The sequence below is a fragment of the Myotis myotis genome, unplaced genomic scaffold, assembly GCF_014108235.1.
Source record: "Myotis myotis isolate mMyoMyo1 unplaced genomic scaffold, mMyoMyo1.p scaffold_m19_p_38, whole genome shotgun sequence".
NCBI classification, from domain to species: domain Eukaryota; kingdom Metazoa; phylum Chordata; class Mammalia; order Chiroptera; family Vespertilionidae; genus Myotis; species Myotis myotis.
In genome coordinates this window covers 124,416-191,055 of record NW_023416344.1, presented here as the reverse complement: position 1 = coordinate 191,055, position 66,640 = coordinate 124,416, and the positions used below count along the sequence as shown (strand labels likewise).

Sequence of the window (66,640 nt, the reverse complement as noted above, 5' to 3'; positions counted from 1 at the left end):
CAAGCACGCCCGGCTGCCTTGTTTAACAAGTGTATTTTGCAAAAAGGGGTGTCACTGGTCTTCTGCCCATGATCTTCCTTTCTCTGTGGACACTTGTGACTGAGAGGGATACTCAGCGAAGACTCGCTTGTCTGTGCCAGGGTCACCATGGACTGGGGCGTGGCTGCCCATGCCCAGCGCAGGCCGCACAGCCACGGAGGTGGACTGCCACCCTGTGTAAGCAGTGCCCATTGGTCAGGCAGCAAGCAGTGTGCAAGCTGGTGGGAGCTGCAGACTTATGTTATTGTCATTTCTTTTTTGTTTAAAAACAGTATCCATTAATGAAGTTAAAAATGTGTCATTTTAAACTCGGGCAATTAACACTGTATAATTTGATCCAGTTTAAGCAGCTACAAGGTAGCTTTAAAGAGCTTCCACAGGCCAAGGGAAAGGAAAACACAGTATTGATCAATCTGAAATGATACATTGTGACTCATCATATTACAATACGCAATGAGTTCAATGAAGCAGCAACTGCTACATGGAAACAAATTTAAATAAAACTTTACAAACAATCTGGATTGTTTCCGACACTGGAAACAAACCCAGAGCATCCAACACTTTGTCTTTCCAAATCCCCATCCCAACATTTCATCATAATGCATTTGGTACTTCTTTCATTTTCCAAAGGAAAATTGACCAATACATCGAAGGTAAATTTACTGACCATGAAGTGAGGTCTTTTTGTTTGTCTTTTTTCCTTACCTAGACGAGAGCGGTCCCAGAGGGGTTCTAAAGCAAGGCACGCCCCTAGGCCGTCTTTTCCTAAAAGCCTGCTCTATTAATTTGCTTTCAGAAGCAGGATCTATCCTCCAGAATGAGCCTTTGCCTGGTTCTTCCTGGGAACGTGGTACTTTGATGAAATAACGATTCAGAGAGAGATTGTGGCGAATTGAATTCTATGAAACATAAAAAAAATACATAGAATTCATATATTTCTTTGCTGAGAAATAAAAATGTGCTTCATTTCAGTGCCCTGCACAGCAGAACCCTTGGTACCAGGCTCCTGCAGAGGGCAGGGAAGTCTGAAAGCAGCATGTGCTGGGGGCACGGTCCCTCCCGAGTGAGCAGACAGGGGAGGCTGGGGGGCCTCAGCAGGAGGGCCAGGAGCTACTCCACGAGGAAAGGAAAGCGCTAAATCCAACGGGAAAATGTCAGCTTCCACCTTTTTTCCAGGAGGGAAACCGAGGCTATCACTATGGCCACTTGTCTTTCCTGCCACCCTCGCCCTGATAGACAACTGAGCCCAGATAAGCCGATCCTTTAAGATCCTTTTTGCAGCACAGAATTCGCTTTCAGAAGCTGTCATAGCCATCTACACTGAGTTCCTCCAGTACCAAGTACTGGGCCAAGCAGCACAGGGGAAGAATGAGCCCACAGCTGCGAAGTGTCAGTGACACCGTCTCCGGAAGCAGCTTCTACCTGAGCCTCACCGTGACCGACCACCGTGAGGCAGGCAGGGAACTCGGCCGTCAGCTCCCGCCCAGCCTTGCATCAAGGAGCTTGGCTCCCTTTGGGCAAACCTCACTGCACCCTGAGGACCGGCTGCAGCAAGCCTGGCCCTGAGCTGGCCGAGAGCCCCACACTCAGCTCGTTCACGCGTTCACTGTTCATCGATGTTCACATTTAAATGGACACACTACCCGGTTCCTCACTGGTAACAAAAGTAGAAGTCTGGGTTTCCAAACATCATCTCTAAATTCCCCAACTAACCTCCTGCTAGAAATGCAGCCATGGCCCCAGCTTCTGAATCGCCAGAGAAGGCTCAGTAATCAGGACGGGCAAATACTTCTGCACACAATCCAAGTGCCCGCTCAAGGGCACCAGCCACAGGGCGTGGCGGAGACTGAAGAACACCGCAACAGGCACTACACTGGCAACGTGAAGGAGCCAGCTGGGTGGTGTGAGTTATGAAATTTCTATAAACAAGTGTATATGAGATTTGTAATACTTGAATAACCACAGGTACTTGCTAGACTGTTTTATCATAGGCTTTAGCTGATAACCAACCAAAACCTTTCAATCAATTCCTGCAGAAAACCAAATCTGCCCCCATAAAGACAAGACAGTCCTCCAACTGTACTCAGGCCTTTTAAAGTTCGGGGGAGAAGACATGCTCCAAGGCTGCCGGTGGAGAAAGCACAGCCAGGCGGTGACACACGGCAGAGCACGGTGAGCAAGGCCTCCCGGCAGCTGCCGCCTGGGCCCCGAGTTCCTCCGGCTGTTCTGGGAACCTGGCCACCGAGTGGGACTGCAGAAGTGGCCGCCAAGTCCCAGTGCAGGATGATGTCTGACCGTCACTGCATGGCCAGTGTGCGGCTGCTGGGAGGCGAAGGACATGAGCACAGGGGGGCCCCACAGAGAAAAGGCAAGACCAGGGTCGCCAGGCTGCTGCTTCCCCGCCCCGGGCGAAGCCCCTGCAAAGCAGGTTCCCAGACCAGGGAGCGGCTGCTTTCTGTTCTGAGATGTAAGAGGCCCCGTCGCACCAGAGTGGGGTCTCACCCCCTCTCCACCCTAACGACACCTCAGGGGCAAAGAGCCCCAGGGTCCCCTGTGACTTTCCAGCCAGTAAGACAGGAAGCGTGAGGAAGTAACATGAGGCACTTAATGCAGACACAACAGGATGAAGCAACTATGTCTCTACATTCATTTAATAAGGCCTCTGTGATTTTTTTTAAGAGAAAGAAGGGAGGGAGAGAGAGAAACATCGATTCGTTGTTCCACTTCTGCATTCATTGGTTGACTCGTGCATGTGCCCCGTAGGCCTGGGACAATACTCTCACCACCTGAGCTGCCCGGCCAGGGCAAAGCCTCTGTAATTTGATCAAACCCAGCTCCATGAAACCACACTGGCTCGGACTCCAGTGGTGCAGGAGTTGATACCGTGCTCACAGAAAAGGCAGCTACTATTCTTTAAAACTAAACTGAGGAAAAGGTCTAACCCTGAGCACCCCTCTCCCAAACCCCAACTGTGGCTGCTGCCGAGACCGGGAACCGGCACCTCCTGCCCTCCGCTGACCAAGGAGAGGCACACGGTCACTCAGGCTCGCTCGGCACGGTCCTCCCGGAGGTCCTTCCCACGCAGACTCCGTTTCTTAAGGGCAGTTTGTCTGTCTAGTAACCAACACTCAGCACTGAGCACTCAAGTGTTTGCTTTGCACAGAAAGTGCTTGTAAAGAAACTTGGGAACAAGAGACACACCCAGCATCTTCCAGAGGAAGGGCCACGTGCAGGCGGGCGCGAGCACAGAGCACGCCTCGACGGGAACCAGCTCTGGTCCTTTCAGAAGCCGAGGGCCCCAGAATTCTCAGACTCACGGTCACAACAAACACCTTCACTTTGGGCTGGGAAGTTGTCATGATAAATCCTAAGAAAACGTTTTGGCACATATATACAACCAAAGAGAAGCAGCATGCCATCTCTCCGGACAGTTTCCTAGATCATCCTGTTTATCCTAGGATTTCCCCTGGATTAATACGAAGTCTTGCCATGGGTGCACAACGCTAGAAATCAAAAGTCAGTCTGAAAGACAGCTGTTGACTCCCAGTAAGTGCTCAAAACGGGTGGTGGGCAGTGTCAACACCTCAGGAACCCACACCACAGCTCCACCTCCACACCCGCCCCAGGCCAGGACACAACCTGGAAATCCACATTTATAAAGAAAAAGGATCCTGCTCTTTTCTAAAACAGGTTGCAGAACGGTAAGAACTTTGGTTGAGAGGAGGAGGGACGACATGGGGATGAAGTCTCACACGGGCAGACGCTGGGAAGAGCAGCTCAGAGACTCCTACAGTGAAAGGGCACCTGCGGCCCAGGCGAGAGCTAGGACTACGGCGCTGTGGAAAGAGGGCTGGAGAGGGTGTGTCCTTAAGGCAAAGGGAGGGCTGCAGCAGGAACCCCTTCCCGCTACAGCAGCTGGAGGCAGGAGGCGTGAATTGTCCCGGAGCAGCCTTACACAGCAAGAGGCACAGTCGCCCTTGCGACCTTCATCTGGACAGAAAAGAAGACGTTTCAATAAAAACAAGCGTTAAAGACATAGTTCAACAGAGACGGGGTCTGACAAGTCACTCCCCAGAGACAGAAGCAACCGGGCAACGGGGAGGCCCCCTCGCCATGGCCATGGCCCTGGTCCCTCAGCGCCCTTTAACGAGAAAACCTTTTGATGCTCAGAAGCAGCTCTCACTCAAATGGATGATGTTTGGAAACACAGGGAAATACGACCATAAGGGAAATGGGTCCTTAATTCTGGGAGGAAACTCTCACTCCATCAAGCCCAGCTGACTGGCTTTTCACAGCGTCAGAATCCCGCACACGGGGAGCTGAGCTCCACGGCAGCCAGACGTCCTGCTTCTGTCGCCCCGCTCCTTCCGAAGCCCAGCCTCGCTGTCCAGATAAAGTCCAGCAAGTTCTGAAAGGGTTCATCGGGCAACTGGGAAGAGACCTGCCAGGCCGCTGACAGGGAGCCTCCTGCCAGCCTCTCACTGCCACCAGGAAGGCCGCCCGCTGGGAGCACCCTGGCCAGGAGGGAGGCTGGGTCCCACTGCAGACTTACCTGACTAGGACCCTGAGATAGGAAGCACTCGGGGCTGGGCTGGGAGCCTGCTTTGACCCACACATGCACCTCTGCAGGCGGAAGAAGTCAGTTCTTACCTCCCACTAAACAGAAAAGGGCCCCCCGCCCTCACTTACATCATCTGGTTATGGTTCAACAGACACATTTGTCACAAGATCATTTACTCATTAAGCCTCAAAGGAACTCTAGCCATTCCTGGTTACTTCATGATTTTAAAAGTTAGAAATGTGCATTTCTTCTCTCTCTCTTTATGCTTTAATATTCTAGACTTCAAACTTACCCTTTCCCACACTGAATGACAGAGATCCTACTGTATATACATACCCAGTAAATACACAACAGACCACAGAAAAAACCTACACAATGTAAAGATTTAAAAATGAAACTAAATTAAAAAGCTAAACCATGCAAATATTATGCACTGATTTCAAAGTGTCCTCTGAGGAGGCCCTGGTTCCAGACACCCCAGGAATGGGTTGAAGTGCAGGCAGACAGGCAGGTGGGCTCCTCACTTTAGTGGGCCGCGGGGCACTCATGTTTGACGTCCTGGCTAGCCAGGAAGATAGCTTTGAAGAAGGTTCCTCAGTAAACAGTTTGAAAACTGTCTCTAGACAAACTTCCAAAAGCGAGGCACCTCAGCAGACGGCACGTGTAAGGGAGACAGAACAATGCTGGGCTAACTCCCCCATTCAGACGTGATGTGACGGCCCGATCGAAGAGAACCTGCAGCGCCCGCAGCGCCCGCCTCCCCCGCCGCCCCCGCCCCGTGGGGGTCCTGACAGTGCGAAGGGGAGGCTGAGCGGTTTTCTGGAACCACTATTCCTTCCACTGGGCACCAAGGGTCAGAAAAGGCGTGGCAGCAGCGGGCCTCTCCCCAAGGGAACGTCACCCCTCACTCAGCACCTTCTCCCCCGGGGCCGGGTCAAACCACCACAGCTGAGCGGGAAGCTCAACCAGCACGACACGGCACTGGGGGAAACGCTCCGCAACAAACTGGAATGGATTTACCTGCCAGCCCTTGTCCGCAGTCCGGTAGTATGGGTAGTTTTTAGTGATGTGCGTGTAAATTCCATTGAGGGTGAGCTGTTTATCAGGAGCCATTGTAATTGCTTGTACAATTAATTGTGCATAGGAATAAGGTGGCTTTGAGTCATCCTGTATTCAAGTGGGGAAAAAAACACAGTATTGAAGTTATCAAGACCTTTATTAAATGTCCTAAAATTTAGGATTCTTGGTGTTTTTAGTATGTCTGTGTTCATGTGCATACGTGTTCAGACATGTGCACACACGCCACCTTCAGCATTGGGACACAATGGATGTCACCCCACAGGCTGAGCGTTCTCCTGTACCCCCGTGTGCTCAGCTCTCCGCAGACCCCACGACCGAGAGCAGGCTAAGCAGTGACCAGTGAGCCCAGAGCCAGCCCACATCCACCCCGACGTGCACGTCACTGACAGACAACGCGGGGAGGCTACTAGACACGCAGGCCGCACAGCGAGGGCTGGCCGCACGATGGCCCCGGTTCTATTTCAAGACGATGAAGCATTTACCTTGGGGCTGTCTCCGCCCGAAGCTTCCTTTTCGTTTTCTGGCTGTGAGTTGTCAGCCATCAGACTGAGGTCAGATGCGATCACACGGCCCATTTTGTACCCTGAAGACCCTGCTCCCCGGGGGCTGGACGGGCAGGAGTTGGCAGCACTATGGACGAGAAAGACGTCGCATCAGCCTACCAGAGTGACCATCACACGTGCTTCCATAGCTGTTCTGATTTCAGGGAAAACAAACTGAAAGCAAGAGAACATCAGCATTTCCCATGGAAAATAAACTCGTTCATTCTCTGTGAAACTGACGATCGCCCCAAGAAACGTGGGGACTTGCTTCCACGTGTCGTATCACGTGAACATAAAACAAACCCTCACAGGAGGAGGCGGCCCTGCTTCACCAGTGAGGAAGAGAAGTTCAGGACGGTTCTAGAACTGACCAAAGACAGAGCCACACGTTATGGCTGCAGGGCTCCGGCCTGGGGGAGGGACACAGCACAAGCTCGCGCCCCCCTACCAGGGAGCTGAGAACAGGCTGGAAGGACATGCCTCCAGCCACCCAAGATGGTCAGGGTGAGTCGGGGGGGAGGGCAGCGGCCTGCAGGGTCCCGTGGCTGCTCTGGACCTGGCGTTCAGCTACTGTCCTCTGTGAGCAAAGCACAACCTGAACACCGTGTACTGGGCTTCAGGTTCCACCAGGGACCGTGTACCCCAACGGCACCGTCCTCCGCTTCCTGAGGACCCCAGTCTCTCTTGGGAAATAATGACGAACACAAGTTGGTCACTTCACTGGGATCCAACTCATCAATCCGAAGTACAAGTCATCAGAATTTACATAAAATTGTAGCAAACCAAAAAACCTCAAAATGAAAATGAAAATCTCAGACTTTAGACCAACATGACAAGTAAAAGAACCCGTAAGTAAAAACTAGGAACATCTGGGAAGCGTGTTTCATAATATCGGGAGCTGAGAGCAGATAGTGTCTGGTATTATAAGTGTCCTCAGCATCTCCTTTCCACGGCTGCCAGCCCCTGGGAAGGGCACGGGGTCCCTGTGTGCTCCTGCTCACCACTGTGACTCCCCATGGCGCTGGAAACAACCAAGGCAGGAGGAGAGGACAGAGATGTGGACACGGACCGTACATGGCCATCCCTGTGCAGGCCCGTGTACCTGATGGTTCCCGTAGGGGAGGGCAGGGGGCTGATGAGGTGGGCCATGGTGTCTGGAATGTTGATGGTCAGGGGCGAGATGTGGGCCTGCACGGGCTTCACCGGAGACTCGGGTGCCTCCTGCTTCTCCCTCTTCTCGCTGGACAGGGCAGTGAACGTGATCTTGATGTTTGTGCTCGGGAACCTGAACGTGCACCTGAAAAAGAGCCAGCGTCAGTGCCTGTGGCTGGACTAGAGGACGGAGTGCCCCCCCCTCCAAATGCCCGGGAGCCTTGTCTGCTGGGGAGGAGGCCCTAAGAAGCCCACCTCGCACTCGCCTCACGTTATGAGCAGCTTAATGAACGAAACCACAAACCAGGCATTTATGACTTTAAAATACCAGTAAACAAAAACTTCAGACCAGCCAAACAGGAAAAAAAGAAAAGGAGACTCAAAAAAGATTCAAATACCACTCAATCTGCATTACTTCTTTTTTTAAAATCCTCACCCGAAGAAATGTTTATTGATTTTAGAGAGAAAGGGGGAGAAACATTGATCAGTTGCCTCCCGTATGTGCCCTGACCTGGGATCAAACCCAAAACCTAGGCATTACTCCTTTTATTTATTTATATATATATATTGATTTCAGAGAGGAAGGGAGAGGGAGAAAGGTAGAAACATCAGTGAGAGAGAATCACTGATTGGCTGCCTCCTGCACACCCCCTACTGGGGATCAAGCCCACAATGGGGCAGGTGCCCTTGACCAGAATTGAACCCGGGACCCTTCAGTCCGCAGGCCAACGCTCCATCCACTAAGCCAAACCAGCCAGGGCTAGGCATTACTCCTTTTAAAATAAATGCACAAAACTGCCCAGCTGATGTGGCTCAGTTGTTGAGCATCGTCCTATGAACCAGGAAGTCACAGTTCGATTCCCAGTCAGGGCACATGCCTGGGTTGCGGGCTTGATACCCAGTGTGGGACATGTAAGAGGCAGCCAATCAATGACTCTCATCCTTCCTCTCTGAAACCAATAAAAAAATTATCTAAAAACAAACAAATAAATAAACGAATGAATGAACAAATACATTTTAGGTCAGTAGATTTAAAGCAGACTTTAGTACCCTTACTATCCATTATTCCTTTCAAGATAAACATACAAGAAGACAATTTTGTGACTGTTTCTTATTTAAGAAAAATCATTCCGTTTCCTTTAAAAACTATCAGCGTTTTCACTAAGCAAACAAAAGTCAGACATATTAAATTTTGGGGCGAAAGGTTTACAATTTAACACTCTGGTTCACCTTTAATATAGCTTCCTTGCCATGACTCAAGTATATTAAAAAAATAAAAATAAAAAGGAATGCAAGCCAAATGCCTTCAAAGAATAAAAGTTAAAAATAGCTCCTCAGACTCATGGTCTCCAAGTCTGCATTCACACCCAGTTACAAGCACCTGATTCGGGTTATATTTTTAAACAACCCAACGACCAGTGATGGTGTTCAGCTGGCTCTGCCCACCGCCCTGTCCTACTTGGGTGCTCGCCAAGGAAGGGTCCAGCACGTGGTCCCCGCACTCCAGGCGACATCATTAAGGCAATACCTCCCAACTCCTTAGTTGGGGCAGAGACAGCTCTCAGCAGGGTTGGGGCCTCCCTGCCACCAGGCCTTGCCCCCGACTTCTCTCAGGGGTCAGTCCTCCACAACAGCCTCAGTGGACAGAGCAGAACCAATTCAGATCAGTAACTGTATTCAGAGAAGCAGAGTGGACAAAGATGGACAGGATGGACGAGGAGAGGGCGAGTCTGAGGCCTGGAGGAGCAGTAGCAGCTCCCAGAGAGGAACACAGAGGTAGACAGACACAGGACGGCAGTCGTGGGTGGGACAGGAGGCTTCAAGCCCGTGGGGCCAGCCGCCTGTCAGCACCGCCTCCAAGTCCCCACCCCAAGGCCTTGCCTTCAGGGAGCCCCTATGCCTCAGCAGGCCCACAGTCCCGTGTTCACATTCTCCAAAAACCCTGACCTGGACTCCTTGGCAGCCCATTCTGACCTGAACGGAGCAGGAGCTAATTATAGCCTGTAATTATCCCACTTCGAATATGCGTGTGTTTTGCGACATTGGCTGACAGGGTGCTGGGAGCACACGCTGTGCTACTTTCCCAAAACCCAAGACACCACTGGCTCCCGGGCTTCAGACGGGGCCTGTCCAGGCCCTGCCTGCTGGTGCCTTTCCCTAGGAATTTCCTCAGAAATATTCCGATTTGTCCAAGAGGAAATCAGATGGCTTACTTCAAAAATGATTAATCCATTAAGCCACAAATGGAGGAGACTCTCCATTTGTACTTTCGTTGTTGTCATTAATAGGCAATAAATGCACATAAAAATGGAAAGCCATCAAAGACTCCCTCCTTCCCAGGGCCTTCCCAGGGCTCCAGGCTCTAGCGGCAGCTCTCAGAGTGGACCCAGAACCATTCACATAAACAACTAAACCAGCAAGAGAAGCTGCCTTGAGAGGCAGGCCCCGGGCTCCAGCAGACAAGTGGCGTCTTCCCCAGCTCCTCGCCCCCACCCGACTGGCACCCTCACGGAGGCCCTCACAAAACCTCCTACGGAAAAATGTCCCATCTATACTAGTGCACAGAAAAGCTTTCCACCTACTGCCTTCTGGGTAACTAGAATCCCACTCACGGTCATGTCTGATCTTCAAAAGGTTAATCCCACTCCATACATGACCAAACTGCAATGTGTCTTGTGTTTGAAATAACATCTCACAGGAAATCCTGACTCCTGCAACAAATGGCTGGACCTGGAGGGCATCGTGCTGAGGACAGTGAGCCAGACCCTATGGGCAGACACTGCATGATCCCGTGTGCGGTCCCTAGCGTAGCCTGACCTGTGGGGGCCGGGAGCAGTGGTGGGGGCTGGGGCTGCAGGTGGGGGTGGGGAGTAGGGTTTCGTGGGGACAGCTTCAGGTTTACGAGACGGGCTCTGGAGGTGGTGGTGGTGATGGATGGCTGCACTGCAAAGTGAGGTGCTGCAAGCACTGAGCTGTGCACCTTAGAGATGGTCAAGATGGCAAATACTACAATAAAACAACACTTTTAAAGAGCACTTACAATTGTGTCTGGAACATAGGTAAGCACTCATAAGTCTTAGCTATTGTTTCTATTTTTTGTTAAAGACATTCATCAAGAGAGTGAGAAGACAAGGAGAAAATATTTGCAAAAGACATCATGATAAAGGTCTGTTATCTAAAATATGAAAAGAACTCTTAAAAGTCAAGAAGAAAACAATCCAATTTAAAAATAAGCAAAAGACAGTGGTTGAGTGACAACCGATCAACCAGAAGGTCATGGCTGGTCAGGGAACATGCCCAAGTTGCGGGCTCAATCCCCAGTGTGGGGCGTGCAGGAGGCAGCTGATTAGTGATTCTTTCTCATCATTGATGTTTCTCTCTCCCTCTCCAAAATCAATAAAAATATATTTTTTAAAAAAGAAAAGAAAAAAAAAGAGCAAAAGACCTGAAGAGATACCTCACCAGACACCCTGGGCTGACCCCTAGGCAGTGCCAGCCTGACCCAGAGTGAGGAGCCCGGACACAGACCCAATTTGCAAGGCTTCGGAGATGGGAGAGCTCCTGGTGTCCAGGGAAACCTGTCAAAACCCCAGCTGACCGTCAGCTGTGAGACAGGACGTCAGGGAGCACACTGTGGAGGAGGGCAGTCTTTGCAGTGAGTCTGGGAAAGTCACCAGGTAAAAAGGACTCCGATGGCCTTCAACCAACAGCAAACAGCAAACCCTAGGGAGAAGGAGAATCTGACTTCCTGAGCTATCTATGCTAATAAAAGAGAAACATGCAAATTAACCGTCTCTCCACAACGCCCACCAGCCACTGAGGCATATGCAAATAATCCCGACAAAGATGGCAGGTTAATTTGCATACACAGGCACCGGGCGGCCGGGGGCGGGGCAGGTACTTCCCACCCCGCAGCCACTGGCATGCGCGGGCACCAGGGAGTTGGGGAACTAGGGTCAGGACACGCGCACGGACGCCGGGGAAGCTCCTGCCTGGCTGGCGCGTGCGCAGGTGCTGGGGAGCCAGGGTTGGGGCAGCGCACACGGAAGCCGGGGGCAGGGCCTGGAAGATCCCACCCCACTGGAGTGCATGCGCGGGCGCCAGCGCCAAAAGGCCTGTGTCCCTGGGACAGGCGTCCTCGGGAGCCAGGCCACACCAGGCCTATAGGCCCGTGCCTAGGCCCAGAGCAGCCGAGGTCCCGGAACGTGACAGAGGGTGCACGTCAGGCTCAGGGGACAACCCCACCCACCCACCCACCCCAGTGCACAAAATTTGTGCACTGGGCCCCTAGTTCCATTATAAAAGCCAAATGTCCAGTTTTCAACAACAAGGAAATCATAAAACATAAGCAGGAAAGTATGGCTCGGTCAAAGGAACAAAGTAATTTAACAGAAATCTGAAAAAGGTGAGACACAGGACTTGCTAGACAAAGATTTTAGAACAACTGTGTTAAATATGTTCAAACAGCTCAAAGGAAACCACAAAGAACTAAAGGAAACAGGAAAATGATGTATGAACAAGACAGGAATATAAAGAGAAATTAAATGAAGGAATGAAACAGAAAGTACAGTAACTAAAATGAAAAACTCCGCATACGGACCCAGCAGCATATTTGAGCAAGCAGAAATAAAGCCACAAACCTGAAATGATCGAGTCTGAGGCGGGAAAAGAAGAATGAGGAAGAGTGAACAGAGCCAAAGGACTCGTGGGCATCAGCAGGCAGCCAACACACACATTAGAGAATCCCAAGGTGTAGAGAGAGAGGGGCAGAGAGAATATTTGAAAAAACAATGGTTGAAAACTTCCCAAATGAAAGACACGAACCTACAAATCCAAGAAGCTCAACAAACCCCAAGCTGGATAAACTCAGAGCACTCATATTGAGACATTATAATTAAACCATCAACAGACAAAGAGAGAACCTTGAAAACTGCAAGAGAGAAGTAACTTGTCATATATAAGGACTCTCTCAATAAGGTTAACAGATGGAGTCTTCATCAGGAACGAAAAGAAAAAACCTGTCAACCGAGAATTACATCCAGGAGACCAGGCAAAGTGGGAACAGAAGACTCAAGGAGGAACCGGAATGGGCAGTTTATATTTACGCTACAGCTTCTTCCATGTAACTCCAACAGCTGCACAACTGATGGGCACAATCCTAACATCTGTTTAGAAATGGAAAAACTAGCATTTTTAAAACATCACCTTTGCACTCAAATGCTATTATATTCTGAAAACACCAAACAAACAAAACAAAAGACCAAAACTACATTGGAAGTAAGCCTCCAATTTGCTTGTATAGGGTTTTCTGTTTCCTACAGAGTAACACACTGCTTCAAATCACAGGAATGGCAATGTGTGCCTTAAACATGCCCTGGTGTATGAAGGTTCATTAGCAAATTTAAAAATCCTCATTAAAAACTGGGACCGGAAGTGCCAGAACTATTCTTCATTTTCAGCCTCACCTTCCAGAAGGTGCCCACCAGCCACACCTGAGGCTCCGCTGAGCTTCTGCACCTGCGGGTCAGCAGGGAACAAGAACCGGCACCAGGTCCGACTAGAAGCCCGTCTCTACGTGACAAGCAGGAGAATGTTCACAGAACAGTCGTGTCCTAAGTCAGCACTCAATGGGCACAGGTTTTGTCCCTGTGCCACTTCTAGGACCCAGTCCCCCATTGGAGGAGCAGCAGGGGAGAGAGCTGAGTGAAAAGATGAGTTACAGCCTCACAACGGAAGGGGCTCCCAGACCCATCATCCAAGGCACCCCCAGCAACTCACTCGCCTAGAGACCTGCAGGGGAGCCCAGCTTCCAGTCCTCACTGTCCCCAGAAAGAAACCTTGGCCCAGGTTTCAAAAGCGTATGTGGTTCTCACACATCGACAAAGCTGTTTGAGAAAGAAAAAGAGTCTATTGTAAATGGCAAAGCTCTATGACCGACAGCTGCGATGCACAACTGTCCTTCCGATCAGACCCTTTCCTGACGGAGCCCAAGGCAGCGCTTTTCCTCTTCCCCTGAAACAGGAATATTTGTGATGAGGATGACAGGTTGGAACAGAGCCTTCGAGAGGCCCCCCCATGGACCTCTCCAGGCCCAGCTACCAGCTGACGCTGACCACATCACATGTCTGTCACACTGGATCCCCACGGCCCCTCCACACCAGGACACTTGTGATGGACAAACACATGTCCAGCAGGGACACAGGCACAGTGCTAATTGTGTCCCATGATGACAGGCAGTTAAGATCCCCATGTCACCCATGAGGGAACTAGAACGCAGGCAGCCACAGGCAGCCCAGCTCCAGAGCCATCCTCACCACGTCCGGATACAGGGAGTGGGCACACAAGTCCCACCATGTAGGCTTGTTCCTCAAAATGTGTTAGAAATTCAAATTATTTAAAAACCTCAACCGTCTTAAAATACTCATTAAGTGAACATTAAAATGACAGTCCTACCCCTGGAAGAACTACTAGACACTCAGTGAAGAAGTGAGCCGGTTGTTGTTGTTTTTTTAACTTAGTCAAGTAACGATTATGCTAAAATAGCTGCATGGTGTCCCCCGATGTCTACAAACCAGTGACAAAAATGCATCTCCATTTGCCAAATGAACGCATGCTGTGCTTTTAAAGACAAATCACAGTGGTCACTATAAGCAGCTACTTTGTACCCTGAGGCTTTTCACAGCGCAAAGCCCCTCTGCCCGCTGTGCATCTGCCCTGACCCGTCACCCACTCGTGGGTCCAGAGTCTGCTTCCTGGACCCCACTCTCAGCTCTGCCGACAAGCGAGTCAGAGTCTCAGATCATGAAGTGAAGGTGGTTCGGCCTCCCCTACAGCCCTGGGGCAAGAGAACACACCATCCCCGCGGAGAACAAGCTGCCGGCTGCCAATAGGGGGTGGTGGGCGCGTAAAAAGTAAGTGAATGAACAAAGGAAAGGAAGCCACCAGGCCTCACCAGTGGCTCTGTCGGGTCTTCAAACAAGACACCCCATTTTACCTTCCTCTCCTGGGAACTGTCCTCCTCACCTCGTCCGTGTCCACTCCCTGGGCCGCCTGGGCCTCTGCTTCCTCTCTCAGTGGGTCCCTCACCCACCGCACGCTGGTGATCCACAGGGTCTCCACGCCTCCCACCCTAACCTCATCTCCGCTTTCCTTACCATACCACCCCACCCCCCAAACCCTGACCCCCACTCCCTCCTCATCTCCACCGCACAGGCAGCCTCCTTCCTCCTCCTAACGTCCTTTTCCCGGGTCAGCTCCTCTCCGCACGCCCGTCCCATCACTGCCCTCGGTCTGGTCTGCTGTTCCCTGGAAACCTCAGTTCTGCCCCATCCCTGTTTCTGCGCAAGACCCAGCCGGTGAGTTCCTAGTTCTCCTCCTGGAGCTCCCCTGGAAAGCGCCAAGGGCCACTGTCCGTGGCCTCTTTCCAGTCCCACCTCAGAGGACGCCATCTCTTACTTAGTGAGAAAGCCTTCACGTGTGACATCACTGCGTGTGATCTGCAGGTTAAAACCCGCCACATGGGAAAGGCGAGGCTGCTGGCTCCCTGACAGCTCGTTTAGCCTAGGAACACGGCCACCCTTCGAAATCAACAGTGGCAGTTCTGCATGTTAGAGAGTTTGGAGCAACAATAAACCCAACTTCTATTTATGTTTGGCTATTAGATACTGTAGGATCTTATTGACAAAAAATGTCAAATTCAGTTGACATTTCCAAGTATGAACAATTGTTAAAGAATTGCTTATTTTTATTTATAAATTATACTTTGTTTGCTACCATGGCAACAAGAGTAACAACACACTCAGACATTCCTGCCCAACCAATCTCGCTGAAACACTTTCCTGCTCACTCAGGCCCCAGACCAGGTCCGCAGACAAAGGCGGAGCCTGTCCTCAAAGAGGACAGTCTTCATTCTGTCTCTGCCGCCGTGAAAAACGATCCCCCGCCAGCCCGCAAACCTCAGCTCCACAGCGCGCCCCCCAAGGGCTCTTCCAGCCTCAATTTCACCTTCTCCAGCCGCCTCCCGCCCAGCCATGCCCACCAGGCCACCTCCACCTGCCCACTTCCAGAAGCCCTGCCGGGTCACCCAGGGCTCCCCACTGAGCTCACAGCATAGACCCCCCCCCACCCCACCCCCGATTCCCAGTAACTCCTGCACCTCCAGCCAAGTCAGACACTCCTGGGAATAAAAAGACGCTTTTTATCTAGCCCTGCATACGTTGTGGAAATCACTTGTTTTCTGGAAAACCACAGGCCCTGACATTCTTGCACATACACTCATCGCTGCCATCCTGCCCGCTCTCGTGCACACACACGCACACACACGCACACACACACACACACACACACGCACGTGCTGGTCCCTGCTGGGCACGGGGCTCACCAACCACCAGGAAAAGGTGCTGCATTCACATCTGACTCAAACCATTTAAGAACACTCATCACATCCTCATCTTTCTCTATTCCCCCCAAATTAGTACATTTGGTATTTTAATGAGATGATGAAGCACCTTAAGCCTAAACTACTCGTGCACTCGACTCTGTATGTGACTGTTTAATACTAACTAGAAATGTACATTCGTCTGAATGCTGGGATTGGAACAACATCCTGTCATTCAAGCAGCAGACCAGCCACGGCGTCCTACTTCTTCACTCCAGTGACCGTCAGGTCCGCAGGCGCCTCTCAAACAACAGGCTATTCCAGCCTCTGCAGAACGGCTCCACGTTACCTGCTTTCAGACTTAACAATTCCATGTTTTAACTTCAAAGAACTTGTAACATAAAACGGCGTTTAATTTCAAGAAGAATTCCTAAAAGCTTGTCTACATGTAGCTAGTGCCAGTCGCCTTTACACGATTCATTCCATCAACCTGCGCTGCGACCACCCTACACTGAAGCCTTAAAAATGACGCCTCACAAAAAGGGAGGTGCTGCCAGGTCCTAGTCACCCCCTTATTTCACGTGAAAAAGGGGCACCCCGTGGGCAGAGGGGCCCGCCCGCCTCTCTCTGCCGCTCGGAGGGGAGGGTCCTGCTCCCTCACCCACGGGCCCAGCTGCGTCCATGTTCCGCCGGCAAGGCGAGGTCCTGGCCGAGGGGAAACGCGCGTTTTCTGTAAAATCATCTCCACCTCCTCAGAGTGAGGACGGCATCCTCTGGTGTGACCTGGAGTCACTGCAGACAACACACCGGCGCCGGGAGGAGCCCAGAGGCCGGCGGCGCTGGGGCCAGGGCGGCGCGGGCGTCAGGCTGCCCACCGACCGCACCGCCCGGCCACCGAGCCAGGAGCGGCGCTCTGACCGCGGGCGGAGCTGGAAGCAGCGACAGTCCGGCCTGCGGACAAGGCCCCTCGCCGCGGGCAGCGGGACACCTGAGGGCGACCGGCTTTCCGGCCCGCGGGCGGGCGGGCGGACCGGCGCTCCCAGCAGCTCCCTGGATGCACGGCTCCGGCCTCGCAACACACCTGACTTTTAAAAAGTCACGTGAAGTGTCCACTTTCCCCAACACTTCATTTCAGGTTCTGGCAACGCCTTAAGAACGCATCCTCCTCGGGCCGCCCAAGGCCGGGCCGGAGGAAAGGGGCGCAGCTTACAGACCAGGCTCCCGCGGGCACTCACCAGGGAAACCCGCAGAGCGAGAGGAGGCGGCGGCCTCCCGCCGCGGCCGCCCCGCCACCAGGCTGCCGTCTGGCCCGCGCGCCGGCTACGAAGGATGCGCGCAAACTCCCACCCGCAGCGGAGCAAAGCCCCCCCTGGACCCACGTGCACAGGCGCCTAAGCCCGCAGCTTTGGGGGGCCGAGGGGGGGGGCCGGCTGCCGTCTGCGTCCTGGCGAGTGGGGTGCACGAGTCCTGGTGGGGATCCGGCCGGGGGGACGGGTGGGGGTCGGGTCGCGGGTCAGAGGGCGGCCGGGGCTGCGGGCAGGATGGGCGGGTCGGGGTCCTGCTGGTGGGTGCGCCCCCGGCCCCGGCCCCGGCCCCCACTCACACGCGCGGCAGCTGCAGCGGCGGCGCCCCGCGCCTCTGGAACACGCCGTCCACGAACACGCCGTTCTTGCCGAGGCAGCGCAGGTAGAAGTCGCCGCCGGCGTCGGGCCCGGGCTGCGTCGAGGGGTCGGGGGCCGCCGCGCCATGGCCGCCGCCCGGGGGCGTGAAGATCTCCAGGTGGCGCCGGGAGATGAAGCTCGAGTGGCCCATGCTCACGTCCACCGAGCCCTGCGACGAGTTGCGGCCGATGGTCACCGAGCGCTTCTTCATCAGGTACTCAAACTCGCGGCCCTCGAGGCGCGCCACGGCCCAGCCGCCCGGCGGGGACCCGCCGCCAGCGCCGCCGGCCCCGCCGCCCGCGGGAGGCCCGCCCGCGCCCGGGAGCGCCGCGGCCGCCGCCATGGGCCTGCGCGGGCCGGCGCCTTCCGCCGCCGCCGCCACGGAGCTGAGGCCCAGCGAGGCCGCCGGCCGGCGAGCGACGAGCGGCGGCGAGGGGCGGGACACGCGCGGCGCGCTCGTGCGGCGCCGGGCCGCTGACGGACGGGCGCGCCCGCCTATGGAGGCGACGCACGGCAGTGGGGCTACCGGCGGCAGCCAATGGCGAGGCACGTCGCCCGGCGCTGCACGTCCCGCCGCGACGCCCGACGCAGGCGGCTGGGCGGCCAGGAAAACCTGGGGTGGAGCTGGGTGGCCCGGGAGCGGGGCGCGGCGCGCGGCCGGCGGGGCGGGGGCGAGGGCGAGGGCCGGGTCAAGGTCGTGCGGGCGGCGGGGCCGGGGCACCTGCTCGGGGGCAGCGGCTCCGTCGGGTCGGACGCGCCCGCGGACGCCCAGGGGCTGCAGCGCCCGTGGCCTCTGCTGTGTCCGCAGCGCCTCCAACTGCGGGCCCGGCCTCCTGTGAACCAGCAGTTACCGTCGGAGACCATCCAACACCGACGGCTTCCACGTCGTCAGGTTTCAACGCGTCACAGTGACGGGCAGACGCCCCACATCCACAAGGTCGTGGTCTGGATGCTCCGAAGTCAGCGGAAACCCTGCAGGTGCACGTGGGCGCCTCGGACACGCTGCGGACCAGAGCGCAGCACCCACGGCCGGTCCTGCGGGCGCCCTCCGTGCAGCTGGGGGCGGGGGGGCTGCCCTGCAAAACGGGGACCCTCCGAGCACAGCGGGGACCCCCGTGCACGACGCACCTCTCGTTAGGGGTCAGGAAAGCCACTCGGCCTGTCCCAGGAACCACGGGCTCCAGGTGCCTCCACCGAGTCTAAGCCTCCGCCGCGGGGGCACGTGGGCCCGGAGGTCGGCGCGAGGAGCTGTCACTCGGCCAACGTGGCGGCCGCTATCGCAGGGCGGGGCCCGCGGTCCTCGCGGTGCAGGGTCTGCCGGTTCATCGTGAAGAACAATTAGGACCAAAGGACACAGTTTAAGTTCGGAAGGAGCTTCGTGTGCGGGGCGGTTGGAGGGGAAGCTGGGCTTGTGCTGAGCAGGAGAACATGGACCTTCTGGGCGAGCTCTGAAGGCAGGAGCCGGGATGGGCACCGCGCACAGTGTGTGTGTGTGTGTGTGTGTGTGTGTGTGTGTGTGTGTGTGTGTGTGTAAACTCATTCTGAAAGACACGGACATTTAAAAAAATAAACATTTAAAATAAATGGAAATTAACGCGTCCCTCTGAATGTAACACTTGTGTGTATTATTTGCCATAAATGTGTTTGCAATTATAGTACAAATTCCTAAGCGTTTAAACTGCTTTGAACCAAAAGTATGGCAGAATGTCCTAGAGAGGGGGAGAAAAAAACAGCAGTTTCATTAAATACTCGTGTGTACATTGGAGAGGTTTTAGGTGGTGTAGAGAAACCCCTGATTTAAAAACAATACACAATTTAAAAATAAAAATAAATAAAAGCAATACATAACTGATGGAAAAGAAAGAGCATTCGACTGGGCCGGCGTGGCTCAGTGGGTGAGCGCTGGCTGCCCTCTGAGCCAGGTCAGGGTTCGATTCCTGGTCAAGGGCACAGGCCCAGGTTGCAGGCTCCACCCCCGTGTGGGGCGTGCAGGAGGCAGCGGACCCATAATTCTCGCTCATCACTGATATTCCTCTCTCTGTCCCTCTCCCTTCCTCTCTGAAATAAATATATATTTTTGAAGGAAAGAGTATTCGATTAAGCATAACCAATGTCTCCAGGTCGCCGTTGACAGAGCGACTGGGAAGTATGTTGTCCCAGCTCCCACACCCGGGTGCTCTGTGCCCTGCTTTGTGCTGAGGGCAGAGCCCGGGACATGCCCCGCTCCACCTGGCTTTTGGGAGCTGCGCTGAGATACACTGATTGATGGTGTTTGGAGCATGTGTTACCTGCTGTTAAGAAACAATACGAGGCTACTGGAAATGCTCACCTACTTTAGACATGTTTTCATCCACGGAGTGTCTGCCACCTGCAGGGAATGGGCGTGTAGCCTTGCACTAATGTATCTCAGGTGTATCCTTACTGTGGGCACATGGCACCTGGATAAAAAGATGGGCAATGCCAGGCCCTGTGCAAGTGGGAATGGTGAGGACCTCACCATTCTCAGAGGGAGAAGAGTTGCCAAGGGCTGGGACAGGCAGAGGCTGCAGAGCAGAGGCTGGGCCCCCACTGGGCCTCCCATCCATTCCCAGGGCTCAGTGAGCTTCCATTGTACACCAGCACAGACCAGGGCTGGACACACGGCAGTGAGCAAACCAGGCAGCCATGTCCTGTCAGCGTGGAGTCGCAGTGTGTGAGGGAAGGAGGACCAAAAGGAAGCCAGCATGTGGAGCCGTGGTGACTGAGGGGAGAAGCAGTACCAGCAGATGCTCTGGAGGTAGGTGCTGTCGCTGTGGGAGCTGCACGCAGACGTGGAGACCCCAGACCCCAGTTTTACAAAGCGTGTGGTTTCTTTTGTTATTTGTTTATTTTTATTGATTTCAGAGAGGAAAGGAGAAGGAGTGAGAGATAGAAACATCAGTGATGAGAGAGAATCATGGACCAGCTGCCTCCTGCACGCCCCCCACTGGGAATCGAGCCCATAGCCCTGGCATGTGCCCTGCCTGGAACTGAACTGCGTGCGACCTCCTGGTTCATAGGTCAATGCTCAGCCACTGAGCCATGCTGGCCGGGCAGGGCATGTGGTTTTATCCAGGAGACGTGTACTGAGCACCTGACACATGCAGACTCAGGTGCGGGAAGAGAGCGCCTGCCTCGGGGTGCGTATCTGGCTGGAGGACGTGAGAATACACAGACAACACATGCTGTGAAGTGGGGTGAGGAACCAGAGATGGGCAGGAAGGTCGGAGGAGGCATGTGACGTGAGCCCTGAAGGGCCAGAGCCAGGGACCACAGTGGCATCTGGGCAAAGAGCAAGGACAGTGGCCCTAAGGTGGGAATATACTCATCCTGTCGTGTCCACAGCAGGAGAAGCCCACGAATGAGGACGGGAGCATTTACCCAGGGAGTGTTTCGAGGGCTTGCTATACACTGGATTCTGCGTTAAGTGAAGTGGGCATCTCCAGTTAGGAGTAACATGACCCAACTTTTAAAAAGATGAACCTGCCCAGCCGGCGTGGCTCAGTGGTTGAGTGTCAACCTATGAACCAGGAAGTCACGGTTTGATCCCCTATCAGGGCACAGGCCTGGGTTGCAGGCTCAATCCCCACTGTGAGGCAAGCAGGAGGCAGCTGATCAATGATTCTCTCTCATCATTGATGTTTCCATCTCTCTCTCCTTCTCCCTTCCTCTATGTAATCAATAAAAAATATTTTTTTAAAATAAAATAAAAAGTATATCACAATGGAACTAAAACCAGCCACGGTCAAAATAACGAGGGAAATGAATTATGATTGCAAAGAAAATATGAATAATGAAAATGACAACACAGAGATGGAAGATATTGTGAGAACCAGGACACTCCTAAACAGGAAGCAAGAAAGCAGAAGGAAAAGCAAAGCGGAAGGAAGAGGATGGTAACGCAGGACGGACGCACCGCTGGGGCCAGACTCCACTGACTTTGAAGCATGGAGGTTTCATCATGCCTGTCTCCCCAACACTAGTGAAAAATTCATGAGTTCAACATTGTGATCCCAGTTACAGAGAATCAACTAAAACACACAACAGACCAAAGAGATGATTCTCAAAACACTGGGAAAGCGTTACCTTTACCAGGAAACCTGCCCGGTGATGTTGTTCACCTATTCCACGAGTAAAGGCTGCTTGCATTGTTCTGCTTGTATTCGATTTTCAACCAGACAGACAGCACTTACACCAGACAGACTTTCAGATCGGTATCTTCAGAACCCTCGGAAGTCACTAAATCTCCACAGAGCACCGGCCGCGGTTACCTGGCACACAAATCATGTAAGAGCACGCGGGCTCCTTCTCAAAGGGCAGGGAAACGGGCAGAAGGGAAGGTGAGCGAATCACAAAAAGAAAGCAGTTCCCATTTCTTCCGGATTTGACATGAAACGCTGCTACCAACAATGACACAAAGTTGCCCGGCCGGCGTAGCTCAGTGGTTAAGTGTCGACCTCTGAACCAGGAGGAGGTCACGGTTCGATTCCCGGTCAGGGCACAGGCCAGGGTTGCGGGCTCGATCCCCAGCGTGGGGCGTGCAGGAGGCAGCTGGTCCATGACTCTCTCTCATCATTGATGTTTCTATCTCTCGCTCCTTCACCTTTCCTCTCTGAAATCAATAAAAATATTTTTTAAATAAAACAAAACAAAAACAATGACACAAAGCTCATAATTAGCCACTCTGAGGCCAGGGGAGATTGCAGACCAGGCCCTGCCAGACCCCTGAAACACCTGAAATCCCCTGGCTCTTACAGGAGAGGTTTGGCCAAATTGGATAGCAATCCTAACAGTTTATGTTGCATTACTAGGAAGAATGCAAAGCTGACAGTCTCTTCTAAAGTATTAATAAAAATCAAAATGCGACCAACCCTGCAAAGACTAAATTATGTCCCTGTTCACTCTATCAAAAGTTCTATCAGATCATTGCCACATCAAAGTCTGCATCCAAAAAATTAGGAAAAAATATATTAGAAGTGTGCCAGGCAGTTAATTAGTAAAATTAATTGTTTTACTTAATTGTATGAAGTTATGGTATTGATCGGCTTTGTAGACGTCACTGTTGTGATTACTTTTCTTATTCTAATCAATCTCCATCTTTGTATCTAATTTTGTACTTTTTCTCTTAAAAAGGGTGCTCCCGCCCCAACGGTGTGGACCTATGAACCAGTCCAGGTTGTGGGCTCATCCCCAGTGTGGGGCGTGCAGGAGGCAGCTGATCCACGATTCTCATCATTGATGTTTCTCTCTCTCTCCCTCTCCCTTCCTCTCTGAAATCAATAAAAGTGTATTTTTTTAAAAAAAACGGTGCTGCAAACTGCACAAGCTTGAGGCCTCCTGGCCCCTGAGCGGGACAAAAGGTGGAGAGGACGTCGGAGCCCTGGCTCCTGGGCACCTGGGCACCTGGGCACCTGGACACCTGGGCACAGGGACCCGCGATCGGGGAGGGCAGGGAACGCGAGGGTGCCGTCTACACGGTCCTGGTGGTAAATCAACGGCCCACGAAGGGCGGGCACCCTGAGGCCCCCCCGTCCCTGGATCCGACCCCTCTCCTTCCACTGAAGGCGCCCGCTGGCTCCCAGGCCACGCGCCAGGTGCGCATGCGCAGACGTGGGCGCTCCGGCAAGGGCGGGGCTGCAGCACGCTGGCGCCAAGACAATGACGTCCGCGATCGCACGTGACCTGGCGCCCACGTGACCGCCGATGGCCGGGGTGGGCCTCGCACCTGCGGAGCGCCGCCCTGGTCCTGAAACGGAGAAAGGCACGTGCGCCATGTCCCAGCGCCCGTCGCGCTGTCCGCTCCATTCTTCGCCTGCGATGGGTCGGGGCTGTGGGCTCGGAACCCGCGGCGCTTGGGTGCGGGGTGAATACGCCGGCCCCTGCCTGCGGATCCAGCCTGGGCTGAGAGCTGAAACGGGGTGCCCTCAGCGTAAGCAGTTGGCACTATCTGTCAGAAGCGTGGGCAAGTGCTGTTCGCTTGGCTCCTGTGATTCACTTCTAGGTTGTCGGAGGAATAAGCTCCGGCACTTCGTTCCAAGGCAGCTGCCTGCAGATGGAGAGGAGCCGGAAGGAAACTTGGTTTCTCCGGCCAAGGCCCGCTGCCTGCCGCTGTCGCTGTAGCCTGTGGTTTGGCCAGGAGCGGTGTTGTGTAGGGTGCCATGACCGCGGGTCCTGAACAAAAGCAAATACTCAAGGGCTGGAATGGGACTTCTTCCAACGTGGCCAACCTCCCGCGTCCCTCCCCAGTCCCGATCTTGCACTGGTGGGAAAGGATCAGTGAAGTCACCTGCCATCAGGCGGCTGGTGCCCTCTCCCCCGAAACCAGAATTGGGATTTACCATTGGCCACCAAACATGTCAGCAGGCGTCACAGCCAAGGCGGGCTTGGTGGGGGGAAAGGAGTCCATGTTGTCAAGCCTGGGCCTAGCCTCCTTCCCTGTCTCCACGGCCATTTTGGTCTGAGGGTTAAACAAGCATCATGAGGGTGGTTGGAGAGTCTGACCGGCACCTGCATATTATTTGTGCATGATTGAGCCTTCCTGAACGGGAGAGCCCTTTCATGTGCTTTCACGTGGACCATGAATCTTCTCAAATCCTGGGCCTGTTCCAGAGTCCATCCCTAGGCCTCATCGGCCAGGCTCTTGGACACTAATTCTCCAGCCTGGTGTTATTGGGGCCCCGCAGGGGGGCCACCTTCGCCTGTAACTGCATGTATGCCTGAATGCCTGGATTTCTCAGACTCAGAAGATACTCTACCCTGTGGTGGAGATTCAGGCTCACAGACAGCCCTGTGGGTGCCTTTCAGGGAGCTGCACCCCCCATGGCAACGGCAGGTCTGCCCTGAAGTTCAGCCCAGGGCCCACTGACGGCCGCTGGCTGTGTCACGGGTGCTGCAGAGGCCCCACGGGCTGGCTTTGCCTAGGCCTTCACGTCAGGTCCTCCCTTCGACGCCCTTGGCAGTGGTACACCTGGGTTATGGTTGTTTCCTTTGGCCCTCGTGGGTGTCGTTTGTTTGCCCTCCAGACCCCCCTCTACCTTTCTCTTCCCTAAAACCGACAGGAAGCAGAGGGCAAAAGAGCCAAGTGGCTGCGTGCCTGGGGAACCCCGGCGAGAAGAGACATGGAGGGGGAAGACGGGCTCTCCTTGGCTTCCTCCTGCCTGGCCTGGTCCACGTGCTCCGCTGGGAAAGCCTCGGCTCCTGTTTGGTGCCTACACATCAGCTTCCGGTGCCACAGGGTCCGGGAACTGCTCCCAGGCCTCAGGGTTCTGACCACTCGTGGCTGTGCCTAGCTTTGGGGCGCTTCCACCCCACTGGCTTCCTTTAACCCTGCTCACTGAGGCCGTTCATGAAGTTCCTCCTGGCTGATCCTCAGTTTGATGCCAGAAGTTTCCATCTGTTTCTTTCTCCTGGTGCTTTTCTTGGTTCAAGGGGGGACACCCTGCTATCTACAACAGTAGCTCCATGGACACGTTTTACATGAAAAGCTTCCACACAAATTCAGATTTTTTTCCTCAAAGACTGATATCCAGAATGTTCTTAAGGGAGTTTCTTTTTGAAACTGCAGTTTTTCCAGTTATAAAGCTGGACAGCAAGATTTCTCAACACTTTTAATTGTAAGCAGTTTTGTAAGGAAGAAATGACACCTGCCTGGCCCTGTGGGCCCTGCCCCGCTCGGCTGTACAGCAGGAGGGCGCTGTCTCTCACTGTCAGTCACAACCCACACCATGTGCAGCAGATGGACAGTGGGGTGAGCTGGACCCATAACCCATCCTCTGCTAGAAGGTAACCTGTTTTTCAATACCAACCCATAAGCCAGCTCAGGCTCAGCCTTTGAACCCTCCCATTCCTGTGTCCCCATCAAAATGTGTAGGGCCCATAGCAGTGTCTGGTTCCATGGTGTAATGGTTAGCACTCTGGACTCTGAATCCAGCGATCTGAGTTCAAATCTCAGTGGGACCTGTGTGTGCCTTTTGTTCCACCCCCCAACCCTCCACTGAACAGTAAGATTTCTTAGAACTTATATCGTAAGCAGTTTTGTATGGAAACATGGCTTCCCCTTTTGTTTCCTCCTCCTTTGTCCCCTCCTCTTCCCCCTAGGCCCCCCTTTTCACTCAGGCCCAGGCCCTTGGGCCAGCTGTTGGCTCAGGCAGTAAAAGGTGAGCACAACTCCATGAGGTGGAGCCCAGAGCACACACAGCCCTGGCTGGGGAGACAGCAGCATCATTCACCCAATGCCCCACACCAGGTACTTCAACTGTTTATTCCATAATCAGAAATGGATCTACATCACTGCAGAGGATGAAACCCCACTGTAAATAGATTGAAAGCAGAAAATAGATAATTTCACACAATGTCCCGGTTATCAACCCAGACGGGTGCACAGGTACAGTAACACATGAATGAGGGAAGTCTAACAGGCCGAGGGTTCAAGAAGGTCGCCCACATGGTAACAAAATCCAAGTGCTCTGGAGACCAACACCAGGCCGCCACAGGCCGCACTCCACAGGCGGCCCTGACGTGCACGGGTGCTGGGCTCTGTGGTGGCTGCGGATCTCTGTGTAGTCATCTGTGGGCCAACTGCTCTCTTCCTTCTCGTTTAGGGCGGGCGGCACGTGAGGGCAGAGCCGCTGTTGTGGACCGCAGAGGGCTCCCTAGAGCAGAAGGGAGTGACCAGGCCCGCAGGGGAGAGGCGGACACAGAGGATGCCATCTCACCCAATTGTGCGAGGTTTGGCCGGCCTTCATCTGCCTGATTCCACCCAGGGAGGGACCGAGCAGGGTGTCCGCCTCTCCATTCTCCATCCTTCCATCTGTGACACCTGTGACCCTCGCCAGGCCTCCCCCAAAGTGAGTTCAGCTCAATCCCTGAATGTAAAAGGGCACAAGGGGCCTCCACTCGTGCCCCCCAGTTCCCAGCGACAGGACCTGGTCTCAGGACGGTGGCCACAGCTGCAGAACGTAGATCCGTTTCAAGAAAAGGTGGGAATGCAGATTTTCGTATGAGCCCCTATTCCAAAAGGTGGCAGTTTATTCGCATTGTGGCAAAGACACCTTCAAGAGTAACATAAGTGGATAAAGTCAGGGCCAAACCGGGCCATTTCCTCATCCAATCTCTCTGAGGCGCGTGGACAGAACCAAGTCTCAGCTCTTCGCAGGACACCGGCGGGGTTTTTTAAGCCTAAAGGACAGTATTCTAACTCCTTTCTTGTTCTTTGGGATTTTTTCATCGTTGGATAAAAGGATACGTACATAGGGGCAATCCTTCTCTCGAGATACAATATTCCAGTTGCACACGTATGAGGACGACAGCGCCCCTCGGAGGGAGCTGACAGATGGGGAGCAGGGAATTCTGAAAACCAAAGCGATGACAGAAACACTAAGCCTTTCCTTCACGCGTCTGACACCCCTCCTCAGGCGCCTGCAGTCCGGGTGCCTGCTGGACCTTTACCACTTGATGTCCCGGCTGCTGGCAGACTGCCCTGGGCCCTGGTAGGCGGTGTGCAGGGCCGCCTGGGCCCGGGGGGAGTCGGCCCCACCCAGCCACTCCTGGTACAGCTCCTGCACGTGGGCGCTGGTCTCCGGGGGCCGCACCGGGATGGCGGCGTAGATGCCTTCCATCTGCCGCAGCAGCGCCCTGTCCGCACGCCCGTCCTCTGCCTGGGCCTGGCCCCTGCCGCTTAGGCATCCTGAAAGACACAGGCGGGAGCTCACTCTCCCTCCTTCCGTCCTGCAGGGAAGGGGTCCCGGGCAGGAGGGGAGTGTATGGTGGCCCCAGGCCTGGGGAGCCCTGTCCTAGGCTCACGGTCTGTGCCCCCTGCTCTTTCCTGTTTCCATGGCCCAGGACACGCCTTTACCTGAAACCAAAATAATCCGCTGCCCTTAGACCTGAGGGCTGTGTGCTCACATCTGGATTCGTCTCCCTGGAACTCACCGAACCAGGAGCAGACACAGCACGAGCAGCTGCGTCCTGGTGTCTGCAGCACACAGTGCGCTGCCCCCCACCCGGCTGCACCCAGGAGCCCTCACGCCCAGAAGCTTGGCCTCCTGTACGGGTGGGAGCCGCGTCCTCTCAAATGCCTTAGGTGATGTCATGATTCACAGGATAAAGATTCACTTAGAAGAACTTGAAGCACGTTTCTGCCCTGGCTAGGCCTCTCTCCACCTCTCCCCCCTTGTCCGAGGCAGAGACTCTGCTCACTTCCCAGCAGAGCTCAGCGGTGAGGCAGCCCAGCTCTGCCCCGACTGTGTGGGTGCTGGACACCCCTCCTGGGGCCCTTCAGGGGCCCCTCAGCCTGGAACCACGGTTTCCAAGGTGACGTCCGAGTACCTGCTCTTTCTCACGAGGTGGGTGTGAGGAAAGGGAGGTGCCGTTGTGTCCTAACAATGAGGGCAAAGCCGTGGAGACCGAGAGGCTCAGGGTGGGCGAGGAGGGACCACTCCCACGACGCTGTGGGCGAGTCTTACCCCCAGCGCAGGCCAGGACCTCCACGAAGTGGTAGGGGAACTTGCCCCTCTTCAGCTTCAGGACCACGTTCTGGATGTTCCGAAAGCCGTACGCAGCCGCAAAGCGCAGCAGCACCTCTCCGTCCCTTTCCAGGGTGACCTCCTGGAAGTCTTTGTTCCTGTAACACAGACACAGGGACTCTGGCTGTCGAGTCCACTTCAGCCGCTTGTCATTTCCACTCTGAATCGGGAAGGTCAGCAAAGTAAACGTCTGCGAGTGAACGCAGGAAAGGCCTTTGACCTTGATGGTGGAGACACTCTACAAACAGGACAGCCCTGCCCCAGCAGGCACACGAACACGTGCACCCACATATGCACACACGCTAACACACGCACACACATGCACACCGGCTCTGGGGAATCTACCCTAACGGCCGTGCTGACCATACGAGCAGACGCACCTCAGGCTGCGGTAGGTGAGCGCCCCCACGTCCTCGTTGAACAGCTCCTTGGCCGCGTGCCTGAAGATGTGCGCCAGGTACCCGTCGGAGCTGGCACCCTCGTGGCGCCTCACCTCCTCCTCCTTCATGTCTCCAAACCTCGTCAGGCAGAGAAAAGTGACAAGAATTACAGCAGATTTCAAAGTGTTATGACCTGGGGCTGCCACATGGGAAGTGAGACCCTTCACCAGCCCTTCAGCTCCAGCAGGACCCCATCAGCCTGAGAGGTCATCTGTGCCCACCAGGCTGCAGTGGGCTGTGCTCAGCTGCACAGGCAGTGACTTCCCTTCGCTGCTGCACGTGCCTCAGGGCGTCCCCAGAACCTCGGGCTGGGGGTCCTGGGACTCTGAGATGGGCTCGAGAACACGCCTGCCTGAGCCTCACCAGGACAGGGCACATGGTCGGCCTGGCTCCAGCACAGGCTGTGGCCATGGGCACTCGAGTGGCTAAGAGTCTGTAAACCTCAGTCCAGCCTCCCACCAAGGGCCACACATAGTCCCGGTGCCACTACAGGCAGGACTGCCGAGTGGCCCAGGAGCGCTCTGCAGATGCCCCGGCCCAGGACACGGCAGGAGCACCGGTGATTGGTTGGGGTCACCACTGACCACAGAAACCCAGCCTGCTGCCCTGGGCGCAAAGGGACCCAAGGAATCTGCTATTTCCCTGAGGTAACTGCCTGGGGCAGGTGCCACCCTGTGCCCACGTCTCAGCACAGCCCCTAGTAAAGCAGGGAGGCCCTAGGCCCTGTCCCCCCAGAGACCCCACGGAGGCCCATCCACAGGCAGCCTCCCTGCAAAAGCCACTCACAGAGTATCCACGAGGGCGTCGTCCGCGGACAGGTCACTCTGCTCCATTAGCTGGACAATTTCACCTACAGACAAGCGAGAGGCGGTGGGCCCCGTGGACACCACACGTCCTTGGGCTGTTTCCAGAGTTACCTTCTTCCCCACAGGAAATTCTAGGTCAAGGTGACCTTGGATGCTGTCCCCCTCAGACAGCAGGGGGCCCATCTCCAGTGCAAAGTAACACCAATAAAATGCAAAACGCAAATGAATGTAAGAGAAGCGTATATTCCTCTTTCTGCTCTTGCAATGAGGGCTCTCTGCACACAATGCATGTGTTTGTTTCCAAGCGGAGACTCTGTGACAGCCTCAAGGGAGGATGCTGCATTACAGATGTCCTGTGGCCCGAATGAGACCAACTGGAAATCAGAACCACTGGACTCCCCTCTGCACCCGACTCAGGCTGCCCTCGACTGACCAAAGACGCCCTTGCACCCCAGCACCGGGCTCTGCACAGGCTGCAGCGACGTCCCCACAGCACATGGATGTTTCCACTTCATGGAAAGGGAAAACGTCACTCGTGCCCCCGTGCGGGCTGGGCTGTCAGAACGCCATGGTGAGGTGGGACTGCCCCCCACCACCCTGTCTCTCCCTCAGCCTGGGCCACGCACGTGCGCACGCTGGCAGCAGTGCTGCCCTCTTCACTGTCCTGGGTCCTGCCAGAGCCACCCCCACCCCGGCCCTGCCCACCTCTCACCTGAGGTTAACACGCAGTCAGCACCCCGGGAACTATGCAGAGCTGTGGGAACATCTTCTCGGAGGGCCTCCAGTTTCTTGTCATAACACGGGGCCACAATGACATGGAAAATCTTGTCTGGGGACAGGTTCTGTGAGACAGAGCGAACTGTCCAGGCTGTGGAGAAGAACCCACCCAGCTGCCACCCTGCCCGGCCGCCTCCTTGGTGCCCAGCTGCTCTGGGTGGAGCCCCGTCTCCCGCAGACCAGCTCCTGCTGCTGTCGCCGCCCCGTTCCCACCAGCTCCGCCCGTGTCTCCCTGGCTCGCCTCACTTCCTGTCCGTCAGCCCCATGGGCAGGCCCGGCTCCCCACTCGTGCTGACCTCGGGAAGAGGCCGGCTTACCTGCCGTCTGGCGAAGTAATCCTTTACCAGAGAGCCCATGATCTGCTGGGGAGACTTGGCCGTGCAGAGGTGGGGCGTGATGGGGTGACCCAGCACGCGCTCCGCATATCGGACCCAGCCTGGGGAGAGACCGGGGCTGCGTCAGTTCCTCCCGGCTGCTTCCCGTCCCACACTGGGACCCTGAGCTCCCGCGACCCTGTCCACGGGGCAAAGCTGACACCTGTCCAGCCTCCCCGGAATGTATGGCGGAGCCGACTGCGGCCTGGGGGCTCACCGGGGCAGGCCGAGGTCAGCATGGGTAGCCGGGGCTCCTCCTCGCGGTGCTGGCGGTACCGACGCACAAACTCCTTCTGACTCTCCAGGATGCTGAAGTCCGCGGCTATCGTCATGTCAAAGACATAGTGCACCCCTGCGGAAGGAGGGCCTCAGCTCACACCCCTCACAGGGTCCCTCTCCGTCTGGACACGAAGGGACAAGCTTAGCGGATTTTGCAGGCTTCCCTCCGGGGCACTGCAGTCACCCCGGCTCTCGGCTCCGTCACTGATCGCTAAGTATAGGACTGCACTTTTTTAAACAATAGCACGTTTTTCATAATAAAATACCTGCTCTCTCCTACTTCCTGTCTTTCTCCCTGCATCTTATTGTAAGCACCTCACCGTACTCCTCACATAAATTAACGGAATATTAGAAGGCACTCGCAGCACACTGTCTAAATAAATTTCGGTCGGTAATGATCCTTGACAGCTTTAAAATAAATAAAACGAGCAAACTGGCTGAGTACACCCTTATGATGATCTTAATTTTATGTTGATTTTTAATTAGCTATCTTTTTCTTAATAAGTTTTCTTACTATTGGTGAATAAGCTTGAGACAAAAGAATGTATTTTCAATAATTAAAAACAAATTAAGCAAATAAATTTAGTATCTACAGCCAGTCAAAATCTTAAAAGCAGCCAGTTATTCTTAAGAAGTATAGTAGCCCTGGCCGGTGTGGCTCAGTGGATAGAGTGTCGCCTGCAGACTGAAAGGTCCCAGGTTCGATTCTGGTCAAGGGCACATGCCCAGGTGTAGGCTCGATCCCCAGTCGGGGGCAGCCAATCAATGATTCTCTCATCAGCGATGTTTCTATCTCTCTCTCCCTCTCCCTTCCTCTCTGAAATCAACAAAAAATAAGTAAATAAATAAAATAAAAAATATAGTAAATATTCTAAGTGTCATCTAAAACCATTACCTTAAGGAATCAGACCCACAATGAATACCTCTCCCTTCATTATTAACAGTAACAAATCATGCCCAACTGTTTGTTTGTTTTTAACGTCCAAGGAAGGCCTTTCGCTCTGAGATCAATGGCACCTAACAGCTCGCTCTGCGGTGAAACAAAGCACACCCTCGGCTTCTAAGAGGGAGGAGGGCTGCACAGGAGCCCGGCTCGCGGCGCCCTGCTGTGCGCCAGGAGCAGCCAGGCACCGGCACCCCTGCTCGGTCTGGGCCCATCTCGTTGTGTCCGTGGTCCCCAATGCATTCACGTCTTTGAAAGCTACTGCGGGGTAACAAAGGCTGCTCTTTGGCAAACGGCTCAAGTTCTCCCTGCGGAGCCTGCCCCGCTGATGGCTGCAGGAGGGCCGTGAAGTCTCCAGGGGCGGGACCGTTCTAGTCCGACACCAGCAGATAAGGGAGCGAGCCTCCTGTTGCTGGGCAGTGCCCTCCAGTGCGCCTCTCATCTGAGTCCCTGCTGTGCTCTGAGCTGCTGCCTTTCCTGAGGCCGCAAAGGACAAAGTCCGCTCTCTCCTGCCGGCTCTTCAGAGCTCCCAGGAGACCAGACACCACTCCCTGCAGCCGTCACTCCCTACCACACAGATGACCTCAGGGGCCCCGAGAGCCAGCAACGGGACACGTGACCCCTGGCCACCCTGTCCAAAGCCGGTCACTCGCCGCTCCGGGAGGGGCCGTCCGGCAGTAATGCAACACCCGGCTGCACGGCAAGGGGCAAGTGCCACCGCCTGCCGTGGGTCAGAGGCAGGGTCACAGACATCACCTACCCTGAGCCCCGGAAAACTGAACTCGGGATGTGAAAAGGCAGCTACAAGCTCCCGCTCTACATTCACACCGACACCACAGGCACCTCACCAAGGCTTTTGAGGAAGCCGCAGAGCCTTCTGGATGCATCGGTGACACTGAGGCTGAATTTAGCAGCAAAATAAGGCAGAGACTGAGGACACACGGACACTGCCAGCACCTTGTGCTGTGAGGCATCACATTTCTAGGAGAGACAGAGCAGCACGTCACAGGTGGTGGGGACCATCTACTGAGATCCAGGACAGGCAGGAGGAAGGGGGCGATCTTGGGCAAAGACTGCGAAAGTGGCGAACACTGGCAAGAATCACTGAAGGAAAGTTACAGTTAAAACATGGGACATCCCAAGAGATTTTGTTGACTTTAAGAACACTAGTATACTGACAAGCTCACATATCTGGAGGAAAACGATCATTTTAAAGAAAAACAGACACGGAGAAGAAGGGATAACTCGACACCACGTCTCCGGGGGAGCAGCCCTTCCCCGAAGGCCACAGAGCAGCACCCAGCCGCACGCTGGTGGGAGGAGCTCTGTGCGGTGAACGACACCGTCCTCAGCTGCACCTGCCAATTCAACGCAGCGCCAGTCCAAGCACCAGCCAGGCTGCGCCCAGGGCTCCGGGCACCTGTGCTGCCCTGCGGGCCAGGGCTCGGTGCCCGTGCCCAGTGGGGCAGGGGACTCCCCCACCTGAGAACACCCCAGAGGCTGAACCACATCAGCCTGGCCTCTGAAGACCCGAGACCTCAGGCACGCTCCCATGGCAGGACCTTGCACGGTGGAAGCCACCCCATATCCGGGGAGCCTGGCCGGTGGTCCGGCCCCAGCCAGTGAGGAGTGCGACGGGGCCGGCTGATTTTCTCTGAGGAGGAGGACCCTGCAGGGGGTGATGAGGGCACGGGACCCAGGGCCAGGCTGCCTGCATGCCCCAGCAGAGGCTTCCATGCCCTGCTCTGACCCCTCCCTCTCCAGGCCAGGGTGCCAGTGCGCACGGGGCCCCTTACCTTGTTAAGGTTCAGAACACGGAAGAAGTCCTTGGCGTTCTGCTGGGAAACTTGGACTCCTTCCTCTGCGGTCACACAGCTGTCACACGCCAGGCAGTCGCTCAGGAATATCTTGGCATCGGCCAACTTATGGAATTCTCCCTTCTACCAAAGAAAGACGACGTCCTGGCCTGATTCTTCACTAAGAACTCTACCACATGGTCTTCAGGGAGCAGCAGCACAGGCACAATGCAGACACCGCCCCAACACCCACGGGGAGGGAAGCGGCACGCCTGTGTCCTGGCCCGTCTTCCTCCCTCAGCACCCCCTCTGCTGCCTCGGGGACTCCTGCTCTGGGCCTGCTGTGCTCTCCCAGGTGAGTTCACCCAGGTCCACGGCACCCATGGGAGCTCAGACCCGGCACAGCTCACTGCCAGCTCAGGCACTGCACGTGCACGGGGCCCTCGGGCCTCCTCAGTAATAGGGACCCTGCTCACCTGGATGTCCAGGCTACAAACCCTGTGGTCCCCTTCGGCCCCGTTGTCTGCCCACCTGGCACTCGGCTCCTGAGGTCCACTGGACCCCAAGATGAACGAAAACACAAGCCATACCTCCTCTGCACAGAGGCCTCGCCTCGAACCACTCATGGCCCTTGTCCCAGTCATTCCCTGGCTCTCACTTCCAGCCAAACTGCTCTGGGTCACCCCTGAGCCCAGAAATGCTCCCCAAGAGCCCAGCTCACCCCTGGGGTCCTCACAGGCACCTACCAAACAGCCCAGATGACCAGCTAGCATTTATGTGTTGACTCTCACCACGACATGTAAGCTCTGGGGTAGGAGCCCTCACCTCTTCCTGCTGCCCAGCACCTCCATGGGGCCCCGCGTACAGAAGGTGCTCAGGACTATTTAGTGGATGAACACAGGAGCGTTCGGGAGCCTACGGGAGCATCTGAACAAACGAACAAACGCTCCTGCCAGCTGTGCATTTATTTCCCTTCAACCACCAGCTGGTGAAGAGGGCCCTGGAGGGCCTCCCGTGCAGGATGGGAGTGTGCCGCCACCTCCCTCCTCCCCACATGCCTGCCACTGGGCAGCTCCCCAGGACAGCATGTCGCAGAGGCATGTGCGTGAGGTCTGAACGGGCCCAAGGTTGGCACCGAGAACCCTGGCCCTACTGGCCCTGCAGAGGGGCCCACTCTGGCCGCCCACCCAGGCCCCACACGCTGCCTCCCACGCGGCGTCCTCTGATGCCCCCTCTGCTCAGCCAGCCGAAGCCGCCCTTAAACACGTCGGATCGTACCCGTGACGGATTCAGTGGCTCCCACCACCCCTCCCCCAGGCCACTTCTGTCCACTCCTGTGTGCCTGGGGGGCTCACCCACCATTCCTACACCTCCCCTCAATTCTCACAACCCCAGGGCCCACTCCAGTAGCCCCTTCCCTGGCGAGCCCAACCTAACAGGGTGTCCACCCACTGAGCTGGCGGGGGGCCCGCTTCGGCTGTGTACATGTTATCTTGCCGTGACCAAAGCCCAGGGAGAGGGGGAGAAGTAACCCAACTCCCCGTGTCACTGATAAGGAAACTGGGCTCCCAGGGTTAGATGGCTGCCCAAGGTGATGCAGCCAGAGGGCAGGTGTGGGGGGGCCCCAGGCCCCCTGCTCCGGGATACAGGGCCCGGGCAGTCCCTGCTTTCTGCCCTAGACCCTGGGTGCTGGTCTCACCCCCTCTACTCACTGAGCCGCACAGTCGCCCGAGCGCAGAGCAGTGCTGGTGCACAGGGACCAGACGGACGCCCGTCAGACTAATGTCCTCTCAGGGCTACTGACCCACAGAGACCGACACTCGCTTCTCCGGGGCTGCCGCCTCCCATCTGGGAATGGGTGCCAGTACTTTCTAAGGGACGCAGTGACCCTGACCTCCCCACTGCCGCCTCCTCTCTGCTCGACGGGATTTAAAACCCACAACTGAGCTGGCGAAGGAACTGTTAGAAAAATGCATTTACAGAACCATGACAATTGAATCACTGAATCAATTACCCACCTAAACCCCCGTTTTACAGAATGGAACTTTTGATTTTAAAAAAGGAACTGGAGGTTCTCTGATAAATGACCAAGGGTGACATTTGCCTTTGTTCCCATGACAGTCTGTTCGGCTGTATTTTGGGATGACAAGCTCCTCGGCCCTCTTACCTGGGAGGCCGTGTGCCTCCCGCTGGTGGGCCCTGCACGCCTGGCCCCTGGCAGGGGCACCGCATTACCCACTCACGTCTCACTTCTCTTTTCCTCAAAGCAAGGACATGGGTTGACATGAGCCCCAAAGGGGAGAAGCCAGCAGCTGCTGTCTCCTCCGGGCTGACACGAAATGGAAAAAACTCGACTTGCCTCTCCGTTCTCCTGGGCCGGACTCGGGGCATCGACTGAGGCATTCTCTTGGTCATCGGTTTTTGTTTTTTTGCTACATTCCTTGAAAAGGCACAGAAAACAGATAAAAGAACTTTGACTCTCTGAATTAAAAAACGCATACCTATTCTGTCAATTAACCTCATGAGTGGAAATCTCTTCTAGGTAAATAAAAGCACATGTTGCCCTGGCTGGTGTGGCTCATGGATAGAGCACCGGCCTGTGGACTGAAGGGTCCCAGGTTCCATTCCGGTCAAGGGCACAGGCCCGGGTTGAGAGCCTGATCCCCAGCGTGGAGCGTGCAGGAGGCAGCCGATCAATGATTCCCTCTCATCGTTGATGTTTCCCTCTCTTCCTCTCTGAAATCATATACATACACACATATACGTACATATACATATATGTGAAATAAAATAAAAGCACGTGTGCTGGCGGACACACCTGCCCGCCACCTCACCTGTATATTCCTATTAGCTGAAACCTGGACACCATGTGCCTGGCACCAGCAGGTAAATTAGGGCCCGACTACCTGGCCACACATGGACTTGGAACACAATGAACTAGAAACACAAGGAACGCTCTGAGAAGCCGCCTCCTGCATCATGTTAGGTTACAGAAAAGAGCAACTGATGGAATAGCATTCACGATGCGATTCAATAGTTAGAAACACAAAACAATCCCTCTGCCTGCGCTGCGCGGTTACTTGTGTTACTGCGGCCTAGAAACGGAGGAAGGCCGCGAGTTACCATGGTTACACAGGTGGCGAGGCGGGCCACACTTCTGGACTGTTTCGTTACTACAAGCACTTACGTTTTTTGCAAAGTTAAAAAACAACCCGAAAAACATCGTATCAATGGCTGACTTCCAGAACGGGGTTTGTTCTGCCGGCCCTGAGAGGTAACAGGTTGTTCTACTTTTCTGGGGATTTTGGCTTCAAAAAGGAAAAAGCATTTTGAATGGCTGGCTCGGCGCTCCGAGAACTGGAGCCGATTGCGAAGTCCAGGTCCGCGGCGGCACTATCCGGGCCGCAGCAGGGTGAGCGCTCCTGCCCAGCCGGGGTCGGTCCAACCGAACCCAGACGGTCCCATCCGAGCGGCCCGCGTCCGACCCCGGGCTCCCGAGGCCGCGGTGACGCCGGGCCCGGAGCTGCCGATCCAGAACGTGGCGCCTGCCCACGCTCCCACGGGACGCGCCGCGGACGGAGCTCCCGGGCCGGCGGCGATCATCCCTGACCCTTGACCCCCAGCCGCACCGACCCCTGGTCACGAGGCCCGGCCCCTGACCCGACCCCGACCCCCGGCCGCACCGGCGCGCGGGCCCACCTTCCGCGTGCAGTGCTCACACTTCATCTGGAGCGGGGCGGGCGGGGGCCGGCGCGCGTGACCTGCAGGAAGCACGGGGAGAGCGGTCACCGCCGCCGGCCGCCCGCCGCCCTTTGTTGGAGTCGCCCCGGCTCGGCCCCACCCCGCGGCGCCGCTCGGCCAATGAGAATGCGGGGCGGGGGGAGGGCTGGGCCCCGCAGCCAGTCGGGATGCGCGGGGGCGGGGCGAGGCCCCGACCCACCCGGTGGACGCGAAGGCCGTGAGCGAGCGGCGGGCCGCCCCGAGCAGGGAGCTGGCATCATTTCGGGGGGTCCGGGACCCGCGGCTCGGCGCCAGGCACGCGCCGCCCGGCCGGCGCAGACCCGAGGGAGACGGTGCCGCCCTGGCGGGGAGGGGCGGAAGTGCGGCCCCGGCCCGCCGCCATTGCCACCCCGAGGCGCGGCACGTAGGCCTGGCGAGGCGGCAGTGCGCATGCGCGGCGGACCGGGCGCACGTGGTCCCCGAAGCACGAGGGCGCTGGCGTCGGCCCACGGCGTCCTAGCGGGCATGCTGGTGACTCTGCCCTTACACTTTACCAAGAACTTTTTTTTTTCTCCAAGAAATGGTACCACGTGTAGGGCTAACCGGAAATGTCCAACTGATAATAATGAATGTTTTATAAAATCAGCGCATACTCTTGCAGGACAATCAGAACTGAGAATTCAGGGGAGAGTAAGCAAAGGATCTTGTGGGTGTCTTTGTCTTTATCAAACACCAGCATTCCTCGGGAATCCCAGAACCTCGCAGCCCCAGAGGTCAACAAAAGATTTTTTTAAATTTTTTTTTTTATTGATTTCAGAGAGGAAGGGAGAGGGAAAGAAAAGAGAGAAACATCAGTGATGAGGGAGAACCATTGATTGGCCGCCTCCTGCACGCCCCTCACACCCCCACTGGGGATTGAGCCTGCAACCCAGGCATATGCCCTTGACCGGAATCGAACCCCCGACCCTTCAGTCTTCAGGCTGAGGCTCTATCCACTGAGCCAAGCCGGCTAGGGCTCAACAAGATATTTAAAGGCCCGTCCAGGTCCCAGAAACCTCACTAGAGTCTTCAGGATTTTCCCCATTAAGTTTTTTTATTTATAGAATTTTGGGTGCATGCAGCTTTTTATAAATGCATCCCTTTAATTCAGGTCTTATCGCTCTGCTTTGCTTAAATCGATGTCAGCACCTCTCAGAAGACATCTTCCATTTTCAGCATGAATAAGCAGATAATTTTGGGTAGTCATTTGTATATATTTTTGTTAATGTTTTGAAAACATAAACACAATGCCATAACGTGGGGGGAAAAGCAAAGTACGGGCACTTAGTTTCATTTAAAAATGTAGTCAGTGTCACCCTGGCTGGTTTGGCTTAGTGAATCGAGCGTGGGCCTGCAGACTGCAGGGTCCCGGGTTTCGTTCCTGGTCAAGGGCTCATGCCTGAGTTGTGGATCCTCAGTGGGCAGGGTGCAGGAGGCGGCCCACCAATGATTCTCATCACTGACGTTTCTGTATCTCTCTCCCTCTCCCTTCCTCTCTGAAATCAATGAGAATATATTTTGGGGGAAAATGTAGTCAGTGTCTAGGTTCCCCAAGCATCTCATTCTTTTTTAAATTGGGTCTAAATAAGGTCCAATATGTTCCAATAGTCTATATTACAATAGGTTTGTATATATTTTAAAAATATATATTGATTTCAGAGAGGAATGGAGAGGGAGAGTTAGAAACATCAATGAGAGAATCATTGATTGGCTGCCTCCTGCACGCCCCACAGTGGGGGCTGAGCTCGCAACCCTGGTATGTACCCTTGACCAGAATTGAACCTGGAACCTTTCAGTTGATACCCTGGAAAATTCCACTTTGCATACTGCTATTTGCATAATTCCACCTTTTCTACTAGATTATAAACCATTTAAAGATGAAGTCTGCACCGGCATCCTACAAATATTAAATAAGGGAGCAAGTGATATCTGATTTGGTTAAAATCTTGATGAATATTGGTAATAGCAAAAGACTGGACATAAATACAGTACCGGTAGGTAGGGGACTGAGTGAGTAAGCCCTGCATATCGTGCCTATTACCAATGCACTATATGTCAGCTCCCAGTGCAAACTCCAGTGCCTGCTCCGTGGGGAGGGAGCTGACGGTTACTTTTCTGGCCGGCAGGTGTGACGTTCCGCTTTGTCGGCGGCGCGTGCGGTGACGGGTGCGGCGGGTGCCGGGAGACACTGCAGGGGGAAGACTTTTCCTGCTGGTTGCGCGGGCTCCTTCCGCTCTCAGCGCTCACACTGCGTGGTGGCCAGCAGCCCCCAGCGTCCACCAGCGTCCCCTGGCGACCCCTTAAGTCAGTGGTTCCCAACCTTCTGGCCCTTTAAATACAGCTCCTCATGTTGTGACCCAACCATAAAATTATTTTCGTTGCTACTTCATCACTGTCATGTTGCTACTGTGATGAATCGTCATGTAAATATCTGATCTGCAGGATGGTCTTAGGCGACCCCTGTGAAAGGGTCGTTGGACCGCCAAAGGGGTCGCGACCCACAGGTTGAGAACCGCTGCCTTAAGTACAAGGGGGATTCCCAGTGGTTCCTCCAGGGCAGCGCCAAGCGGCCCCTCTGCCGCCCGGTGAGCCACAGCTAGTCCTCGCCAGCGAGGCCCAGATCGCGGCCCCGGGGTAGAGTGGGGTCCTCCCTGGGAGCCCCTTCATAGCCTGGGGCTTCTGCCTTGCTTCTTGCCATTCTCCTTTTTAAAAAAAGCATGGTGAAGATGAGACTCTATTTTTTATTTCTTTTTAAATATATTTTGTTGATTTTTTTTACAGAGAGGAAGGGAGAGGGATAGAGTTAGAGACATGGATGAGAGAGAAACATCGATCAGCCGCCTCCTGCACACCCCCCACTGGGGATGTGCCCGCAACCCAGGTACACGCCCCTGACCGGAATCCAACCTGGGACCCTTCAGTCCACAGGCCTCGCTCTTTCCACTGAGCCACACCAGCTAGGACGCTTCTTGCCATTCTCTATGGTCCAGTTTACTTCCCATCAGCCTCCTTGCTACAATCCCGTTAGTAAGTCGTTATATTAAACTCTGTTCAAAGTACCGTGCGGTTCTCCCTCCTGAACGGACCCTGTAAACACATCCACCCGCACACGTAGCGCTGCGCGTCTATGGAAGGAACGGGAGCACCTGTGCGGGGCCGTGCGCTCTCTGAGGGCCCCGCACGGTGCCGGGGCGGTTGGGGCGGTCCCTCAGCCCCGCTCCCGGGGGTAAGTGCGGAAGTCGGCGCCGGCCGCGTTTCCTCCGCTCCGTGCGCCAGGGTCCGGCCGTCGGAGGACGCACCACCGCTCGCCTCTGCCATCTGCACAGCGCCCACCTCCAGGCTCCCGAGGCCCGAGGCCCCGCCCCGGAAGCCCGCCCCGCCCCGCCCCCAGACCCGGAAGTGAGCGCCCGCCCCTCGGCCCCAGGCTCCGTCCCGCGCCCGCCGGTCCGCGTTCTCGGTAGGCGCCGGGCGGGGGCCGCCGTCGGGGGTGCGGGCGCGGGAGGCGACGCGGGGCTGCAGGGGCCCAGGCGGTGCCATCGCTGCGCGGGCAGGTCCCGGAGGGAGCGCGGCGCTGCGGCCGCCGCTGTCCGGGTTCGGGTTGACGTTGCAGGGACCCTCTGGGCGGCGCCCCAGAACCGGCCCCCGCGCCCGCGTCCTGCGGGCACCGGTCTGCCGGGTGCGCCTCCGCGCGTGCGGGTCAGCGGCTGGGGACGCACCGCGCAGCCGGTGCAGGGCAGACTCTGCGGAGATGAGACCTGCAGTTCCGGGTTTTGGCGGTACCGGCCCGGGGAAACGAGGGCGGTCCTCTGGGTTCTGGCGGGTCCCGGAGCCTGACGGCCACTGGGGCTCAGGTGCCTGAGACGGGTTTGCAGGTGAGATGGGCGGCGGAGGGCAGGGCCCGTGGACGGTGTGAGTCCGAGAGGGCGCGCAGCCCCAGCGCAGTCAGTGTCGCCGAGCAGAGCAGGGCCTCGCTCCCAGAGGCAGCGGCCCCCGGGCCCCGGTGATCGGGGGGGGGGGCCAGCTGGAGGGCCCTCGTCCGGCCAGTGGCCCCAGCTGTGCGTGTCCGCCCTCCCCAGCCGGCCTCCCGCTGAGCGTGGCGTCCGCGCGGCCCCGGGATGTACATGCAGGTGGAGACGCTCTCCAGTTCCCGCCTCCATCTGAAGAGGGCGCCGGGCATCCGGTCCTGGTCCCTGCTGGTCGGTAAGGGTTTCCATATTTCACCCCAAATAAGAAACGTCACTTAGAAATAGGTGAAAGGGACACTGGAGTTTTCCTTCCTTGTTTTACTACCGACCCCCAAGCACAGCGCTGCCCTGTTCCTTTGTGCTCTCCCGGGTTTGTCCTCGTCTGTGCTGTCATGCGTGATGTGTGTGTCTCGTCTTGTTCACCTGACATCCTTCAGTTAACACTGCATGCTCTTCTGAGCGCCCTTGTTACCCCACACACACTTTAAGAAATGTTTTTATTGGTTTTATAGAGAGAAGAAGGGAGAGGGAGAGATAGAAACATCCACCGGCTGCCTCCCGCATGCCCCCTGCTGGGGGTCGAGCCTGCAACCTCAGGCATGTGCCCCTGCCGGGAACTGAACCTGTGACCTTCTGGTGCTCGGGGCAACCAACTGAGCCACGTGGCCGGCCATGTTCCCCCTTTCGCTTGCCCTCGTACACCTGCTCGCGGGTGTCTGAGCTTCGCCGCAGGCCCACGTGACGCGTGACAGTGCGCCCTGTTTTCCCCCAAGTGGAGAGGCTGCCCTGGCCTCCATCCCCATCGCTGCCCATCAGAGGGCCCACCGGCTGGGCAGCTGCCCCGGGTGGCCTGTCTCCAGTCCTTTCCCATGACCCTGCACGTGGCCGCCTCCGTTTCTCCTCAGCTGTTGTGTTGTGACACGTTACGTAGTCCTGTCTTCATTCCATACCTTATACCGTCGGGGTAACCCCCACTGGCTCCTCCGTCCGACTCCCAGTCAGCTCCAGGTCCTCACGGAGACGGATGTGGCACCTGCATGCTGTGAATGGCACGTGCCATGCTTGTGAAGGAACTCCCCGCTTCTGAGCCTGGTGGTCTCTCCCTGCTCCCCGCCCCGCAGCCATGGCTGGTCCTGGGGAGGGGGCGGGCCCTGGGCTGGCGTGGTCCCACAGCGAGGTCCCTGCTTTCTCTTTGCAGGAATCCTGTCCATCGGCCTGGCTGCTGCCTACTACAGTGCAGGTGAGAGGCAGCGTCTGCTCCCGCAACTTCCTGGCTCTTTGGAAAACAGAGAGAAGCAGGAAAGCCCATCATCGGTGACCCACCAAGGCCCAGCCTCGGGGAACGCCGCCCGCCCCTCTGCCTCCTGGGGGCCCACGGGCACAGCCGCACCGCTGTGTGCTGGTGGCTTCTCCCTCATGCCCGGCACTCCTCACTGTGTCTTGGGCATTTTCCTGGGTCAACAGAGATTCCCCGAGAGGGTGCTCTCTTGTATCTGCTTAGGCTCTGTTCCGGGTTGAGCCATACTCTCAGGCCCCCTCCTCTCCCCTCCACAAGCCATGCTGTGATTGGCAGACACCCGGCTGCCTGCCTCGAGTAGACGCCAGAGGGAGCGGGCAGAGCTGGGGCAGCGTGGCCCTGAGCGTCTGGGAGAGCGGCCGCCCTGGGGGGAGGGACCCCTGTGGGCCCGCAGCCTGCGCTCTGCTGCTGCTCTCACGGGCTGTGTCCTGTTTGTCCCCAGATAGTCTGGGCTGGAAGATCTTCTACGTCACCGGCTGCCTGTTCGTGGCCGTGCAGAACCTAGAGGACTGGGAGGTAAGGCCGCTGCAGCTCGGCTCCCTGCTGAGACCAGCGCAGGGCTCCTGGGAGCCTGGGTTCGGCCCTGGTGCCTGTCCGGCGTTGCTCCTGGGCCCAGGAATCCTCGGAAGCCTTTTTCTCCTAGAAGCTCTTCGTGGCTGTTTTTGCCCAAATTCTTTCCTCCCGAGGTCGCCGCAGCGCAGAATGAAACGGGGCCAGTCCGCTTCCTCGGTGGCCCCCCCTCCCTTATCCCTCTTCATGACCCTTTGAGCTGCCTGCCCTGTGCTGCTCTCTGAACCTGCTCCCTCGTGGGTGACCTTGACCACTGTCCTTGTCCTTGAACACCTGCCTCGAGGCCCCAGGCCCCTGCGCTCACTCCTGGCAGGGTCTCGGTCAGGCTGCAGGGTTTGGCTTTGGCAGAGCAGCTTGGGCACTGGTGTTGGGTTCTCGCTGGGATGGGAAGGGCGAGGGTGGGACAGTCGGCAAGCCAGGCCCTCTGGGGTTCGTGTGGGCGGCTCCTGCCCAGCGGCCAGCAGCCGGTGACCCCGTGGCCGTTTCCAGGAAGCCATCTTCGACAAGAGCACCGGCAAGGTCGTGCTGAAGACGTTCAGCTTGTACAAGAAGCTGCTGACCCTCCTCCGAGCAGGCCACGACCAGGGTGAGGCGTTGGGACTGAACGGGACACGGGCTACCCCGGGCTGGATGGGGCAGCCAGGGCTGAGTGACGGCTGGAACTGGGCCTGAGGCCTGGGTCCAAGCTGGCTGCTCGGTAATCAGGGTTGTATCCCGCCTCGGGGGGGATGTGGGGGCCCCTCGACACGGCCTGGCCCGAGGCTACTGCCAGGCAGCCCCAGCTCATTGCCCGGCCACTCAGGACCAGGAAGGCACTCTCAGCCATTGGGGAGATGAAGCAGAAAGACGGGGGGACAGGCAGGCCTTTCGAGGCCACGATGGGCCAGATGTTCCTTCTTATCAGACTGGCCGTGACCCCACAGCTGCAGGACCCTGCGCTGTGGCCACTGACCTGTGACACCAAAGGTCGGGGTCTGGCTGTCTCCTGGGGTTCGGCCTCGGACACAGTGACCGACGCTTTCTGCTTCATGGCAAGCGTGGCATAGCCTCTGCAGAATGGCCCGGAAGTGACCGCGCCCGCACCCAGGTGGGGGGACGCTGCCCCTGACCCGCCCGCCCTGCCCCCCAGTGGTGGTCCTGCTGAATGACATCCGGGACGTGAACGTGGAGGAGGAGAAGGTGCGCTACTTCGGGAAGGGCTACGTGGTGGTGCTGCGCTTCTCCACCGGCTTCTCACACCCCCTCACCCAGAGCGCCATCATGGGCCACCACAGGTGAGCGAAGACGGGGCTGGACTGGCCAGGGCTGCTGCCTGGGCCCCTCGCCCATCACAACAGACGCCCAGCGTGGCGGGCACAGGGGAAGAGGACCGTGGGGAGGCTGGGGCAGGCGTGCCCCCACCGCTAGGCGATGTCGGGGTCCCCATGAGGACAGGCAGAGCATGGGGACCTCAAGGGGTTCCAGCGGGACAGGGCGGGGCAAGGGCCAGGTGAGGATGGGCACCAGGACGGAAGGTGCTGGGTCCTGGTGGGGAGCTCTCGGGTGTGGGAGGTGCATGGTTTGGGTGAGCAGCTGTGGTCTTTCTGGATGCACCTCTCCCGTGGTAACCGCCCTCCCTCCGGTGCCGCCCGGCCCAGCGATGTGGAAGCCATCGCCAGGCTCATCACCAGCTTCCTGGAGCTGCACCGCCCGGAGAGCCCCGAGGAGCCGTCTCAGAGCAGTGACAGCGAGGCCGACAGCCCCGCCGAGCAGGGCTGACCGGGAGCCCGCGGCCGTGGATCTGATGGTGCCTCAGCAGGCCAGCCTTCCTCCTCGCCACCCAGCTGTGTCCCCAGCAGCCCCTGGGCGGGGCCCTGGGCCACTCCTGCTACTTGCTGCTGCCCTCTGCATAGAGCCACGGCTGGGCTCCAAGGCGCCCGGGGAGGGTGTGGCCTCGGATCTGCCTCTGGGAGCCAGGCGGCCCCAGCCTGGGCGGTGTGGGCGTGAGTGCGGTGGGTGGCGTGGCCTGGTCTGGGCTTATCCACCCCACAGCCAACCAGCCGGGTGTGCTCCAGCCTCTGAAAGGGGAGGGGGGGCAGGCTCCCCAGGGCATGGCCTGAGGCTGGTGTTCCTGCACCCAACTGAGGTTGGCCACACGGTCCCTGAGGCATTCAGCTCCAAGGTCACCGCCAGGCTTCAGCTTGTCTTGGACCAACCAGGATGGTGCTGTGCTGTCTTGGGGCAGATCCCCTCCCATCCCGTCCCCTCAGCCCTGGCAAAGCCTGCTTGGCAAGAAGAGGTTCTCCCAGCCTCGTGCACTGTTTCAAGCTGGGACCTCGCTCTGAGACGCCAGATGCAGCTTCTCTAGAACCTGAGAAGACCTGTCAGCCGGGCCCCTTTGTGGGGCAGGAAGTGGGCTGCACCCACGGAACTGGGCACCGAGCACCAGCAGGCAGAGCCTGGATCGCCCATGGGCTGCGCTGCCGGGTGACATGGACCGTGGTCTCTGTGGGTCTCCCTTCTCAGCAGGGGCTGCGACCAGCCCTTGGCTTGAGCACAGGTGGCTCGGACCTGCTCGAGTTGGGTTCCACATGAACCGCTGTACCGAGCTGTGCACGTCTGCTCCCCTGGGGGCTGAGAGCCTGCTTGCCCCCCCCACACACACCCCGGGTGGGACTGTTGTGGACCCTCCAGGCCCTGTGAACACCTGAGTGCAGCCAGGTGGTAGCGAGGTCGGTCACATTCCTGCCAGCCTGACCTCTAGCTTCTACTCTCTTTATTTCACGAGAATTAAAGTTCTGCGTGCAGATCAGTGAACAGGTCCTACGGGCGTCTCCTCCCGTCTCAGCCCCTTCTCCCCATGACCACCTGCGCCGAGGGGCCTGCTGCCTGGTGTCCTGGGCTCAGCAGGAGGCGAGTGTTGGGCAGACAGAGCTGGACGGGACGGGGTGTGCCCCCATGTCCTCAGGGGCCCTGGCCTGCGCGGGGCCGGGGCTGGCTGGTGGGGGTGGGGGGCTGGCGGCCTCAAGGTCCTGCAGCAGCGCCTGCAGCTGCCCCAAGCTGGGGTGCACGTTCTCCTGCAGCCACTCCTCCACGGTGCCCTCGGGGAAGACGCGGCGCAGGGCGGCCGCCAGCTCCTGCGCGAGGCCGCTCCACCTGCCCAGGAGACTGAGAGCCCGGCAGCCGTGAGGATCCCGCGCATCGGAGCAGTCCATGCCTCGGTTTACCCATCCGTGCAACACGCTGTCGCATTGTTGGGAATCAATGACTGAGGACACATTTTAACATCTGAACCTGGGATTTCCTTAAGACCTACACCCATCAAGGGTGCACAGCACTGACACTCAGCAGGGACAGTCTGCACAGAGCCCAGTGCCCAGAGGCCTGGCTGGCAGGACCCTGTCTCCTTGGTGCCAGGGAGGACGTGGGCTCATGCCAGCTGGTGGGCCAGGATGGGCCCCGGTGGTCTGGCTCCACAATGAGCCTGGACCCTGCCTGGTCATTCTGGTCACCCTCCCTCCTCAGGCTGGGAACACGCTGGCTTCACTAACGTTCAGGGGCACCTGGGAATCCAGGCTCGGGACAGCCGGTGGCCACAGAGCACAGCCACCGTGTGGCAGAGGACGCCAGCTCCAGGGTGGGCACGGCGGGGGCAGGGGCTACCTGAGCGCCTGGGGCTGGATGTGCTGGATCATGACCGGGTGGATGAGCTTCCGCCTGCGGTGGTAGGGGCTGAACCAGCCTGTCACGTACCTGGGGGAAGCGCCACACAGGTGGGCCCCGAGGACGGGGGCCAGGAAGCCTCGGGGGTTTTCAGTGACACCTCTGAGGCCATTCCAGTCTCCCAGACATTTTAACAAGTTGTTTTCCCCCCAGAAAGTTTTGGTGCAGGATGGGCAGGCCCTCGCCTTGGGTGTGTGTGTGGGGGCACTCCACTGTGCCCCCTCTCCCCTGTGCCCACACTCCCCTGTGCCCCCTCTCCTGTGCCCCCCCTCGCCCGTGCCCACACTCCCCTGTGCCCCCCCTCGCCCGTGCCCACACTCCCCTGTGCCCCCTCTCGCCCAGGCCCCGCTCACCTGTCCATCTGCAGCATCTCGTCCACAGAGCTGCGCAGGTGCAGGCTGACTTGGATGACGAGGGCCAGGATGTCACTGCCAGGGAAGGAGCCGGTCCCCTCGCTGCACAGAGAACCCAGGCGCTGAGATGGGGCCAGGCGTGGGGGGGGGGGGGCAGCGCGGAGGCTGGGGGGTCACCTCAGGACGCCGGCGATTTCCAGGCTCGAGATCCCAAGCAGGTGCTGCACGCGTGCCCTCACGTCCTCAGTGAAGCCTCCTGGAACCCAGCAGAGGTGGCAGGTCCGTCACCGCTCCGGACACATCACGGCGCTCCCGTGGCGCCCACCTCCCCAGCCCACCAGCACCAGGCGCCGGGATGTCCCTGCAGCCGAGGCAGAAGCACCGTCCTGCCCGAGGCGGCATGGATTTCTTCTCGAGGTTCACTGTGTCCGGGCACACGTTCCCCTGACCTCCTAGCCTGTCTCGGGTTTAGGCTTGGGAACCTGGCTGCAGTGGCGGGTGGTGGCGAGTGGGGCAGGAGCCTCGTCCCAAACCACTGAGGAAGGCCACAGCCTAGCCCCGGCCTCCAGGGAGAGCAGGGCACCTTACCGTGTAGGAGCGACTGCAGGCAAACGGCCAGCGACGGGATGCCCACGGGCAGCAGCTCACACAGCACAGAGAAGTGGTCGTACCTGAGCCCACAGGAGAGGGCGCTCAGCTCCCGCTCCCGCTCCCGGCAGCAGACGCTGGCACCGGTCCCTGCACCAGGACGGCACCGAGAAGCGTCTGCAGAGCTGGCTGCTGCCTCGGGAAACACCCCTGGCTCCCGGGTGTGCAGGCCCACCCGCCGCCCAGCCAGGCTCAGTGCTCTGTGGTCGCCACCCTGAAATCCTCAGGGTTCGGCTTTGTGAGTGAGGGCGAGGGCATGGCTCCCCTCAAAGGCCCTGCCTCCAGCTGCCGCGGGTCCGCTTTCCCTGCCCTTGGTGCCTGGCCACCTGCCTCTCCCCTGGCTCCAATCCCAGGTGGGACTTGGCCGGGACCAGGGTCCTTTCATAGCTCAGATTTGCAACTGGTATGAGATCGTGAAGAGCCAGTTTCTGTCCTGGTCCCCACTGTGCATGAGTCGCTGCGTGTGGCCTCCCAGAGGCTGCAGACGTGGACGGGCACGCGGGTCACAGGGCGGGGCCAGGCGGCAGCATGCCCTGGGCAGAGTTTGGGGGCAGCTACAGGGTGTGAGGGACCCTGGCTGCTCCCCCGCCATCCACAGAGCATCTGCCCTTCCCTCCCGGTCAGAGCCCAGCCTGCATGGCGAGGAGGGCGGTGTGTCCTGGCCATGGGAGCTGCCTCGCCCTCCAGGACGGGCTCCGGGCTGCTCACCTCTGCCAGCCAGTCAGGATGATGCCCTGCAGTGTGTCCTTCCGCCCTTGGGCCGCCACCTGCAGCCACTGCAGGTTGTTCCGGAGGTGGTGCTCGATGGGGGGCAGGGCCTGGCTCGGCCCCGTGGCCCCCTTGAAGGCGCTGGCGGCCCACAGCCGGGGGAAGCCGCACTGCCGGTACTTCTCCATGAGGAGGGCTGACGAGACAGCGAGGTGCCTGGGCCAGGGCCGAGGAGGCTGCGGCCACCAAGCCCGGAACACGTGGCCCAACACCGCTGTGCGGAGGGAAACCACAGGAGCCCACGCCCGGCCTGGACAGCGCCCGCTCAGGGAGCCCACCTCCCGCCCCCACAGGACAGGCCCTCCCGTGAGGACCGGCCACAGGACACGCAGGCCGCTCCCTGGGACCCGGCCCCCCAGGGAGAGTCTGTGGTGAAACAGAGGCAGCTCAGGCTCTGATGAGCCAGGAAAGAGGCCCCGTGTCCCCCCGGGCATCAGGTGACAGGGCCTCCCCCAGCGACTCGGTACTGACCCTTGCCCTGCACGTCCAGGTCGGCCCCGTAGTCCCAGAGCACTGGCTCCACCAGCTGCGGCACCCCAGACGCTGCGGGCGAGAGGCTGTGAGTGCCGGCCGGCGGAACGCCCCGGCCCCCGCTGCTTGCATGAAAAGGGGACACGCACCATCTTTTCTACACGCTCCACACTGCACTGCTCACGGTGGAAATGCCACGCCAGGAGCCAGCCAGCCCTGGGACGGCCCGGCCCCAGGAGCCCTGACCCAGCCCCGCGGCCCAGCACTCCCCTAGGGGCACCAGGCCCACGCGCAACAGGAACGTGCACTAATTGGACTTAATTGTAACAAACCCAAGTTCAAACCCAGGTAATAGACCTGGAGGAGGGAAGACAGGCCCAGGGGGCCACGTGTGGGTGCTGGCTGAGCCTTGCGGAAGGTGGGCCTCCACGTGGGCACCGCACCGTCCCAGCTCTGGCCAGAGTTGTGAGTGACCACACCAATCTCCCGTCTCCGCCCAAAGCCTCAGGCCAGGACCTCACCAGCGTCCGTGCAGGGGAGGCCAAGCGGACAGAGGGCCAGAGGGCGGGAAGCAGGGCTCCCTGTGGCCCAGCCGCCCACCCCCGATGGCCAGGGCCCCGGGCCTCATGGCCACCCCAGGTCGGACCCAGTGCTCCCATCCTCCTGCCAGGCTCTAAGGTGCCTTCCAGGGGGAGGGCGCCTTCCGTGTGAGGACATTTAAACCGTGGCCGACGGGACTGTGGATGGCAAAGCTCCACTGCGTTTGAACTCAGTCCCCTGAGCAGACGGGGCTCAGCAGCAGCTGGCGCCTCCTCCTGTGGACGCGCCGCTGACCTGACAGCTGGTCTTCAGGGATGTCCCGCAGCATGTCGTCCCACACCAGTGGCGTCGTGGCCGGGTGCCGGGCCTGCACGTGGCTGGCCACGGCCCTCATGTGGGACAGACACAGCGTGGCCGTGGTGTTCTGCTCCTGCTGCAGCCACTGCCTCGAGGCCTCGCCCTCCCCGAGGTAATAGACCTGGAGGAGGGAAGACAGGCCCGTTGGCCTCCAACCCGCCTGGGAGCACCCAGGGCCGGGGCACAGGCACGGGGGGCACAGGCACGGGAGGCAGCGGCAGTGGAGGGCGACCTGCCTCTTCGCCGAGACCTGAACTCCCCCTCGAGGGTCCCTTCCATGGCAGCGCGAGGGGAAGAAGCAGATGTCCACCACGCCTGCCCTCTCTATCGTGGGCGTGTGGACGCATGGGCTGTTTCCCCCCGAGGTGGGGGGTGGCCTTGACGTGACGACACGGGAGCCTGTGGACCTGGGGGCAGAGACCTGACGCAGAACCCACCTCGTCGCAGCCGATGTGGAGCCACCGGGCTCCCGGGTGCAGCTCCAGCACCTGGTCGACCATGGCTCCCACCAGCGCCAGCGACTCCGCCTCGTGCGGGTTCAGGGTGTTGGGGAAAAGCGCCACTTCTCGGAGGTGGGCGAGAGCCTCATGCTTCAGCACAAACTGCAGGAGGGGACGTAAGGGGGGTGCTGGTCTCACGGGGAGAGAAGCTCACGCCTGGACCGGACAGGCCGCCTCTGGGTTCAAACTTCCGACAGTGGCTGGAGGTCCCTGCCCAGCAGGTCTGACCCTCAGCCGGGCACGCCTGTCCGCAGGGGCTTCTGAGAGCCTGTCCCTGCAGCGCCGGCTGCTTCCAGCCGATGCGCCCCCGACCCCCACACCTGGGCGCAGGCGACGCCCGTCCAGCCCACTTACCTCCATGTGCCCGAACGTCTGCACCAAGGGGACCACCTCGAGCTCGTGCGCGGCGGCCAGACGCAGGACCTCCGTGACCTCACTGGGGCTGCGAGACAGGGTCCCAGCTCCACTCACACTCCCCAGGCCTCCTCGCCAGCGCCCGGGACTCTCCCGAGGAAACTACGCGGCTAACACCGAAAAGCTCCACAATATCCTGGGGTTTCAGAGACGCTCCTGCTCTAGGACTTGGGCCGTCACGGCCTCAAGTGACATTTGCTGTTTACCAGCTATTCTCACCCAGACCCCAGGACGCTGCAGTCCCTGTACCAGAAACTGCCACGCGAGGAGTCATGGCAGCGCAGGTCGGCAGGCGGGCCGAGGGCAAATTCCCCGCGGGTGTTAGTGCAGCCATGACCTAAAAATGGCTTCTACGTTATTAAACGGTTCAGAGAAATGTTTCCGTGTCCACTAATGGTTTTGTTGGGACACAGCCACGCCCAGTCATTCACGTCACCTATGGCTGGCCACGGCCCTCACATGGGACAGCTGTGGTAACAGACCAGCTGGGCACAGCCTGAAATGCTCCCTGTCTAGTCTTTTTTTAAAAAAATGTATTTCTTATTGATTTCAGAGAGAAAGGAGAGGGAGAGAGATAGGAACATCACTGATGAGAATCACTGACAGCCGGGCATGTGCCCTGACCGGGAATTGAACCGTGACCTCCTGGTTCATAGGCTGACGCTCAACCATGGGGCCGCGCCGGTCAGGCTGGGCTGTTTGTTACTGATTCACATGGACACCGTGATCTCGAAGCCCGCGGGGGGCACCCGGAGCACCATGTCCGATGTCATGAACTCAGCTTCTCCCCTTTAACCTCCACCTTCCCATGGGGACCCGCTGTGGCCTCGGGAGCGGCCTCCTCCCCCTGCCTGGTATCTGTCAGAGCTCCTCCCCGCCCTTCACACCTGGGGCACCAAGATCACGCCCCGTGGGGATCACGGCTTCGCTTACTTTCTCTACTATTCTGTGAACTCGTTTTATGTCTATAGCTGAAGACGTGCATTTAAAACGACAGACGGGATTATCTCACTGTCGTGAAATTCTCGCCTGCCCTGCCCGAACCCCCAGGTTGCCGCCCCCACCCCTCCACCCCGTTTTCTCTGCAGGTGGTGACCCTCGCGGGCAGTACCTGTACGCATGCGGGGCCCTCAGCAGCTTCAGGGGACCCTCGTAGGGAAACGTGTCTTCGTACTCGATGAGGAGGCCGTTGGCGCCCAGGGCATGGAACAGCGGGAAGATCTGGGGAGAGGGGTGTGAGCAAGTGACACGGGCAGCACGCGGCGTCTCTCGCTCTGCACACGGGTCTCTGTCGGACTCCTCTCCTCCCTGGAAACTGTCACCTGGAACGTGTGCTGTGTCATGTCAGTCAAACTCTCTAACGCAGTGACATGTTCAAGGGACACTGGGCGAGGGGACCACTCGCTCTACAGCAGCTGCCCCGGAACAGCAGCTCATGGCGGGTAAGCTGGGGGGAGGCCGGGCCAGCAGGGCAGGCGGCCACAGTCAGAGAGCAGCTCACAGGAGACGGGGGGCTGGCAGGGCTGGGGTGGGTGGTGTGCGGCTGGAAGGAACCTTAGAGGAAGTGGGGCCCGGCCGGCGTGGCTCAGTGGTTGAGCGCCGACCTATGAACCAAGAGGTCACAGTTCAATTCCCGGTCAGGGCACGTGCCTGGGTTGTGGGCTCCATCCCCAGGGTGGGGCGTGCAGGAGGCAGCCAATTCATGATTTTCTCTGATCATTGGTGTTTCTCTCTCTCCCTCTCCCTTCCTCTCTGAAATCAATAAAAATATATTAAAAAAATAAAAGGGAGCATAGTGGCTGGTCCTGGCTACCTCACAGGCCCCCTCCCCCCTCCCCATTACGCCATCTTTATTTCAAAGGGTATGAACTCCTGCCCTCAAGGATTGCTAGGACTAGGTCGTGTGTGCGACACAGAGCTGGGACCTCCTTCCCGTCTGGCGCCACGCAGGGTGACAGCGGCGCCCTGTGGGCACCAGGGAAGGCCCCCTGCAGATACGGGAACAGCAGCCTGTGCCCAGGCGAGGGCCGTCCCAGAGCTCGTCTGACTTGTCCACTCCTGTGGACATTGGTGGCAAAGCGTTCTTTCCCTAGAGCAGCGGTTCTCAACCTGTGGGTCGCGACCCCTTTGGCGGGCGAACGACCCTTTCACAGGGGTCGCCTAAGACCATCCTGCATATCAGATATTTACATGACGATTCATCACAGTAGCAACATGACAGTTACGAAGTAGCAACGAACGTAATTTTATGGTTGGGTCACAACATGAGGAACTGTATTTAAAGGGCCAGAAGGTTGGGCACCACTGCCCTAGAGCCTGAGGCGTTCTGAGACAGGCTGCAGGGAAGGAGGGCGTCAGCTGGGAGGAGAAATCAGCCGTAATGCTCATAAAACCGTAATCGGTAATTAACTGTAAATTACAAAACCACCGACACCCTCACCTGACAATGTCTGCAAAGACCCTATTTTCAAACCGGGTCCCGGTCACAGGTGCGAGGGGCCAGGGGTTGAACGTATTGTTTTGGGGGACACATTCAGCCCACGGTGAAGAGGTTGGGTGTCTCTTCATCCTGTTTTTCCTTTGACTCTCCTGGCTGCTCTGTGGCCCAGCCAGGCCCCGCGGCTGAGCTCTGAGCACACATTTCTACAGGACACTGCCCGCACCTTTAGAGACCAACCCGGGGGCTCCCCTCGAGGTAAAGGGGGCTCCCACCTCCGAGAGGTACGAGACCTTCGGCGGGGCTCCTTTAAGGTCCAGGTGCACAAACCGCATCTTGAACGGCGAGGAGCCCGACATCTCGCCGTCTTGGGGGAAGTCACACGACAAAGACCTCTTGTCCCGGCCCTTCTTCCTGGTAGAGAAAGTCAGAGTTAAGAGCGAGCCCCCTGCTTCCTGTCCAGCTCAGCTACTAGCGAGGAGGAAACTCACTCCCCCAAACTGGCTCCCACATCAAGGCGTGTGTCTCAGTGTGATCACGGCTCACACATCAAGGCGTGTGTCTCAGTGTGATCACGGCTCACACATCAAGGCGTGTGTCTCAGTGTGATCACGGCTCACACATCAAGGCGTGTGTCTCAGTGTGATCACGGCTCACACATCAAGGCGTGTGTCTCAGTGTGATCCGCCCCTGAAGTGGACCAGCACTGGTCCCCTCATCAGAGGCTCTGGTCTGGTAACACGCGTGCCTGCAGGGATCCTCCCGTCTTAAAGGCCCTTCATCCTCGAAAACAGGCAGGTGTCTCCAAACACCATGTCAGGCCCCACAATACGGCTTAGTAGAAAGTTTATCCTCAATTTTACTTTTCATTGGATAACATCACGAATATTTACGTTTCTAGAGCTGACGTCAGCCGCTTGCATGCAGAAGCTGCAAACATTTCCTCTAGGTCAGAGAAAACTGCCCAGGATTTAAAACAGGCCATGGATTGGCATGTTGAATAACTACATTGTTCACCTGAAACTCCTATAATACTGCATGTCGACTGTACCTGAATTTTTTTAAGGGCAAAAATTTTAATTGTTTGGAAAATGGATGAGCCACACGTGTCTCAGGGCTGGCTGGTTTATGCTGATGTGAAGGGAGTGTTTGGATGACAATGAAGCAGCTGGAAATAGTGAAATTTTTTTTTCTACTATAAGAGCACAGAGGATTCATGGGAAAAGAAACCCTTGCTATATTGGTCACAGATACAGTTCAGTAACTCCAACTACGCCCCCACACAGGCTCATAAACCTGGCCTTGAGGAGTCTGTAGTGCAGAGGGGAGACAAAATAGATGCATCCAGAAACCAATCCACTTGATGTCTTTTAAAAAGGAATTACAGCCCCAGCCGTTTGCTCAGAGGTTAGTGTTTCGGTTTGATTCCAGTTAAGGGCACGCATCTTGGTTGCAGGCTCGACCCCTGGCCCTGGTCAGGCGCCTGCAGGAAGCAACTAATTGATGTGTCTCTCACATCGATGTTTCCCTGTGTCTCTCCCCCTCCTTCCACTCTCTCTAAAAATCAATGGGAAAATATCCTCAGGAGAGGATTAACAACAACAACAAAGAAATTATATTCAAGACAATCTCAGTGACGAAATTCTTAAGGCAACTACCCAGCCAAGGGGGTAGATGAAATGTATGAAAAAACATTCTGAAAAACGGCAATGCTTTTCAAAGCTGAATTGTTTTAAAATCTTACAAACCAAACCGACTTTTCAACGAATAGATTTAAAAGAGTCACTTCGAGCTGAGAACTCTGCATGGTCACGTGTGCGTCTCCTACTCAGACAGAAACCCTGTCACCCTGTAACAATGGGGTAAAAAGAGCGGCGACTGTTGCACGTGAGGATTATTTTTTTATTATTGATTTTTAGAGAGGAAGGGCGAGGGAGGGAAACATTCATGCTCTCCCTACGGGCTGCCTCCTGCACGCCCCCCACTGGGCACTGAGCCCCTGGCCGGGAATCAATCAACCTGAAACCTTCCGGCCGGCTTCCTGCTAAAATGCAAAGGAACAGAAGCGAGAAGTCAGCTCCAGTTCGTGAGGCGAATTCCTTTGCTTCCCTCCTGCGAGAAGCTACAGAAATGAGATCATTTCAGGGACTTGGGCCGCTGTCCCTGTTCGTTTCCGCAGTTCTGTGGCTGGTTCCGCGGCTCCCAGGTCGGGGCCCACGGCCCGGAGTGGCCTTCGATGGCACCCCCGTCCCCAGTGCCAGGACTGCGGGGCAGAACTCTTTTCAGTCCGACAGGCCCTGGACGGTTTCCTTCCTACCCCCCCGCCCCCATCCCCATCAGTAAGTGACTCACCTTCCTCAGACTCACTTCTCATGAATGAGCCTCATTGCTAACTCGGCTTATCCAGAATCCTAGGTGCCTCGACAGGGCTGGTTCCGACTCAGTCCCGACCCAGAGGGCCTGCGGGTCCCCTGCTGAGCACCATGTGCCGGCGCTCGGGGTGGCAGACCCCACCCAGAGGGCGCGGGCGCTGGAGGAGGGCGCGGACCCCGGGGAGGAGGCGCCGGGAGGGGGAGGCGCGCGGCACCCAGAGGCTCGGAGCTCCGCGGGTTCCAGGCGGGCGGGGCGGGGTGCCTGCCGGGTGCGCGCCCGGGTCCGCTGGCAGCGCTCGGCTGGCGATTGCTCGGGTCTGGCCGCCAGCCCCGGAGTGGACGGCCGAGCGTGTCGCCCCGCGTCCCCGGCCGCGCCTGCCTCGCGCTCCCTCTCGCGCCGCTCGTCCCGGCTCCGGCGGCTCCGGCGGCTCCCGCGTTCGGCCCGGCTCCGTGACGGGCTGGCCCGATGGCGCCTCAGCGGAGGGGGGCGCCCAAGGCGCCCGAAGGCAGCGGGACGGCCGAACGCAGGCGCCCGAGCAGGTACTGGCAGCCCGGAGGGAGGGCGAGAGCTCGCCGGCAGCGGGCCGAGCCGTGGGCGTGGCCGGAGGGGGCTGCCCGGTGGGCGTGGTCTGTCTGGAGGTGGGCGGGGCCTTCTGATGGAGGCGGGGCTTCCCTGGGAGTATCGTCCAAAAGAGGGCGTGGTCTGTCGGGGCGGGGCGGGGCTGTCGTGTGGGTGGGTGGGGCCAGCAGAATCCCGCCCCTTCCGGCACCCTCAGTCAGCCTGGCAGCCCAAAGCCGGGGTGGCTTGGGCCGGGGATCACGGGGTGGAAGGAGGGCTCCCCGCCCGAAACCTTTACTGACCCCCAACCCCGTGTGTGGCGATGGCTCCACGCCGGACTCCCCACATTCCCACCGCACTCCACCCCCTGGCAGGTCCTCTGTTGATTGACAGTAGCTCTGACCGCGGTTAGTGTAGGGTCAGGTCAGGGCTGTGAGCCGCGGTGGACGTGCCTCTGGTCGCCATGGTCTGCCTTCCCGCCCACGCCGGTGCCGGTGGGGCCACGGTGTGCGTTCTGTCCTCAGCATGAAGAGTGCCCGGGCGCCGCGGGAGGTGCGGAGGAAGTGGCTGAGAGCCGCCGTCCTGGGGGCTGCTGCCGCGCTCGCCGCACTCCTGCTCTGGGGCAGCCCGGGGGGCGATGACGGGGTCACCGAGGTCCTGGCTCGCCGCGGTGAGGTCCTGCCCGGCAGGTTCATTGAGGTGCCCTGCTCGGAGGATTATAACAGTCACCGGCGATTTGAAGGTAGGTGGCGCCCTGGGGACCCAGGAAGGGGCGGCGCGTTAGCAGGAAATGCGGTGTGTTTAACATGCGTATCTTTTGCTACAGGGCGACGGTGGGGATCAGGTGGAAAGGGTGGGGGTGGCAGGTGACCTTTGCCCCTCCCCGGGTTTGTTACGCACACCTGGGCTGGGGAGTGCCGGTGTTTCAGGCCCTGCGCAGGGCAGGCCCGTTGGTCACCTTGGAGGACCTGGGAGGCCGGGGCCAGGGCTTCGCGGAGGCCCCTCGCTGTGGCTGCTGCCCGATGGAGGAGGCTTGCCTGGAGGGTGCACAGGATTGGAGCGAGAGGACTGCGGACGTGGAAACCAGCAAAGGCATTGGCTGCAGAAACGTGCAATCGGGAACGTCAGTCAGAGGCCCTACCCTCACCTGGGCGCCGGTCCCATCGTGGGGCCCTCGGCTCTGAGAGGCAGGAGGAGGGCGAGGTCAGGGTCTGGTTAAGGGCCGCGGGTTGTGTCCGCAGGTGCCCCGAGGCCGAGAGCCGGCGGGTTCAGCACCCTGGAGAGAGCGCCGACCTCGGCGGAGCGGGGCCTAGGCGGTGAGACCCGCGCCCTCGGGCCTCCGGCAGCTGCACATTCCCGCTCGGTCCCCTGCTCCGTGGATGCTGTCTCCGTTTGAAAAGCCGCAGCCTGAGCGGCCGGGTTTTACAGGCAGAATTCAGTTTCTCTCTTAGAGCAAGGCTTGGAACGTGAACCAAGGAATTGCCAGGTCCTTCCACCAGGGGGCGCTGTTGGGCTGCACATAAGGGGGTGTAACGGGACGGAATGCAATGCGGGGTGGCGGGGGGCGGGGGTATTCGTGCCGCTGAGCGCGGGGAAGGCGCGGGCCCTGTGGGTGGCGCTTCTTAGGTGGCCTTTCCCTCCGAGGCCCAGGGTTCAGGAGACCTTTTTCGGTGGCTGGAGCTGAAGAGAAGTTTGCTTCCCACCCATTTAATACTTCATCAACATTACACACCGTTGGAATGTGGGGGGGAATTCGTGTTTAATGGGGAGGGGTATCAGGTTTGGGAAGATGACCAAGCTCTGGGGCTGGGTGGGGTGATGGCTGCACAACCATGCGCGTGCGCTTTATGCCATTGAACTACCCGCGTAAAAACGGCTAAAGCAGCAGGTTTTGTGACGTGTATTTTACCACAATAAAAAAACAGCGGGCGTGTATGTTACAGCCTCTGGGCAGCCCTTCGCCAGCCCTCTCCTCTCATAGGGGAGAGAAGCAGGAGGGACTCCTCACGCTGGGGGCCGCATCCCACAAAACCCCATTGTCCCCGGGAGGGCCTCCCACAGGCTTTGTTATCGGCTGACCTCTCACCCAGGCTCCTCTCTCTCCAGGCTGCTCCCCTACCAAGTGTGGCCGCGGCATCACCGACGCCGTCATCACCAGGGACGAGGCCCTGCGGATCCGCAGGTAGGACGGACGCACCCTCACACCCTCGAGCTTCTGTCCCGAGCCAGCAGGAATCTGGGGCTGGGGGCGCGGAGCAGGAGGGGAGCTGAGAATTCCTACTAACAGGATGACTTAGAGAATTCATTTACAATTTCCTGTGTGCTCCCAAGACAAGGGTAGGCGTGTCTGGGTTCCAGGAAAGGCTGCTGCCCGCTGTGAAGCGGGTTCCTCCCCGGAAAGCGGTTCTGACCCGTTCGGGTGGTCGGGTCGGGTGCTGCCTGCGTAGAGGCTGGGTGTTCGCCCACAGCAGGGGGTCACTCCGTACTGGCTCCATGTCCTCGAGAACTGGGTGGGGATGAGCCCTTCGGCCACTAGCAGGAAGTCTTACTCAGAAGCAGGTGGGTTTTTCCTGGTTGAAATTTTAAAAACAGGATTTTCACGCTTAGACTTTCCGATGCGCTGTTCAGACACAGAATGTCTTTGGAAGCGAGCGGTGGGTGGGGTGGAGGCTCGCCCTTGGGCTGCGGTCAACATGGTTGGCGTCCGCAAGCCGCAAGCCACAAGCTGGACGCTGAGCGAGTCCCGATGGGAGGTGCTCCCGTCCCGTTCCAGACGACGCTGTGGGCTCTTTGGCGAGGGCACTGGCTTAGGGTTGACCTTCCGGGCAGCTTGCTGGGCGCTGCAAGCACCTGCTCAAGGCACTGGAGGCTCTTGCCTCCTCGTGGTCGGTGGTCCTGTCAGGTCAGCAGGGCCACCGCGCGGCCTCGACTCCCTGACCTGGGGGTCCCAGAGGCTGCCCCCCAGCTGTGGAGACAGAACAGGGACCCCCTAGGGGCAGTGCAGCCACTCAGCACAGCAGACGGCTGTGGAGCCCACTTGTTCCAGAGCCGTGTTCTGTGTTGTCAACAGATGATAAAACATCGCCGTTCACTCACTCAGCTTTGGAAGTTGAGCCGTGGTCTCACCATGTGCTTACAGCCTGTTCGTGTTGCATTGATTGTGGGGGTGGCACTTGCTTAGCCATATCGTAGGTGAGGTGACTAACAAGTTTGACCTAAAATGATCTTTCCCGCAGCATAGCGGAGAAGGGGCTGTCCCTGGGAGGATCCGACGGAGGGGTGAGTTGTATGCGATTCCTGCTTCCGTTTTCTCTTGGCTCCTTTGTTTAATAAATGTCTTTTTTTTTTTTTTTTTTAAATATATTTCATTGATTTTTTACAGAGAGGAAGGGAGAGAGATAGAGAGCCAGAAACACCGATGGGAGAGAAACATCGATCAGCCGCCCCCTGCACATCCCCCACTGGGGATGTGCCCGCAACCCAGGCACATGCCCTTGACCGGAATCGAACCCGGGACCCCTCAGTCCGCAGGCCGACGCTCTATCCACCGAGCCAAACCGGTTTCGGCTAATAAATGTCTTTATTTATGTCAGAGAGAGGGAGGGAAAGGGAGAGAGAGACAGAAACATCGATGAGAGAGAAACATTGCTCGACTGCCTCCTGCACCCCCCCTACGGGGATCGAGCCCACAGTCCAGGCATGTGTCCTGACCGGGAATCGGACGGGACCTCCTAGTGCATGGGACGTTAGATTGAAATCTTGTTTCCTTGCGATCTCATTCGTTTGAGATCTCGTTGGCTTGAGTTCTCGTGTGGTTTCCTGAACATGGGTCCTCTGGGCGCGTGGAGCGCGGGAAGATTCCTTCTGCGTGGTTTGCTGACCCCTGAGTTCTGGCACCACCTGCACCTGACCCAGTCTCGGTGTAGAAACTCCTCGCCGACTCATCCACAGACTTTGCTGGAATGTCTGAATATGCCTGTGATCACCTGCCTGACCTTTTTTGAATATATATTTAAAGAAGAACGATTTTAAATATAATAATGTTACGTACAATAAACATTAATATTTCAAGTAAAATTATTTTAAATATAATAATACTAGAGGCCCAGTGCATGGATTCATGCACCAGTGGAGTCCCTTGGCCTGGCCTGCGCCCGCTCGCAATCCGGGACCCCTCAGGGGATGTCGGACTGCCGGTTTTGGCCCAATCCCTGCAGGCCAGACCGAGGGACCCCACCGGTGCACAAATCCATGCACCAGGCCTCTCCTATGCATATAAGATCTTTGGTTAATCTCCTCCCGCCCTCCCCTCTCACGCTCTGCTCTGCCGTCTCTTGCAGGCGTCCATCTTGGACTTGCACTCGGGCGCCCTGTCTGTGGGGAAGCACTTTGTGAACCTGTACAGGTGAGAGTCCATGGGGCGGCGGCCCCCTAGGCGCGACCTGAACTCGGGGTCTGAGCACTCCTTGGCAGGGACACCAGCAAGGCTGGCATCGGCGGCTCTGAGTCCTGGGTAAACCGTGACATGTGCCGCAGGAACGCGGGCCGGCAAGGACCGGAAGGCGTGGCCCTTCTCAGAGGCAGCTTCCTTGTTCTTCAAGCTTCAGGGGCCGTCTAGCATCGGGACTTTCGGGGAGCTGGGACCTGCTCAGGGCTCAGGCCCGGGGCCACGGGCGAGCAAGAGAGGTGAGGCCGGCCGGCTCCCCGTGAGCCGTGTGAGCCTCCGTGGGGTCTGAGGGATTCTGACGGCTCTCGGGGCCAGGAGAAGGCCAGACACCCGCAGCCCCGTGACCAGCACCCTCCGTGGGCTCGGCCGTCCGGCTCCCCGTGAGCCGTGTGAGCCTCCGTGGGGTCTGAGGGATTCTGACGGCTCTCGGGGCCAGGAGAAGCCCAGACACCCGCAGGCCCGTGACCAGCACCCTCCGTGGGCTCGGCCCCCTGGCCCCCTTCCTGCCCTTTATCCTCAGGTGTCGCTGTACAAACAGATCCGACCTGCAGGCCCGGCAGCTCTCAGGGGCCTGTGGGCCGCCTGGGGAAAGACGGAATCTCACGGTGTGGCACGCGTTAACACTCCTTACTCCCTCAGGTACTTCGGGGATAAAGTGGAGAACATCTTCTCAGAGGAGGACTTCCAGGTGTACCGGTGAGGAGGGCCAGGGCCGCGTGGTGGAGGGGCCGGGCTGCGAGGGGGGGCGGAGCCAGGCAGGGCCGCCTGCTGCCCAGCATCCCAGCCCTCGAGCCAGCTGGTGTGTTGGTGAGCACGTGGCACAGGGCAGCACACCTCTGTGGGTCCTGGTAGATGGTCTCGACCACCAATGACCCATCAGGGCCCCGGCCAGGAAGCAGCGGCCAGTGCGAGGCGGGTCACAGAGCCAGGCAGGCCCGCAGCCTCGTCACGGCCCCACGAGCAGCTCCCTGGTCCTACAAGAGCTGGAGACAGAACGTCGATGTCTGAGTGAGACATCGATCGGCTGCCTCCTGCACACCCACACAGGACCGAGCCCGTGACCTGGGCATGTGCCCTGAGCGGGGATCGAACCGAGACCTCCTGGTTCCCGGGCTGACGCTCACCCACTGAGCGGCACCACCAGGCGAGATCGGTGTTCCTGCTGAGACATCTGTGCGCAGTCAGGGCCCTTGCCGGGCGGGAGTGTCCTTAGCTGGGGGCCGGCCCGTGGTGTGGAAAGGTCGGGATGATGGACACGGTCGTGCTCAAGCCGTCCCACTCGGGATGTCATTTTAGGACCTGGCACAGGGTTGCAGGTGTGCGGCCTGGAGCCCAGCCCCCTGGACGTGCCAGGGAGGTGCCTGTGTCCCCGTAGGCCAGCCCCTGGCCATGCACAGCTCACCCTCAGTCCAGGCCTCCACGCTGCCCGGGAACCTGTGGGTGTGGGACGGGCGCTCACCTCCTGCGCTGCCCGTCTGTCCCGTGGCACTGCCCAGCCGGCTGGTGCCGTGTCACTCCTCCAAGGGGCTGGTCCTCAGGGTCCGGGTCTCGCACACGATGCCCTGTGACAAGGGTGCGGGGCGCTGTGTGCATGTCCATCTTCTGCCTTTCTCCAGTCCAGCCCCGGGTGGGCACGGCGGGACCGTGGGGAATCCTCCCCTCCGAGGCCACCGGCTCCGCTGACCATGTCCTCCCGCAGGGACGTGCGGCAGAAGGTCCAGCTCGCAATCGCCCAGGCCTTCGGCATCAGCGCGTCCTCGCTGTACCTGACGAAGCCCACCTTCTTCTCCCGCATCAACAGCACGGAGGCCCGCACGGCCCATGACGAGTACTGGCACGCGCACGTGGACAAGGTGGGCCTCCGGGCGGCTGGCGGGGGGCACGCACCAGGCGCTTGTCCACGGCCACCCCCGCTCGGCTCTGCCCAGGCGTCCGTGTTCTCTATGGGATGCACGTTACCTTCTTCTTGTTGTTTTCGTGTGTGTGTATTTTTTTATATTTTTTTTATTGATGTCAGAGAGGAAGGGAGAGGGAGAGAGAGAAACATCCATGATGAGAATCACGGATCGGCCGCCTCCTGCACGCCCCACCCTGGGGATGGAGCCCGCAACCCAGGCATGTGCCCTGACTGGGGATCAAACTGTCACCTCCTGGCTCATAGGTCGACGCTCAACCACTGAGCCACACTGGCCGGGCGACCCTGGTTTTTAAAAAGCTTTGCTCCTCCCCCGAGAAAGCGCAGGAGCTCTTGTCGTCGCCGCCCTCGCCCTGTGCGGCCCTCGCCCTGCGCGTCGACGTGTTGGCCGTGGGTCCCGCACCTGCTACTCCTGGGGGCACGGGCCGGGCTGTGACTGTGCGGGATCCCAGGCTGGGCCAGACGTGGGTGCAAGGAAAGCGCCCCTGAGGCAAGGCAGCGGGAGAGCCTGGTGCCTGACACCCTCGCGGGAAGAGCGGGTGCCGGCTCAGCTCAGCAGTGCCCCTCGCCCTCGCCCGCAGGTGACCTATGGCTCCTTCGACTACACCTCGCTGCTGTACCTCTCCGACTACCTGGACGACTTCGGCGGGGGCCGGTTCGTGTTCATGGAGGAGGGGGCCAACAAGACGGTGGAGCCCAGAGCAGGTGGGACGTGCAGGCGGCCCTGGGTGGGGGGTTTTCTGGGGCGGGCACCGCATTTATGGAGCACCTGCTGTGTGCCCAGCTTTTCCTGGATCTGTGCCTGCTGGGCTGAGACCCCTGGGGGACCCATCTGTCAGAGGGTGAGGCAGCGTGTCCTCAGGCTCTGCTGTCCCGGCCGAGTGGCTCCCACGACTGCCCGGCCCCCCTGCACCCTGCACCCGCCCTGTGCTCCGCCCCGACCCTCCCCAGCAGGGCCCAGCAGCTAACAGTATCAGGGAGACTGAGCTTAGGGCCCTGCTGCCCCCACAGTGGGACACGGCACTGCCATTGACCTTGCATTAAGCACACGGGTCATCCCCTCCCTCTGGGACCTGTCGGGAAGGAAAGCCAGGTCCTCGGGGGGAGCGTGCAGTGCCCCCTGGGGCTCCCGGAGGGCATTTTAAGCCCAATAAATGCTTGAGTAGAACTTCTGTATCGTGAGGCCCCACTGTAAGCCACAGTGTTATCACAGACCCCCCAGCGTGGCCCCAGAGCACACACACACCCGCCACATCTCCTGGTGCCCGGACAAGGGGCCTGGGGTGCCCTTGCCCTGCCCCGAGGGCCCACCCACCACTCCCCCAGATGCTGCGGGTTCCCTCCCTCTCGCCCTGCTCCCACGTGGGCTGTCCCGTGGGCAGGCAGTCCCGGGGCAGGCAGTCCGGGGGCAGGCAGTCTTGTGGGCAGGCAGTCCGGGGGCAGGCAGTCCGGGGGCAGGCAGTCCCGGTTGCTGTGGGCCTCCCCCCGCCGCCTGGGTCGTGGTGCCGGTTCGGTAGGATGCAGGTTGCAGAGGCCACACATGGCCGGGGTCACATCTCTCTCCTCCTCCCCAGGCCGCGTGTCCTTCTTCACCTCGGGGTCCGAGAACCTGCACCGCGTGGAGAGGGTCCACTGGGGCACCCGCTACGCCGTCACCATCGCCTTCACCTGCAACCCCGACCACAGCATCGCTGACCCGGCCTTCACGTAGCACGGGCCCCACGGCGCCCTTGGCCGAGCCCCTCCCCTCTCGTCCCTCCCATGGAACAGGTGCCTTACAATCAGCTGCGTGTGACTGGCTAACGTCTCGGTTGTTTCACCTGCGAGTAGGGAGCCAGCCTTCTCCCCGCCCTGTGTCTGCTCTGGGTGCTGGGGGCACGGCCCCTCCCTCAGGACGGCTCCCTGTGCCCAGGTCGGAGTCCCATCGCCTGGGACGATGCCCTGTGGGGCCACAGCTCCCTCGGGAAGGTCCCAGTGAGCAGGGCCTGGAGCCCAGGACCTGAGACACCAGCCGAGGCGTCCCGTGAGGACACCCTCCCAGAGTCCAGCCCCATGGCCCCGGGCAGGCCTCGGGACAGCAGGCTCACTCCCGGAACCAAATGCACAGCCCGGGACAGCGGTGACACAGCTGCAGCAGAAAGAGCAGCTGGAGGCCGAGCTGGGAAACTGACCCTTAGCCCCCAGGCCCTGGGGCAGGTGCAGGGCACAGGTCACCTCTCTGGTCCACCCCAGCTCCGGGCTTCCAGACCAACCTGGAGCTTCTCACCTTGATCTTGAGTTTCCAGAACAGAAGGTGTAGGGCCCACGGCCAGCCCCGAGCCCCTCGGTGTGGCCCCCATTTTCCCACCGGAAGGGGCCCTGCACAGTCGGGTGGGCTCCGGGACTGGGGCTTTGTCCCCAGAAAAAGGTGGGCCCCCTGTTCGCACCTGCTGCCCCCCCCCCAGGTCCCCACCTCAACACTGCCCCCCGCCCACCGCACACAGCAGAGACCTGTCCTTACCTGGGGGGCTGCAGGGGGCTGTCAGGACTTGTGGGGTGAGGACACGGCCGTGAGATGAGGATGGAGTGTTGGGAGGCCCAGGGCAGACACTGAGGTGCCCCGCCCCCCCTCGGGCCCAGGCCTGGTCCTGGCGGCCTGGGGAGCCTGCTGGCACGGGGCACGCCCGGCGCCTCCGTGTTCCTCCGTGTTTCATGCTGACATAGTTTTGGGGTGAGACACAGGCTCTGGACTTTCAATCACACTCGGGTGCCTGCGCCGCGGGACACAGGGCCGCCTGCCCACTGGGCTGGGGTGCTCCCAGCTGCCTTGCCCTGCGGCCTGGGCGGCCCTCGAGCCCCAGACCCGGCCTCGGCTCTGGAGCAGGAATGCGGGAACTTGGTGACAGTAACGGGTGCGAGCCCTCCGAGGGGGTACCTTGGGGACCAGGGGATGCGTGTGTGGGGAGTGCGGCGAGGGGGAGGGGCTGGACAGGCCCTGAGCTGAGCGCTCACCACCCCACCCACCGGCCTCGGTCTCCAGTCTCGGTGGGAAAGGTGGCCTTTGGGTCACCCCTGGGCCCTCTGGGGCGGCTGGGCACTTGGTGGCCTGGAAAGGCAGCTCCCAGAGCTCCTGGCTGGGGGCCGCTGCCTGGCGTCCTGCGCAGCGTCATCCGTCTGGAATTCCAGTGGAAATCGCTGCCCTGTGTATGGCCCTGGGGCCCTGGGTTCCAGGGGGATGGTTTGTGGGTGCAGGGGCCCCCGGCTAGACTCTGGCCACCTGTCTCCCCCACACGGGACGGGCTCCCACCTTCTGCAGGCCTGCCGGCCGGCCAGGCTCCTGAGCATCCAGGGGAGAGAGGACCCAGCGTCCTGCACCAAGGCTGGCCCTGCCGGTGAGCGCGTCAGAACTGGTGACAGGCATGAGGCGGCCAGGTCTGCACACCAGCTCGGGCCGCCCGGGCAGGGCCATCTCCGCCCAGTGTCACTGTCACTGCCCTGGCTCGGCCGTCACCTGTGCCAGCTGCACCCTCCCCCTAGGAGCCCCGAGGTGAGGTCAGTCCCGGGAGCAGAGCTCCCAGGCAGGTAAACAACAGTGTCCACCAGTTGTAGGTGCAGCTCCCCAAGGAGTGAGTCCCCGAGAGGAGGAGGGAAGGGGACTTGGAGTGTGTCTTTGTGGATGAGTGACTGAGGGTGCAGGGGCCCAGCCTCCAAGCAGCAACTGGGGCTCCCCTGCCCTCCCGCTGGGCCCCTGAAGGTGGGGGTTGGGCTAAAAAGCCCCCTGGGCCATGGCCCTGTCCACCCCAGGCCTGGCAGTGATCAGCTGCCAGACCCAGAGACCGACTGCCTTTGGGCAGGAATGTGCCTGCACCTGGTAAACCCATCACCGGCCACCAGACTGCGGTCCTGGCGCCTGCCTGCTGGCACTGTCTGGGGAGCCACACCTCTGGCTGGGCTGTGAATTCCTGCTTCTGGCTGGGCTCGTCCCCCCACTCCCCCACTCCCCCACTCCCCTCCGGGAAGGCAAGGCAGTGGGTGGGTCCCCGGTGAGGGACTCCGTTCACGCATTCATCCTTTTATTCATTCTCCCCGCCAGGTGCCAGGCCCTCCACCGTCCTGCTCACAGGCCCAGCACCACCCAGCTCCCATTTTTGCTTGGGGAGGACTGAGGGTGGGGACAGGGATGGGGGGGGGCTCCAGGCGTGGCACCCTGCTCCTCTCC

The 66,640-nt window shown here is 58.5% G+C and overlaps 5 protein-coding genes and 1 non-coding gene across 17 annotated transcripts in view; 3 read left to right on the top strand and 3 right to left on the bottom strand.

The window, feature by feature from the left end:
* FOXK2 (forkhead box K2) overlaps positions 1-18,197 on the bottom strand; it is a 23,977-nt gene extending 5,780 nt beyond the window's left edge. For 2 of the 6 annotated variants that reach the window (XM_036303742.1, XM_036303744.1), the window contains exons 1-5: positions 17,355-18,197; positions 7,325-7,519; positions 6,163-6,310; positions 5,621-5,767; positions 745-938 (exon numbers count right to left, since the gene is read on the bottom strand). In XM_036303742.1, the coding sequence (XP_036159635.1) occupies positions 745-938; positions 5,621-5,767; positions 6,163-6,310; positions 7,325-7,519; positions 17,355-17,755 (1,085 nt within the window). In that variant the 5' untranslated portion in view covers positions 17,756-18,197. Of the gene's footprint in view, positions 1-744; positions 939-5,620; positions 5,768-6,162; positions 6,311-7,223; positions 7,520-15,936; positions 17,124-17,354 lie in introns of those variants that run through there. The other 4 variants (XM_036303741.1, XM_036303740.1, XM_036303746.1 and 1 more) reach the window with 4 other exon arrangements.
* A 7,120-nt stretch (positions 18,198-25,317) lies between these two features.
* On the top strand, positions 25,318-25,389 carry TRNAQ-CUG. The gene has a single exon. It is a non-coding gene; the product is annotated as a tRNA-Gln (tRNA).
* A 282-nt stretch (positions 25,390-25,671) lies between these two features.
* NARF (nuclear prelamin A recognition factor) lies at positions 25,672-37,225 on the bottom strand. Of its 2 annotated transcripts, none has more exons than XM_036303720.1 (11): positions 37,068-37,225; positions 35,728-35,808; positions 33,369-33,512; positions 32,421-32,553; positions 30,568-30,702; positions 30,294-30,412; positions 29,912-30,041; positions 29,180-29,243; positions 28,334-28,471; positions 27,894-28,051; positions 25,672-27,115 (listed from the first exon to the last, which is right to left on the bottom strand). In XM_036303720.1, exons 1-11 carry the CDS (start codon positions 37,092-37,094, stop codon positions 26,874-26,876), a joined length of 1,371 nt encoding a protein of 456 aa, XP_036159613.1. In that variant the 5' UTR covers positions 37,095-37,225; the 3' UTR covers positions 25,672-26,873. The 2 variants fall into 2 exon arrangements, with proteins under 2 accessions (XP_036159613.1, XP_036159612.1); XM_036303719.1 differs by lacking the exon at positions 37,068-37,225 and adding an exon at positions 36,556-36,791.
* A 3,288-nt stretch (positions 37,226-40,513) lies between these two features.
* On the top strand, positions 40,514-45,755 carry LOC118653057 (cytochrome b-245 chaperone 1). 2 transcript variants are annotated; one of them, XM_036303563.1, is made up of 7 exons: positions 40,514-40,584; positions 41,204-41,327; positions 42,291-42,332; positions 42,832-42,905; positions 43,449-43,545; positions 44,089-44,233; positions 44,597-45,755. In XM_036303563.1, the coding sequence occupies exons 2-7, from the start codon at positions 41,243-41,245 to the stop codon at positions 44,715-44,717; spliced, it is 564 nt and encodes a 187-aa protein (XP_036159456.1). In that variant the 5' UTR covers positions 40,514-40,584; positions 41,204-41,242; the 3' UTR covers positions 44,718-45,755. The 2 variants fall into 2 exon arrangements, with proteins under 2 accessions (XP_036159456.1, XP_036159455.1); XM_036303562.1 differs by lacking the exon at positions 40,514-40,584 and adding an exon at positions 40,599-40,999.
* Positions 45,700-55,641, bottom strand: HEXD (hexosaminidase D). Of its 5 annotated transcripts, none has more exons than XM_036303554.1 (13): positions 55,502-55,641; positions 53,425-53,563; positions 51,824-51,933; positions 50,653-50,740; positions 50,236-50,400; positions 49,736-49,919; positions 48,902-48,973; positions 48,371-48,566; positions 47,603-47,685; positions 47,192-47,270; positions 47,015-47,116; positions 46,602-46,691; positions 45,700-46,181 (listed from the first exon to the last, which is right to left on the bottom strand). In XM_036303554.1, the coding sequence occupies exons 2-13, from the start codon at positions 53,506-53,508 to the stop codon at positions 45,842-45,844; spliced, it is 1,593 nt and encodes a 530-aa protein (XP_036159447.1). In that variant the 5' UTR covers positions 53,509-53,563; positions 55,502-55,641; the 3' UTR covers positions 45,700-45,841. The 5 variants fall into 5 exon arrangements, with proteins under 5 accessions (XP_036159447.1, XP_036159449.1, XP_036159448.1 ...); XM_036303556.1 differs by having other exon boundaries at positions 45,700-46,106; XM_036303555.1 differs by having other exon boundaries at positions 47,015-47,089.
* Positions 55,642-55,921: 280 nt separating this feature from the next.
* Positions 55,922-64,228, top strand: OGFOD3 (2-oxoglutarate and iron dependent oxygenase domain containing 3). The gene is made up of 9 exons (XM_036303560.1): positions 55,922-56,061; positions 56,605-56,822; positions 58,187-58,262; positions 59,317-59,359; positions 60,421-60,485; positions 61,167-61,223; positions 62,227-62,380; positions 63,024-63,147; positions 64,017-64,228. Exons 1-9 carry the CDS (start codon positions 55,988-55,990, stop codon positions 64,151-64,153), a joined length of 948 nt encoding a protein of 315 aa, XP_036159453.1. The 5' UTR covers positions 55,922-55,987; the 3' UTR covers positions 64,154-64,228.
* The last annotated feature ends 2,412 nt before the right edge of the window (positions 64,229-66,640 follow it).

Excerpts from the sequence above, each read along its gene's own strand:
- NARF (XM_036303719.1), bottom strand. The coding sequence starts at position 36,591 with ATGTTTTTCGGGTTGTTTTTTAACTTTGCAAAAAAC. Across the intron at positions 29,244-29,911 it reads TGACTGCGTGTTAACCTCAG|GTGAAATTGTCCAGCTAATG; the intron begins GTGAGAGGTGGG and ends GCTTGTCTGTAG. Across the intron at positions 28,472-29,179 it reads GACGCCCTCGTGGATACTCT|GTTTGGAGACATGAAGGAGG; the intron begins GTGAGTGGCTTT and ends CTGCCTGACGAG.
- LOC118653057 (XM_036303563.1), top strand. The coding sequence starts at position 41,243 with ATGTACATGCAGGTGGAGACGCTCTCCAGTTCCCGCCTCCATCTGAAG. Across the intron at positions 42,333-42,831 it reads TGCTGCCTACTACAGTGCAG|ATAGTCTGGGCTGGAAGATC; the intron begins GTGAGAGGCAGC and ends GTTTGTCCCCAG. Across the intron at positions 42,906-43,448 it reads AGAACCTAGAGGACTGGGAG|GAAGCCATCTTCGACAAGAG; the intron begins GTAAGGCCGCTG and ends GGCCGTTTCCAG.
- HEXD (XM_036303554.1), bottom strand. The coding sequence starts at position 53,508 with ATGTCGGGCTCCTCGCCGTTCAAGATGCGGTTTGTGCACCTGGACCTT. Across the intron at positions 47,117-47,191 it reads GAAATCGCCGGCGTCCTGAG|CGAGGGGACCGGCTCCTTCC; the intron begins GTGACCCCCCAG and ends TTCTCTGTGCAG. Across the intron at positions 46,692-47,014 it reads GAGATGCTGCAGATGGACAG|GTACGTGACAGGCTGGTTCA; the intron begins GTGAGCGGGGCC and ends CGCTTCCCCCAG.
- OGFOD3 (XM_036303560.1), top strand. The coding sequence starts at position 55,988 with ATGGCGCCTCAGCGGAGGGGGGCGCCCAAGGCGCCCGAAGGCAGCGGG. Across the intron at positions 59,360-60,420 it reads TGGGAGGATCCGACGGAGGG|GCGTCCATCTTGGACTTGCA; the intron begins GTGAGTTGTATG and ends CGTCTCTTGCAG. Across the intron at positions 60,486-61,166 it reads CACTTTGTGAACCTGTACAG|GTACTTCGGGGATAAAGTGG; the intron begins GTGAGAGTCCAT and ends TTACTCCCTCAG.